Here is a 72,089-nt window from a genome sequence, read left to right as displayed (position 1 = left end):
TAATAATAGACCGTATACCGTATCTGAAAAAACAGGAACAGGAAAATTCCTGGGAAAAAGTGGCAAGAACGAGAACAGTTGAGTCATTTTCTTGACCGTATTTGTAGATCTCGTATTTATACAAGAAAATTCCGTTGATATTTCCCGTTTTATTTGCATAAGGAATTAATCTCATCCAAACCCACCAACCACACCCATTCTCATGCCTCCAGCAAATGATTTGGAGTTTTGTGAACTATAGGTTGTTGCTTTCGTAGACTTTTGGGAAAACTTATTTATTTTCTATATCCTATTTGAGTATTGTAACTAGAGCTGAGACTAGGGATGCCAACCAGGAATTTTCTGGTCCAGAAATGGCTCCCCCATCCTTGTCTCCGTGAGGAGAAAAATCCTTGTCTCCATCCCACGAACACTCACATGGAGTTTTTTCCTCCCATCCCTCGCAAGGAATCCGTCACCGCTAGAAAGTGCAATATTTAAAAAAAAAGTTAAATTGATTATATCAAATCAACATTAACTGAACAAATAATATTTTAAATTATAAGAGACATCTACTTTAGAATTTAATTTTCTATTTTATTATAGTCTATGAATTGAATTTCTAATGTAATTTTTATAAATCAATGGACTAACTTAGATCAAAAGAAGTTTGAGGGGTGGGTATGTGAGGAACAGGTACAAGAGATGATTCCCCATCCCTGTTCCCGTGAACCCGATTAGAACTAATTTTCCCTATTTTTATCCATGTGTTGACTAAATTACCCATGCACATCCTCTAACAGGGGAATTCTCCGGTGATTAGGGGATCGGATTCTCATTGCTATCTCTAGTTGAAAACATATTTATAGTTATTATGTTTGAACTTATGGACTACTATCCCACATGCTTGTTCAAATTTAAAGGCTTATATATGGCAATGACTAATACGCAAATAGTCATTAGGTGCAAGCGTGCAAGCAGCTCTCTTGATCCGTTAGATCTAGATCCAACCGTATGTATAATCATAGTTTGTCAGTGATTTTTTTATAAAGTTACATGAGGTAATGGTGGAAGGATTTAAATATTAAATATCGCATAGTTAGATCTGGATCTAACAGACCTAGAGACCATTATATTTAATGATGTTGCTTGCATATTAGTCGTTGTCTATATATAATATATCATATTATTGTAAGGTTATGGTGTATTACGTTATTGAATGTTCAGAGTTGCTAGATGTATCGATATTTCTAATTTTAATTATTGGTTTTTAATTGTTACCGATGTATTTTCGATCAATTATCGGTTACCATTATCTCGTTACTCCCTGTTTTGTTCTCACAACCGACGATATATCATTACATTACTGATTTCGAATTAAATTACGGATACATTTTAAATTGGTTTGGAGGTTTCTCCGACCGTTCCCTATCCTCCACTTGGACACGACAGGCCCTGTGCTGCTGATGACACTGCTGTTCCAGCAGCTGCCGCATGCAGATTTGACATTACGGTCACTGTCCCATGCAGCTGACCATGCTGTTGTGACCTTCATGCTGCTGAGTGCTGACAACGAAAACGTGACCGCACATGGCCATGCTGCTGACAGTGGAAGATGTGCCCCCGCATAGGCAGTAGAAGACGGGCCCCCACATCGCCGAGTTTTTTTTTTCCGTATTTTAATCTTTTTTTTTACGTTCGACGGCTAGAACCTTTGCCGTCATAACCCGTAACGCCGAGTTACTCGGCGCTATAGGATATGACGTCGTGGTACATATCGTGCTAGCACTATAGAATTGACGTGGCGTCAGGGCCGGGCCAGAGAAATTTGAGGCCCTGTACCAAATTTAAAGCAGTGTAATGTATGTTTTTATTAAAAATCAGTAATAACAATCTACAAGTTATAGTAATATATATTGCAATAGAATATCTAAAGAAACATTTCTATTTTATTTGAATAACATCGTTCTTTTGGTGGGTTTTAAAGAAAATATTGTACAATATGCTTATATTCGATCTTATCCAAAGCTTCACTCTGCTATTGTGGCTAAATAATACGTCTTTTTTTATCATAGTAGAACACAAATATGAATTTAGTAGCTTTAATTTAGAGAACTTTGTTCACGCGGACAGATATGTTAAGATTCTATAAAGATTTATTCTTTAGTGCAACGCTCGGTAGTTTCGTTTCAGCGCAGAGGTATGGTAGAGAGAAAAATATGTGCTACATATTAACATATGTAGAAAATCATAAAACTATAATATATACATCTGCTAAATTTTGGGGCCCTCAATTTTTGAGGCCCTGTGTGAGCGCACGGCTCGCACATGCCCTAGGCCCGGCCCTGCGTGGCGTCGATGTGGCTCCCTAGCTCGACGCCCTGAGCTAGGAAGCGGTATAAATCACTTCTTCTCTGGCTATGAGCTATGTTCGGTCATTTCTCTCCCTTGTTTCCCTCTTCATCCATACCGTCGAGAGGTGCTTCAATCTTTATATTTGAGTTGGAAAACTTTGAATTGATCCGTATAGCTTGAAGAAGAAGGTATGGTGTCTCACTGATTCGTTTGTTACATATATTTGTTTTGATTAACAAGTTTTGATTGGTGCACATATTGCTATTAGTTATGATTTCTAAGATATATGGTTGATATGATGAGTACAGTTTATTAGATAGTTTGCGAATCATGGGTTTATCAAGTCTTCAGGGTTTTGAAACTATGAGTATCATGTTATTTATAAGTTTAATTCATTTCTGGTATTTATATAGTTGTGTTAATATAAAATCGTTTCGTAGATGGGAGATATGTTTCGGGAGTCATTGTGACAGAAGAGAGGGCGTCCTTGGGAGTTATATCTGGATGTATCTAGTAAGGATACTCATGTTTCTTCTGATCTTCCTATACCTATTTTTGACTGTGGCAGGTCGGTTTGGACATTTCAATCTAAACATCTAGACACGGTCGCTCGCTGCTTCTACACATGTGGCAGTTTCACTTGTGCGTTTTTGCGGTTTACTAGATCTATACTAGGATCACTTGAGGTGTTTTTTTTTCTAGTGGATCAACGATCCTGATAAGTTTGACACTCGTATATCCTTTCCCCATTCTCTTTTGTCATCGTCCTCCTCATCCTCGTCGCCAAAAAATGTATCTCGTGTCGAACGCGAGGAGCTCTGTCCAGCTGTAGAAGGCCCAACTGCGATCGCGGAACCATCATGGCAGTGCAAAGGAGGCTGAACAGGAGGTTACAGAAGAAGCTGCACGTCAACTGCGGCGAGGGACCTGCATCCACAACGAGCAGGAACACGATGTAACTGACGTGACACCCTCTGTAATTAAAAGGTTAGGCACCAAGTTTTTTGAAAGGGAAATGTGCCCGTGGGCAATTTCTATTATGTTTTGGTGATTAAGTGCCCAACACATTTAATTAAGTTCTTATGTGCTAAATGAAGAGAAAAGTGCAAATCAAGACATGAGGTATGTTTCTAGACTTAGTACATTGTTTTAAGTACTAACATATTTTGTCTAAGTGCTAGAAACAGGAAAAGAAAGAATTGCAAAAGACTTGGCTGAGTGCAGCCAAAGTCCAGCTCGGCCTGGCACACCGGACTGTCCGGTGGTGCACCGGACAGTGTCCGGTGCGCCAGGCTGGACTCCGATGAACAGGCCGCTCTCGGGAAAAGTTGGCGGCGTACGGCTATAATTCACCGGACTGTCCGGTGGTGCACCGGACTGTCCGGTGAGCCAACGATCACCAGTGCAACGGTCGGTCGTGCAATCCGCGGGCGACGCATGGTCTGCGCCAACGGTCGGCAGGGGGCACCGGACTGTCCGATGTGCACCGGACAGTGTCCGGTGCACCAACCAGCCCGGAGATGCAACGGTCATCTGTGCCAGAAAAGGAAGGAGATCGGCACCAGACCATCTACAGTGCTGTCCGGTGGCGCACCGGACTGTTCGGTGCGCCACTCGACAGAAGGCAAGGATAGCCTTCCTTGTTGATCTTTAACGGCTCCTAGCTGCCTTGGGGCTATAAAAGGGACCCCTAGGCGCATGGAGGAGTCACCCAAGCTTACAAGAAACATTCTAAGACTCCAAGACTCCAACCTCACGCATTCGATTCTTTGTGATAGTGACTTGAGCTCCATTTGAGTTGAGAACTCCTTGCGTTGTGTTTTGAGCTCAAGTTGTGACTTGTGTGCGTGGTTGTGCTGTAAATTTGAGTCTTGTGTGTGTTGCTCTCCCCTCCCTTACTTCTGTGCTTCTTTTGTGATCATCTTTGTAAGGGCAAGAGGCTCCAAGTTGTGGAGATACCTCGCAAACGGGAGTAATCATCTAAAGGAAAAACTATGGTATTCAAGTTGATCATCGGATCACTTGAAAGGAGTTGAGTGCAACCCTCGTCCATTGGGACGCCACAACGTGGAAGTAGGCAAGTGTTACTTGGCCGAACCACGGGATAAAATTGCGTGTCTCTTGTGTGCTTTCTCTTTGATTGTCTGTGTTCACAAGAGCTCGTTTCAAGCTACTTAGCCGTTCTAACTTTCATAACTAAGTTTCGTGGCTATTAGTGTTGAATTTTGTAGGATCACCTATTCACCCCCCCTAGGTGCTCTCAATTGGTATTGGAACCGTTATCTTCACTTAAGGGACTAACCGCCCGAAGAGATGGATCCTAAGGGAAAGGGGATGGTGGTCAACGACAAGGAGAAGGAGTCCCTCTTCAACGAGCCAAGAGATGACAAGCCCACTGACTCTGGCTCGAGTCACAAGAAGAAGGACGGGAAGAAGAAGAGGCGCATCAAGAAGATCATCTACTACGACAGTGATGCCTCATCTTCTTCACCACACGACGATGACGATGACTCCTCGTCAAAGAATAAACCGGTGAATCAAAACTATTCATTTGATTATTCTCGTATTCCATTTAATTCTAATGCTCATTTGCTATCAATTCCACTTGGGAAACCTCCACACTAGTCACTTACTCTTTTGGAGTCACAAAATGCGTAGTCACTTACTTTCTCTCCATCCTAGTATTTGGGAGATTGTTGAAAATGGAATGCATTTTGATAGTACTAACAATCCCGTGTTCATAAATGAGCAAATTCATAAGAATGCACAAGCTACTACTGTTTTGCTAGCATCCTTGTGCAGGGATGAATACAGCAAGGTGAGCGGCTTGGACAACGCCAAGCAAATATGGGACACCCTCAAGATATCTCACGAGGGAAACAACGCCACCATGATCACCAAAATGGAGTTGGTGGAAGGCGAGCTAGGAAGATTTGCCATGATTAGGGGAGAGGAGCCAATGCAAACCTACAACAGGCTCAAGACCCTCGTCAACAAGATTAGAAGCTATGGAAGCACAAGATGGACGGACCACGACGTCGTCCGACTTATGCTAAGGTCATTCACGGTAATTGACCCCCATCTTGTAAACCTTATTCGTGAAAATCCCAGGTACACCAAGATGACGCCCGAGGAGATACTCGGAAAATTCGTGAGCGGACGCATGATGGTAAAGGAAGCGCGATACGTGGATGATGCTCTTAATGGGCCTCTACCCGTCTATGAGCCTCAACCCGTTGCTCTCAAAGCAACAAACACCAGGGAGGCGCTACCAAGCAAGGTGGCACAAGTTGAGGCTGCCGGGCTAAACGAAGATGAGATGGCCCTCATCATCAAGCGCTTCAAGACCGCACTAAAAGGACGCAAGGAGTACCCCAACAAAAACTAAGCAAGGGGAAAGCGCTCCTATTTCAAATGCGGTAAGACTGGTCATTTCATAGCACAATGCCCCGATAATGATGATGACCAGGAACAAGAAAAGCATGGGAAGAGAGAGAAGAAGAAGGTGTACAAGAAGGCGAAGGGCGAGGCGCACCTTGGCAAAGAATGGGATTCAGACTACTCTTCATCCGACTCTGACGATGAAGGACTGGCAGCCTCGGGCTTCAACAAATCTTCGCTCTTCCCCAACGAACGCCACACTTGCCTCATGGCCAAGGAGAAGAAGGTAAGTGTTCGAGATACCCCTAAGTACTCTACTTCTAGCGATGATGATTCTAGTGATGATGAAGTAGATTACTCTAGCTTATTCAAAGGTTTAGATAGAGCTAAGGTAGAAAAGATCAATGAATTAATTGATGCTCTAAATGAAAAGGATAGATTGTTAAAAAACAAGAGGATATTTTATATGAGGAGCATGATAAATTTGTTAGTGTGCAAAAATCTCTTGCTTTAGAGATTAAAAGGAATGAAATGCTATCCTTTGAATTGTCTATTTGTCATGAATCCGTCTCTAGTTTAAAGATCTTGAATGATGATTTAAATGCTAAGCTAGAGGAAGCCAATAAATCTAGTTGTTGTGAAGAGCATGTTGTTATTTGTGATAGATGTAAGGATTTTAATGTTGATGCTTGTGATGAACACCTTATTTCTATCACCAAATTAAATGATAAGGTGGCAAGTCTTAATGCTCAACTTAAGACTTGCAAAACTAATTTTGATCAATTAAAATTTGCTAGGGATGCCTACACCGTTGGTAGACACCTCTCAATTAAGGATGGGCTTGGTTTTCAAAAGGAAGCCAAGAACTTAACAAGCCAAAGGACTCTCATTCCCAACAAGGAGAAAGGGAAGGCCCCTATGGCTAGTAGTAATCAAAAGAATCATGCTTTCATTTATAATAGAAAATTTGCTAGTCATTCCAATTATAATAGGAGTTATGATCATGATGCTTTTGATTCACATGCTATGTTTGCCTCTAGCTCTACTTTTGTGCATGGTAGAAGGCCTAGGAGAAGTAATGTTGTGCATCATGTGCCTAGGAGAGTATGTAATGAACCTTCTACCATTTACCATGCTTGCAATACTTCATTTGCGCTCTTATGTAAGAATGAAAAAGTAGTTGCTAGAAAGTTGGGATCCAAATGCAAGGGAGACAAGACTTGTATTTGGGTTCCAAAGGCTATTGTGACTAACCTTGTAGGACCCAACAAGAGTTGGGTACCTAAAACCCAAGCTTAAATTGACTTGCAGGTTTATGCATCCGGGGGATCTAGCTGGATAACCGACAACGGATGCACAAACCACATGACGGGGGAGAAGAAGATGTTCACCTCCTACGTCTAAAACAAGGATTCCCAGGATACGATTATTTTTGGAGATGGGAACCAAGGCAAGGTCAAAGGTTTGGGAAAGATAGCCATCACAAGCGAGCACTCTATTTCAAATGTATTTTGAGTAGAGTCATTATGATATAACCTCATGTCTGTAAGTCAATTGTGCCACATGGGCTACAATTGTTTGTTTACAAATGTTGATGTTTCTGTCTTTAGAAGGAGTGATGATTCATTAGCATTTAAGGGTGTATTAGACGACAAACTCTACTTAGTTGATTTTTCGAAAGAGGAGGCCGATCTAGATGCATGCTTAATAGCTAAGACTAGTATGGGCTGGCTTTGGCATCGACATCTAGCACATGTTGGGATGAAGAACCTTCACAAACTTCTAAAGGGAGAACATGTGTTAGGACTAACAAATGTATGTTTCGAGAAAGATAGACCTTGTGCAGCTTGTGAGGTAGGGAAACAGGTGGGAAGCACTCATCACAGCAAGAATGTGATGACAACATCAAGACCACTGGAGCTTCTCCACATGGACCTCTTCGGACCCGTTGCCTATCTTAGCATCAGGGGAAGTAAGTATGGTTTAGTAATTGTTGATGATTTTTCCTGCTTCACTTGGGTATTCTTTTTGCAGGATAAATCAGAAACCCAAGAGACCCTCAAGCGCTTTCTAAGGAGGGCTCAAAACGAATTTGATCTCAAGGTGAAAAAGATAAGAAGCGACAATGGGTCCGAGTTCAAGAACCTACAAGTTGAGGAGTATCTTGAGGAGGAAGGCATCAAGCATGAGTTCTCCGCTCTCTACACACCACAACAAAACGGTGTGGTAGAGAGGAAGAACAGGACGCTTATCGACATGGCAAGGACGATGCTTGGAGAGTTCAAGACACCCGAGCGGTTTTGGTCGGAAGCTGTGAACACAACTTGCCACGCCATAAACCCGCTATATCTGCATCGTCTCCTCAAGAAGACCTCCTACGAACTCCTTACCGGTAACAAACCCAATGTTTCTTACTTTCGTGTATTTGGGAGCAAATGCTACATTTTGGTGAAGAGAGTTAGACATTCTAAATTTGCTCCCAAAGCTGTAGAAGGGTTTTTACTAGGATATGACTCAAATACAAAGGCGTATAGGGTCTTCAACAAATCATCGGGTTTGGTTGAAGTCTCTAGCGACGTTGTATTTGATGAGACTAATGGCTCTCCAAGAGAGCAAGTTGGTCTTGATGACATAGATGAAGATGATGTTCCAACGGCCGCAATACGCACCATGGCGATTGGAGATGTGCGACCACAAGAACAACAAGAGCAAGATCAACCTTCTTCCTCAACGATGGTGCATCCCCCAACTCAAGATGATGGACAGGTTCCTCAAAAAGAGGCGTGTGATCAAGGGGGAGCACGAGAAGAACAAGTTATGGAGGAAGAAGCACCACTGGCCCCTCCAACTCAAGTCCGAGCGACGATTCAAAGAAATCACCCCGTCGATCAGATTCTGGGTGACATAAGCAAGGGAGTAACAACTCGCTCACGTTTAGCTAATTTTTGTGAGCATTACTCGTTTGTCTCTTCTATTGAGCCTTTCAGGGTAGAAGAGGCCTTGCAGGATCCGGACTGGGTGTTGGCCATGCAGGAAGAACTCAACAACTTCAAAAGGAACAAAGTTTGGAGCCTGGTGCCACGTACAAAGCAAAATGTTGTGGGAACCAAGTGGGTGTTCCGCAACAAGCAAGACGAGCACGGAGTGGTGACAAGAAACAAGGCTCGACTTGTGGCAAAAGGTTATGCCCAAGTCGCAGGTTTGGATTTCGAAGAGACTTTTGCTCTTGTGGCTAGGCTAGAGTCTATTTGAATATTATTAGCCTATGCCGCTCACCACTCTTTCAGGTTGTTTCAAATGGATGTGAAGAGTGCTTTCCTCAACAGGCCAATCAAGGAGGAGGTGTATGTGGAACAACCCCCTGGCTTTGAGGATGCCAGGTACCTCGACCATGTGTTCAAGCTCTCTAAGGCGCTCTATGGACTTAAGCAAGCCCCAAGAGCATGGTATGAATGCCTTAGAGATTTCTTAATTGCTAATGCTTTCAAGGTTGGGAAAGCCGATCCCACTCTTTTCACTAAGACCTACGATGGTGATCTTTTTGTGTGCCAAATTTATGTCGATGACATAATATTTGGTTCTACTAATCAAAAGTCTTGTGAGGAGTTTAGCAGGGTGATGACACAAAAGTTCGAGATGTCGATGATGGGCGAGTTGACCTACTTCCTTGGGTTCCAAGTGAAGCAACTCAAGGACGGCACTTTCCTCTCTCAAACAAAGTACACTCAAGACCTTCTCAAAAGGTTTGGGATGAAGGATGCCAAGCCCGCGAAGACACCGATGGGAACCGACGGGCATGTCGACCTCAACAAAGGAGGTAAGTCCGTTGATCAAAAGGCATACCGGTCTATGATAGGGTCATTACTTTATTTAAGTGCTAGTAGACCGGATATTATGCTTAGCGTATGCATGTGTGCTAGATATAAATCCGACCCAAGGGAATGTCACCTTGTGGCCGTTAAGCGAATTCTTAGATTTTTAGTTTCTACGCCTTGCTTCGGGATCTAGTATCCAAAGGGGTCTACCTTTGACTTGATTGGATATTCAGACTCTGATTATGCTGGATGCAAGGTTGATAGGAAGAGTACATCAGGGACGTGCCAATTCCTAGGAAGGTCCCTGGTGTCTTGGAGTTCAAAGAAACAAACCTCTGTTGCCCTATCCACCGCTGAGGCCGAGTATGTTGCCGTAGGATAGTGTTGCGCGCAACTACTTTGGATGAGGCGAACCCTCCGGGACTTTGGCTACAATCTGAGCAATGTCCCACTCCTATGTGACAATGAGAGTGCAATCCCCATGGCGGATAATCCTGTTGAACACAGCCGCACTAAGCACATAGACATCCGACATCACTTTCTGAGAGACCACCAGCAAAAGGGAGATATCGAGGTGTTCCACATTAGCACCAAGAACCAGCTAGCTGATATCTTTACCAAGCCGTTAGATGAGAAAACCTTTTGCAGGTTGCGTAGTGTGCTAAATGTATTAGATTCGCGTAACTTGGATTGATCTATAGCATACATGTGTTAATGTCTTAGATTCGCGTAACTTGGATTGATCTATAGCATACATGTGTTCTATGCTTTTGATCATGTTACTTATGCATTTATGTAATTTATCGCTTATTTATGGTGCTCAAGTTGTGCAAGGGATCCCCGGACCTCACAAGTCCATATGTGAATGATGCACATATTTAGGGGGAGAAGTGCTACAACTTGACCCTTTGAGACTAACCCTTGTGTTTGAGTATACTTGATGTAGTCTCAAAGGTGAATTGAAAGGGAAAAGTGAACTTGGACCAAGCAAAGACTTCCACTGCACTCCGATATTAGTGTACTCACCTCCAAGTTCATACTTATGCTCTTATTGCCTTTTTGCTCTTAATTGACATTTTTGGTGAGGCAATGGGGTTAAAGGGCCAAGAATGATCCCGTTTTGGTGCTTAATGCCAAAGGGGGAGAAATTAAGGCCAAAGCAAATGGATAAGCTACCACTTGAGAATTTTTAAAATAGTAGAGTTAGAATTTTTGATTTGTCCAAACTACTCTTATTGCAAAATTTGGCCTCTTGTGGGGGGGAAATTTTTGATTATGGCAAAAAGGGGGAGTTTTGGTACTTGATAAATTTTACCATTGGAATATCTCTCTTTGTGCCTAAACAAGTGTGTTTGACTTAGAGATAGGAAAATGAATTTGATTTGCAAAAACAAACCAAGTGGTGGCAAAGAATGATCCAAATATGTCAAAACTTGTGCAAAGACAATATTGTTCTCAATTGCATTGATGTTGCACTTCTTTTGGTTGCCTTTGGATGTGTTGGCATAAATAACCAAAAAGGGGGAGATTGAAAGGGAAATGTGCTTGTGGGCAATTTCTATTATGTTTTGGTGATTAAGTGGCCAACACATTTAATTAAGTTCTTATGTGCTAAATGAAGAGAAAAGTGAAAATCAAGACATGAGATATGTTTCTAGACTTAGTATATTGTTTTGAGTACTAACATATTTTGTCTAAGTGCTAGAAACAGGAAAAGAAAGAATTGCAAAAGACTTGGCTGAGTGCAGCCAAAGTCCAGCTCGGCCTGGCACACCGGACTATTCGGTGGTGCACCGGACAGTGTCCGGTGCGCCAGGTTGGACTCCAGTGAACATGCCGCTCTCGAGAAAAAGTTGGCGGCGTACGACTATAATTCACTGAACTGTCCGGTGGTGCACCGGACTATCCGGTGAGCCAACGGTCGCCAGCGCAACGGTCGGTCGCGCAATCCGCGGGCGACGCGTGGTCCGCGCCAACGGTCGGCGGGGGGCACCGGACTGTCCGTTGTGCACCGGACAGTGTCCGGTGCGCCAACCGGCCCGGAGATGCAACAGTCATCTGCGCCAGAAAAGGAAGGAGATCGGCACCAGACCGTCTACAGTGGTTGTCTGGTGGCGCACCAGACTGTCCGGTGCGCCACTCGACAGAAGGCAAGGATAGCCTTCCTTGTTGATCTTCAACGGCTCCTAGCTGCCTTGGGGATATAAAAGGGACCCCTAGGCGCATGGAGGAGTCACCCAAGCTTACAAGAAACATTCCAAGACTCCAAGACTCCAACCTCACGCATTCAATTCTTTGTGATAGTGACTTGAGCTCCATTTGGGTTGAGAACTCCTTGCGTTGTGTTTTGAGCTCAAGTTGTGACTTGTGTGCGTGGTTGTGCTGTGAATTTGAGTCTTGTGTGTGTTGCTCTCCCCTCCCTTACTTCTGTGCTTCTTTTGTGGTCATTTTTGTAAGGGCGAGAGGCTCCAAGTTGTGGAGATTCCTCGCAAACGGGAGTAATCATCTAAAGGAAAAACTGTGGTATTCAAGTTGATCATCGGATCACTTGAAAGGGGTTGAGTGCAACCCTCGTCCATTGGGACGCCACAACGTGGAAGTAGGCAAGTGTTACTTGGCCGAACCACGGGATAAAATCGCGTGTCTCTTGTGTGCTTTCTCTTTGATTGTATGTGTTCACAAGAGCTCGTTTCAAGCTACTTAGCCATTCTAACTTTCATAACTAAGTTTCGTGCCTATTAGTGTTGAATTTCATAGGATCACCTATTCACCCCCCTCTAGGTGCTCTCATTTTTAACATACAAATGAATGATTTCGCTACTAACAGTTACTACTCACCAAGAGTAAGGCAAGCATCGTGCTCTCGGAAAGAGAATGGGGAAAGAGGAACCGCGCTCGCGTTATTACCCTAGCTCAGTGCCAAGATATATGGTGCCGAGCTAGGGGCCACACAATCCCTCATTTGCCAGCGTAGCACGTACCTCGGCACCACAGGCTGTGGCGTCGAGACATGTTAGGAAAGGATAAAAACAGCATTAAGTTTTCTAGGAGTCTAGACGTGAAAATTCTTCAAAGAAGGGGTAAAATACAAAAAATTCGGCCCACATCGCTCTGAACATGCTATGTATTTGTATTAAATATAATCTAATTATAAAAAATTGTATTAAGTTTTCTAGGGGTCTAAATGTAAAAATTCTTCAAAGAAGGGGTAAAATACAAAAAAAATCGGTCCACATCGCTCTGAACATGCTATATATTTGTATTAAATATAATCTAATTATAAAATTAATTATATAGATAGGGACTAAGTGCAAGTACATCTAGATAATATGTTGTGATTCTCCAAACACTAGATATATCTAAGAAACTTGTTCATACAACCTAATGTATTTAAGCATTATATATTATCCACTAGAATCTCGACCCGACTCATTCAGGGCTTGTTCGGTTATTCCCATCTCATGTAGGTTGGATGGGATTAGAAAAATATTATGAAAGATTTTAACTTGTTTGGGATTTAAAACCACAAAAATTCAGATGGATCGAGAGGAAAATGAACAAACCCTTATGTGGGTAGTATGAGTGGAATTGTATTTTATACTTAGAGAACTGTGCTAGAGATGTTCCTTTGCTAAGATACATATCTTGTGTTTTTCACTACCCCATTAGATACGCCTTAAGATACGGGTCATTTATGTGGGTTGTACATACCCTAAATGGTAAGACAAACCTATTAAACATAATTAGTCAATAATTCATCCATATGCTTAGGGGTGGACGTTCGGGTTACCCGAAAAGTTCGGGTCAGGTAAGGGTAATTTAAATTTCGGGTTTTGAGAACCGATACCCAAAATTACAATGGTTTTACAATACCTAGAATTTTGAATACCCGAAATTTCGGGTTCGGTTCGGGTATTCCCGGACTACCCGGACTGTTGTGTCAACTTCATAAAAACAAATACACCCTATTAAATTAGTATAAAAATATAGTTTGGATAATGATATACTTGGACATAAAAACACAGGCAATCCACAATCATAAGTCATACACACTTACACATAATTATAGATGCACAAATTAATAATTAACAATTACATCAGTACATGACACATGAAAGTTCGGATATTTTGGGTACCCGAATTATCCGAAATAAATTCAGGGTTTGCAAGTTGCTACCGAAATTCCCGAACGAAATTTGGGTTTCGAGTATTTTGGGTTCGGTTTTTTGGTTACGGTATCTTTTTTGCTTAGCCTTACATATGATGTTATAGTAAATAATTGATAATCATAAATTAATTATGTTTAGTCATTTTGTCTCGTCGTTTAATCTTCATCTATGTAATTAGTTAGGAAATCAATCATCTCGATGACTCCACACCAAACTCCAGGCCTACGTCAAAATACCAAAGGTATACAATGACGATATTGTTTGTTATGGTTCGTTTTCTTTCTTCGGGTGAACCTTAATGCTTAGAAGAAGCCTTAGAATATCACTAGGTATATGCCCATGCGTTGCAACGGGTAATACTTATGCAGGCATATGTCATTGTTTAGTAAGGTAATCAACCAACAGGGTGACACTTTTGTATGTATAGATCATTGTTTAGTGATGTTATCAACCAAACTTCACGTGTCGGGTCGACATGCGAGGGAGGTGACATTGGGAGGCAGGCTCGGGGGCGGGGCGTCGGGTGTGTGGGACCGCGAATTGCATCGAAGGCAGATTGGGGGCGTTAGGTGGATGGTGGCTGCAACATGTGGAACATGGTGCGGTTAGAGCAAGAGGCGGGAAGAGGTGGAGGAGGCCGGGTGCGGACAGTTCTGCCAAAGTGGCCTTAGGCGAGTCGTGACTGCGTCTGCTACCCGGGCTTGGCCTCGGATGAGTCATGACTGCGTCTGCTGCCCGGGCTTGGCCTCGGATGAGTTGTGACTGCCTGTCCCGCCCGGGCTTGGCCTCACGAGTCGTGATTATGTCTCCCGCTCGAGGGTGGCCTCGGGCGAGTCGTGACTGCGTCTCCCGTCAGGCTTGGCCTTGGGTGATTCTTGACAGTCTCTCTCGCTCGAGAGTGGTCTCGAGCGAGTCATGACTACATATCCCACCGCAGGATGGCCTCGGGCGAGTCGTGTCTGCCTGTCTTGCCGGAGGTTGGCCTCGGGCCAGTCGTGATTGTCTATCCCGTCCGCAGATGGCCTCGGGCGAGTCATTACTGCTTGTCCCGCCCGCGGATGGTCTCAGGCGAGTTGTGACTGCCTGTCCCACCTAAGGATGGCCACAGGCGTGTCATGACTACGTCTCCCACCCGGGGTTGCCCTCGGGCGAGTCATGATTGACTGTCCCACCCAAGGGTGGCCTCAGGCGAGTCATGACTGACTGTCCAGCCAGGGCTTGGCCTCGGTTCAGTCGTGACTGCGTCTCCCACTGGGGGTTGGCCTCGGGCGAGTCGTGACTGCCTGTCTCGCCCGATAATGGCCTCGGGGCGAGTCGTGGCTGCCTGTCCCGCTCAGGCTTGGCTTTAGACGAGTCGTGATTGTGTCTCCCGCCTGAGTGTGGCCTCGGGCGAGTCATGACTGCCTCTCCCACCCGAGGATGGCCTTGGGCGAGTCGTGACTGCCTCTCCCCCCGAGGATGGCCTCAAGTGAATCATGACTGCCTCTCCCACCCAGGGTTGCCCTCGGGCGAATCATTGCTGCCTTTCTCGCCCGGGGTTGCCTCGGGCAAGTCATTACTGCCAGTACCGCCCGGGGTTGTCCTCGAGTGAGTCGTGTTTGCTTGTCCTGCCCGAGGGTGTCCATGGGAGACTCGTGGCTGCTTGTCCCACCTAGGCATGGCCTCGGGTGAGTCGTGCATGTGTCTCCTGCCCAAGAGTGTCCTAGGACAAGTCGTGAATGTTTGTCCCGTGTAGGCTTGGCCTCAAGCGAGTCGTCACTGCCTCTCCCACCCGAGAGTGGCCTCGGGCAAGTCATGATTGCGTCTCTTGCCTAGGTTGGCCTCGGGCGACTCGTGACTGCCTGTCCCATCTAGGCATGGCCTCGAGCGAGTCATGACTGTGTCTCATGCCCAAAGGTGGCCTCGGGCGAGTCGTGACTGCGTCTCCTGCCTAGGCTTGGCCTCGGATGAGTCATGATTGTGTCTCCCGCCCGAGGTTGGCCTCGGGTGAGTCGTGACTGCATCTCCCGCCCGGGCTTGGCCTTGGGCGATTCTTGACAGCCTCTCTCACCCGAGAATGGCCTCGAGCGAGTCGTGACTGCGTATCCCGCCGGGGGTTGGCCTCGGGCGAGTTGTGACTACATGTCCTGCCTGAGGATGGCCACGAGCGAGTCGTGACTACTCCCACCTGGGGTTGTCCTTGGGCAAGTCGTGATTGCCTATCCCACCCGAGGATGGCCTCAAGTGAGTCATGGCTGACTGTCTAGCCAGGGCTTGATCTCGGGTGAGTCGTGACTGTGTCTCCCATTAGGGGTTGGCTTCTGGCGAGTCGTGACTGCCTGTCTCGCCATAGGAGGGCCTCGGGCTAGTCGTGGCTGCCTGTCCTGCCTGGGATTGGCTTAGGGCGAGTTGTGACTGCCTCTTCGACCCAAGGGTTGCCTCGGGCGGACTGCCTATTCTATCTTGGCTTGGCCTCGGGCGAGTTGTAACTTTGTATCCCACCAGGGTTGGCCCTGGGCGAGTCGTAACTGTGTATCCCACCCGGGGGGTTGGCCTCGGGCGAGTAGTGACTGTCTGTCCCGCCCACGGATGACCTCAAGCGAGTCGTTACTGCTTGTCCCGCCTGGGCTTGGCCTCGGACGAGTCGTGACTGTGTCTCCCGCCCGAGAGTGGCCTAGGAAGAGTCATGGCTGCCTGTCCCGTTTTGGCTTTGCCTCGGGTGAGTCATAACTGCCCCTCCCACTGGGGTTGGCCTCGAGCGAGTCGTTACTACCTCTCCCACCCGATGGTGGTGGTGCACGCTGGGGAGGCGAAGGTAGGCCGATCGTGGGGGCGGCGCACTCATCTCCTCGAGGAAGCTGTCACTGTAGGAGGAGAGGGAGACAAGGAGGCACTACATATTTGTGACATGTCTTTAATTGGATACACCTACAAAACAATTATAAATATTGCATAAAAATAAAATACATGCAAACAATAACCGTGTAAATTTCAAACTCATATTTACCGTGTCATGGTCTAGGTAAAGTAAAACACTTCATTCAACACTACATATTTGTGATATGTATTTAATTGGATATAGCTCATCTGTTTTAGTTTCAACATCACCGTCTCGCTTTAGAAAGTTGAACTGAAAAGCAATTTTTCTATGTGCACACGATCTCCAGATCGACACTTTAGATGGTCTTGATATTTTATTAAATTTATGCAATAGTCTATCTGAAAGGGAAATAGGGTCAAACCTTTTTCCTAAATGATTTTGGTGGTTGAATTGCCCATCAAAAATAATTGGACTAACTAGTTTGCTCTAGATTATATATTCTACAGGTGCCAAAGGTTCAGCACAAACCAATAAAAAGATCAAAGTTAGTGTTCAAAAGAAAGGAGCAAAATAAACCGAAGAGAACCCTGGTTGGCACACCGGACAGTGTTCGGTGCACCAGGGTGGATCAACTTCAAACTCTTCACCTTCGGGTTTCTGAGTCCGTGCTCCACTATAATTCACTGGACTGTCCGGTGTGCCAGCGGAGCAACAGCTGCCAAGCGCAACGGTCAACTTCAACGGTCGGCTGACAAGTGAACAGTGCATGGACAGTTCGCGCAGAGTCAGAGCAGCGCCAGAAGGCGCACCGGACAGTGAACAGTGACTGTCCGGTGCGACACCGGACTGTCCGGTGGCCCAAGCTGTCAGAGCTCCAACGGTCGAAACCATCAGAACCCTAACGGTTGGGTGACGTGGCTGGCGCACCAGACTGTCCGGTGCGCCCATCTACAATAGCCCTCCCCAACGGCTGTTTTGGTGGTTGGGGCTATAAATACCCCCCAACCACCACCATTCAAGGCATCCAAGTTTTCAGCATATTGCATTCAATACAAGAGCTCTAGACTTCACTCCAAGACACAAACAAGAGATCAAATCCTCTCCCAAGTCCAAAATCACTCCAAACGCTTAGTGACTAGTGAGAGAGAGATTTTCGTGTTCATTTGAGTTCTTGTCGCTTGGATCGCTTTTCTTCTTCCACATTCTTGTTCTCAAGACATTTGTAATCAAAGCAAGAGACACCAATTGTGTGGTGGTCCTTGCGGGGTCTAAGTGACCCATTTGATTGAGGAGAAAAGCTCACTCGGTCTAGGTGACCGTTTGAGAGAGGGAAAGGGTTGAAAGAGACCCGGTCTTTGTGACCACCTCAACAGGGAGTAGGTTTGCATGAATCGAACCTCGGTAAAACAAATCACTGTGTCATCCGCTTCATTTGCTTGTGATTTGTTTTCACCCTCTCTTTCGGATTCGGTTTTATTTCTAACGCTAACCCCGGCTTGTAGTTGTGTTTAAAGTTTGTAAATTTTCGTTTCCGCCTATTCACCCCCCTCTAGGCGACTTTCAATTGGTATCAGAGCCCGGTGCATCATTAGAGTCTAACCACTCGAAGTGATGTCGGGAGATCACGCCAAGAGGGAGATCGTGACCGGCGGCGACAAGTCCGCTAGCTCAGGAAGAACTCACTCGAGGGAGTCCGGCCACAAGCACAAGGAGGAATCCTCTTCCTCCATCAAGTCACAACGGAGAGGTGACAAGAAGAAGAAGATGAAGTAAGTGGTCTACTACGAGACCGACTCTTCGTCACCCTCCACCTCCGGCTCCGAATCGGCGTCCGTCACTTCTAAGCGCCATGAGCGCAAGAAGTATAGTAAGATGCCCCTCCGCTATCCTCGCATTTCCAAATGCACTCCATTACTTTCCGTTCCCCTAGGCAAACCACCATTTTTGGATGGTGAGGATTATTGTATGTGGAGTGATAAAATGAGGCATCACCGAACCTCACTCCACAAAAGCATATGGGATATTGTTGAGTATGGAGCGCAGGTACCGAAGGTAGGGGACAAGGACTACGATTCGGATGAGGCCGACCAAATTCGGCACTTTAACTCCCAAGCCACAACTATACTCCTTGCCTCCTTGTGTCGAGAGGAGTATAATAAGGTGCAAGGGTTAAAGACGGCCAAAGAAATTTGGGACGTCCTCAAAACCGCACACGAAGGGGATGAGGTGACAAAGATCACCAAGCGAGAGACGATCGAGGGGGAGCTCGGTCGGTTTGTCCTCAACCAAGGAGAGGAACCATAAGCCATGTACAACCGGCTCAACACCTTGGTGAATCAAGTGCGCAACCTCGGGAGCACAAAATGGGATGACCATGAAATGGTCAAGGTTATTCTAAGATCACTAGTTTTTCTTAATCCTACACAAGTTCAATTAATTCGTGGTGATCCTAGATACAAGTTAATGTCTCCCGAGGAGGTTATAGGAAAGTTTGTGAGCTTTGAATTGATGATCAAAGGCTCCAAACAAATCATCGAGCGAGGCACCACCTCCACACCCGAGGTGCAACCCATCGCGTTCAAAGTGACGGAGGAGAAGAAAGAAGAGTCTACGTCAAGTAGGCTCCCCATTGACGCCTCCAAGCTCGACAACAAGGAAATGGCGCTCATCATCAAGAGCTTCTGCCAAATCCTCAAGCAAAGGAGGGTGAAGGATTATAAACCCCGCTTCAAGAAAGTGTGCTACAAGTGTGGTAAGCTCGGTCATTTTATTGCTAAATGTCCATTATCAAGTGATAGTGACAGGGGCGACGACAAGAAGGGAAGGAGGAAGGAAAAGAAGAAGCACTACAAGAAGAAGGGCGGCGATGCCCAAGTACTCCGACGAGAGCTCCACCGACTCCTCCTCCGACGAGGATGCCACCAACATCGCCGTCAACAAGGGACTTTTCTTCCCCAATGTCGGCCACAAGTGCCTCATGGCCAAGGACGGCAAAAAGAAGAAGGTAAAATCTAGAGCCTCCACTAAATATACAACATCTAGTGATGATGGTAGCTCTAGTGAAGATGAGGATGATTTACTTGCTCTTTTTGCCAACCTAAACATGCAACAAAAGGAAAAATTAAATGAATTAATAGGTGTTATTCATAATAAGGATGAACTCTTGGATAGCCAAGAGGAATTCCTTATTAAGGAAAACAAAAGCATGTTAAGGTGAAAAATGCTTATGCTTAGGAATTAGAGAAATGTGAAAAATTAACTAGTGAGCTTAGCAATTGCCATGACACTGTCTCTATCCTTAGAAATGAGAATACCAAATTACTTGCTAAGGTTGAGAAGTTAAATGTTTGTGATGATTCTCTTGTCAATCTTAAAAATGACAATGCTAGTTTAATTGCTAAGATTGATAAATTGAACGAATCACTTGCTAGCCTTAAAAATGAAAATAACAAATTAATTTCTAAGGCTAAAGATTTAAATGTTTGCAATGTTTCTATTTCCAATCTTAGAAATGAGAATGACATGTTACATGCTAAGATTGATGAATTAAATGCCTGCAAACCCTCTACATCCACTGTTGATCATGTTTCTATTTGCATGAGATGTAGAGACATTAATGTTGATGATATCCATGATCACCTAGCTTTAATTAAAGAACAAAATGATCACATAGCTCAACTAACTACTAAAATTAATGAGCATGAAATAGAAAATGAAAAATTTAAATTTGCTAAGAGCATGCTCTATAATGGGAGACGCCCTGGCATTAAGGATGGCATTGGCTTCCAACAGGGAGACAATGTCAAGCTTAATGCCCCTAAGAGATTGTCCAATTTTGTTAAGGGCAAGGCTCTCATGGCACAGGATAACGAGGGTTACATTTTATATCATGCTGGTTATCCTGAGCATAAAATTAGGAGAATTCATTCTAGTAAGTCTCATTCTGGTTCTCATCATGCTTTTATGTATAAGAATGAGACATCTAGTTTTAGGCATTCTACCCATGTTAAAATGCCTAAAAAGAAATCTCATGTTGCATCAAATGAGCCTAATGTTTCATTTAATACTTTTGATGCTTCGTATGTTTTAACTAACAAATCAGGCAAAGTAGTTGCCAAATATGTTGGGGCCAAACACAAGGGCTCAAAGACTTGTGTTTGGGTATCCAAGGTGCTTGTTTCTAATGTGAAAGGACCCAAGACCGTTTGGGTACCTAAGAACAAGGCCTAAACTTGTTTTGTAGGTTTATGCATCCGGGGCTCAAGTTGGATCATTGATAGCGGATGCACAAACCACATGACAGGGGAGAAAAGGATGTTCTCCTCCTACGAGAAAAACAAAGATCCCCAAAGAGCTATCATATTCGGGGATGGAAATCAAGGTTTGGTCAAAGGGCTTGGTAAAATTTGAAAGGGAAATAGGGTCAAACCTTTTCCTAAATGATTTTGGTGGTTGAATTGCCCAACACAAATATTTGGACTAACTAGTTTGCTCTAGATTATAAGTTCTACAGGTGCCAAAGGTTCAACACAAACCAATAAAAAGGTCCAAGATAGGGTTCAAAAGAAAGGAGCAAAAGAAACCGGGCTGTCTGGTGTGCCACCGGACAGTGTCTGGTGCACCGGGGTGGATCAACTCGAACTCGCCACCTTCGGGTTTCTGGAAAAGCCACTCCGCTATAATTCACCGGACTGTCCGGTGTAGCATCGGACTGTATGATGTGCCAGCGGAGCAACAGCTACAGCGCAACGGTCGACTCCAATGGAAACCTGAAAAGCACTACAGTGCGCGGACAGTTCGCGCAGAGTCAGAGCAGGTGCCAGAAGGCGCACCGGACAGTGAACAGAACCTGTCCGGTGCACCACCGGACTGTCCGGTGGCCCAGGCTGTCAGAGCTCCAATGGTCAAACCCTAACGGTTGGGTGACGTGGCTAGCGCACCGGACAGTGTCCGGTGGCGCACTAGACTGTCCGGTGCGCCCATCGACAGCAGCCCAACCCCAACGGTTGGTTTGGTGGTTGGGGCTATAAATACCCCCAACCACCACCACTTCAAGGTATCCAAGTTTTCAGTCATTGCATTCAATACAAGAGCTCTAGACTTCACTCCAAGACACAAACAAGAGATCAAATCCTCTCCCAAGTCCAAGATCACTCCAAACAATTAGTGACTAGTGAGAGAGAGATATTTGTGTTCATTTCAGTTCTTGTCGCTTGGATCGCTTTTCTTCTTCCCCATTCTTGTTCTCAACACCTTTGTAATCAAAGCAAGAGACACCAAGTTGTGGCGGTCCTTGTGGGGTCTAAGTGACCCAATTGATTGAGGAGAAAAGCTCACTCGGTCTAGGTGACCGTTTGAGAGAGGGAAAGGGTTGAAAGAGACCCGGTCTTTGTGACCACCTCAACGGGGAGTAGGTTTGCAAGAACCGAACCTCGGTAAAACAAATCACCGTGTCATCCGCTCTATTTCTTTGGTTGATTTGTTTTCACCCTCTCTTTCGGACTCGGCTTTATTTCTAACGCTAACCCGACTTGTAGTTGTGCTTAAAATTTATAAATTTTAGATTTTCCTATTCACCCCCCCTCTAGGCGACTTTCAATTGGTATCAGAGCCCGGTACTTCATTAGAGTCTAACCACTCAAAGTGATGTCGGGAGCATTCGCCAAGAGGGAGATTGGGACCGGCGGTGACAAGTCCGCAAGCTCGGGGAGAACTCACTCAAGGGAGTTCGGCCACAAGCACAAGAAGGAATCCTCTTCCTCCATCAAGACACAACGGAAAGGTGACAAGAAGAAGAAGATGAAGAAAGTGGTCTACTACGAGACCGACTCTTCGTCACCTTCCACCTCCGGCTCCGAATCGACATCCACCACTTCTAAGCGCCATGAGCGCAAGAAGTATAGTAAGATGCTCCTCCGCTATCCTCGCATTTCCAAACGCACTCCATTACTTTCCGTGTCATTAGGCAAACCACCGGTTTTTGACGGTGAAGATTATTCTATGTGGAGTGATAAAATGAGGCATCACCTAACCTCACTCCACAAAAGCATATGGGATATTGTTGAGTATGGAGCGCAGGTACCGAAGGAAGGGGACAAGGATTACGATTCGGAGGAGGTCGACCAAATCCGGCACTTCAACTCCCAAGCCACTACTATACTCCTCGCATCTCTAAGTCGAGTGGAGTATAATAAGGTGCAAGGATTGAAGAGTGCCAAAGAGATTTGGGACGTGCTCAAGACCGCGTACGAAGGAGATGAGGTGACCAAGATCACCAAGCAGGAGACGATCGAGGGGGAGCTCGGTCGATTGATGCTCAACGAAGGGGAGGAGCCACAAGCCATGTACAATCGGCTCAAGACCTTGGTGAATCAAGTGTGCAACCTCGGGATCACAAAATGGGATGACCATGAAATGGTCAAGGTTATTCTAAGATCACTCATTTTTCTTAACCCTACACAAGTTCAATTAATTCGTGGTGATCCTAGATACAAACTATTGTCTCCCGAGGAGGTTTTAGGAAAGTTTATGAGCTTTGAATTGATGATCAAAGGCTCCAAACAAATCATCAAGCGAGGCGCCACCTCCACACCCGAGGTGCAACCCGTCGCATTCAAAGCGACGGAGGAGAAGAAAGAAGAGTCTACGTCAAGTAGGCTCCCCATCGATGCCTCCAAGCTCGACAACGAGGAGATGACGCTCATCATCAAGAGCTTCCGCCAAATCCTCAAGCAAAGGAGGGGGAAAGATTACAAGCCCCGCTCCAAGAAAGTTTGCTACAAATGTGGTAAGCCCGGTCATTTTATTGCTAAATGTCCATTGTCTAGTGATAGTGACAGGGGCGACGACAAGAAGGGAAAGAGGAAGGAAAAGAAGAGATACTACAAGAAGAAGGGCGGCAATGCCCACGTGGGTCGGGAATGGGACTCCGATGAGAGCTCCACTGACTCCTCCTCCAACGAGGACGCCGCCAACATCGTCGTCAACAAGGGTCTCCTCTTCCCCAACGTCGGTCACAAGTGCCTTATGGCAAAGGACGGCAAAAAGTAGAAGGTAAAATCTAGAGCTTCTTCTAAATATGCAACATCTAGTGATGAGGCTAGCTCTAGTGATGATGAGGATGATTTGCTTACACTTTTTGCCAACCTTAACATGCAACAAAAGTAGAAGTTAAATGAATTGATTAGTGCTATTCATAAGAAGGATGAACTTTTGGATAGCCAAGTGGACTTCCTTATTAAGGAAAATAAAAAACATGTTAAGGTGAAAAATGCTTATGCTCAGGAGATAGAAAAATGTGAAAAATTGACTAGTGAGCTTAGCATTTGCCATGACACTATCTCTAACCTTAGAATTGAAAATGCCAAATTAATTGCTAAGGTTGAGAAATTAAATGTTTGTGATGATTCTCTTGTCAACCTTAAAAATGAAAATGCTAGTTTGATTGCTAAGATCGACAAGTTGAATGAATCACTTTCTAGCCTTAGAATTGAGAATGATAAATTAATATGTAAGGCTAAAGATTTAAATGTTTGCAATGTTTCTATTTCCAAACTTAGAAATTAGAATGATATTTTACATGCTAAGATTGATGAATTAAATGCATGCAAATCATCTACATCTATTGTTGATCATGTTTTCATTTGTACTAGATGTAGAGACATTAATGTTGATGCTATCCATGATCACCTAGTTTTAATTAAACAACAAAATGATCACATAGCTCAACTTAGTGCTAAAATTAATGAGCATGAGATAGAAAATGAAGAATTTAAGTTTGCTAGAAGCATGCTCTATAGTGGGAGACGCCCTGGCATTAAGGATGGCATTGGCTTCCAACAGGGAGACAATGTCAAGCTTAATGCCCCAAAGAAATTATCTAATTTTGTTAAGGGTAAGGCTCCCATGGCTCAGGATAACGAGGGCTATATTTTATATCATGCTGGTTATTTCGAGCATAAGATTAGGAGAATTCATGCTAGAAAACCTCAAAATGTTTCGCACCATGCTTTTATATATAAAAATGAGGCTTCTAGCTCTTGGCAATCAACCCATGTTAAATTGCCTAAAAAGAATTCTCCTATTGCATCAAATGAACCTATTGTTCCATTTAACACTTTTGATGCTTCATATGTTTTAACTAACAAATCAGGCAAAGTAGTTGCCAAATATGTTGGGGCCAAACACAAGGGCTCAAAGACTTGTGTTTGGGTACCCAAGGTGCTTATTTCTAATGTGAAAGGACCCAAGACCGTTTGGGTACCTAAGAACATGGCCTAAACTTGTTTTGTAGGTTTATGCATCCAGGGGCTCAAGTTGGATCATTGATAGCGGGTGCACAAATCACATGACAGGGGAGAAAAGGATGTTCTCCTCCTACGAGAAAAATGATGATCCCCAAAGAGCTATCACATTCGGGGATGGAAATCAAGGTTTGGTCAAAGGACTTGGTAAAATTGCTATATCACCTGACCATTCTATTTCCAATGTTTTTCTTGTAGATTCTTTAGATTATAACTTGCTTTCAGTTTGTCAATTATGCAAAATGGGTTACAACTGTCTTTTTACAGATATAGGTGTTACTGTCTTTAGAAGAAGTGGTGATTCAGTAGCATTTAAGGGAGTATTAGAGGGTCAGCTATACTTAGTTGATTTTAATAGAGCTGAACTCGATACTTGCTTAATTGCTAAGACTAATATGGGTTGGCTCTGGCATCACCGACTAGCCCATGTTGGGATGAAGAATCTTCACAAGCTTCTAAAGGGAGAACACATTTTGGGACTAACCAATGTTCATTTTGAGAAAGACAGGGTCTGTAGCGCATGTCAAGCAGGGAAGCAAGTTGGTGCCCACCATCCACACAAGAACATCATGACGACCGATAGGCTGCTTGAGCTACTCCACATGGATATATTCGGCTCGATCGCTTACATAAGCATCGGCGGGAGTAAGTATTGTCTTGTAATTGTGGATGACTATTCTCGCTTCACTTGGGTGTTCTTTTTGCAGGAAAAATCACAAACCCAAGAAACCTTAAAGGGATTCTTGAGACAGGCTCAAAATGAGTTCGGCTTAAGGATCAAAAAGATTAGAAGCGACAATGGGACAGAGTTCAAGAACTCTCAAATAGAAGGCTTTCTTGAGGAGGAAGGCATCAAGCATGAGTTCTCTTCTCCCTACACACCTCAACAAAATGGTGTAGTGGAGAGAAAGAATAGAACTCTACTTGACATGGCGAGGACCATGCTTGTGAAGGATTACGGGGAGGCTACGCTAGCGCAAAACAAAATTTTCAACCCCATAAGACCAAGAACTACTGCGGTTATAAGTCATGGAATTACCACTAGACGCGTAGAGCAGCGGAAGACGTCTCGATGTAGACGAACGCGTCGAGCAGTGTCGTGCAGTCGTCGGCGTCCTTCACGTCCTCGCACGGTTCGTCCTAGTGCTCCAGATGCAGCACCTCCGAGGTATCCACACGTACAGGGAGGAAGCTCCGCGTACCGAACTGCTAGGTTCGCGACGGCGGCTTGGCGAGGGCGAGAGGCGAGCGGCTACTCGTTTGCTGGTGGCGAATTAGGTCAGCCTAACCACGCCCCCACCCCTCATTATATAGGCGTTATGGTGGGCTTCTGACACCGAGGCCCATCAGTAACCCTAAAGCCCAATCTAATTTCGGATCTAATCCGAGTTAGGCTTCCTTCCCCTTAAGTGTGTGACCCTATAGGTTCACGTACAAATAGACATAGCCCGAGTACTCTTATTTGGCCCAATAATTGACAGCGGCCTCTAGCAAGACATGTCAACTCCTATGCGCACGTAAAGATCATATCAGACGAACCATTGCAACATTATGTACATGTTGTTCCCTTTGTCTCACGATATTTGGTCTGGCTCTAAGCTGACCTCTCTTTCTCGATACTGTGAATTGGAATCCTTTTAATGGTTAACTCTTAACCCTAGCACGGCCATGCATTTCTTGATCCAATCACTCGAGGGGCCCAGAGATATCTCTCTCACAAAGAGAGGGACAAATTCCATCTTGACTGACCATGCCTCACAGCATGCTTCCTGACAAACCCAAAACTACCTTTATAACTACCCAGTTACGGAATAGCGTTTGATAATCCCTAAGTAAGTCAATTCACATCTTGAGAACATGCGACAATCTCAGGTCTAAGGATACAGTATTCATGTTGCAAAAAGAGAACTATATTACAATATCTCACGTTGGGTCGGTCCAGCCTCATGTCATACATGCTCCCACATTATTAGTTTAACATCTCCATGTTCATGACTTGTGAAATATAGTCATCAACTAATACATGTGCTAGTCATCGACTCTGACTAGGGACATCATTTAGAATAACCATATAAGTAAATAATCTCACAAACAATTCACATAATTGCTAATCAATACAAGGTGCCTTCCATGGATATTCAATTAAGCAATATATATATCATGGATACAAAGAAATATGCTCATCTCTATGATTATCTCTAGGGCATATTTCTAACAGTCTCCCACTTGCACTAGAGTTAATCTAGAAGATATCTAATACCCATAGATCTCATGTGTGCCTCATGCTTACGTTGTGGAAGAGGTTTTGTCAAAGGATTAGCAACATTCAAATCCGTATGTATTTTGCATATCTTTATCTCACCCCGCCTAACGAATTCCCGTATGAGGTGAAACTTCCGCAGTACGTGTTTGTTTTTCTTGTGGTTCCTTGGCTCCTTAGCTTGCGCAAAAGCCCCATTGTTGTCACAGTAGAGGTTCAATGGGCTAGATGCATTAGGAAACACACCAAACTCGATGAGGAACTTTCTTATCCAAACACCTTCCTTCGCAGATTCAGAAGCTGCAATGTACTCGGCTTCTGTTGTAGAATCAGTCACAGCCTCCTGTTTGGAACTCTTCCAACTAACAGCACCACCATTTATTGTGAACACAAAACCTGATTGCGATTTTAACTCGTCTGGGTCAGTTTGGAAGCTAGCATCGGTGTAACCAGTTACAACGAGCTCCTCCTTACCCCCATATACCAGGAACATATCTTTAGTCCTTCTTAAGTACTTAAGAATGCCTTTTACCGCTGTCCAGTGACCCTCACCTGGATCAGCCTGGTACCTACTCGTAGCACTTATAGCGTATGAAACATCTGGGCATGTACTTATCATGGCATACATGATTGATCCAAATGCTGAGGCCTATGGTACCTTACTCATGCGCTCCCGCTCATTAGCCGTCGCAGGACATTGCATCTGGCTAAGGTGTATACCATGTGACATAGGTAAGAACCCTTTCTTGGACTGTTCCATGTTGAACCGTTTCAAAACCTTGTCAATGTACGTATCTTGACTTAATCCTATAAGCCTCTTCGACCTATCTCTATAGATCCTTATGCCCAAAATATATGCTGCTTCCCCTAAGTCCTTCATAGAAAAACTCTTTTTCAGTGAAGCCTTGACGGACTCTAGCATAGGAATGTCATTCCCAATCAATAATATGTCATCCACATACAAGATCAGAAATACAACAGCGCTCCCACTTTCCTTCTTGTAATGAAAACCAAGCCCTTTGATCACTTCATCAAAACAAATGTTCCAACTCTGAGATGCTTGCTTCAACCCATAAATGGATTTCTGAAGTTTGCATATCTTTCCAGCATTGATCGGATCGACAAAACCCTCGGGCTGTATCATATACACGTCCTCATCTAGGTTTCCATTAAGGAAAGCTGTTTTGACATCCATCTGCCAAATCTCATAATCGAAATATGCAGCAATAGCTAGAATTATACGAATAGATTTAAGCATCGCTACTGGCGAGAATGTCTCGTCATAGTCAACTCCTTGAACTTGTCGAAAACCCTTTGCAACAAGTCGAGCCTTATAGATTTGAACATTTCCATCCATGTCTTTCTTCTTCTTATAGATCCATTTGCATTCTATGGGTCTAACACCATCAGGCGGGTCAACCAAGTTCCAAACTTGATTTTCTCCCATGGAATCTATCTCGGATCTCATGGCGACTTGCCATTTCTTGGAATCTGGGTCCATCATCGCTTCTGCATATGTTACAGGTTCGTCGTTGTCTAACAACAACACTTCCCCATTGCCCAACAATAGCACTTATCCTCGTGCCTCGCGAAGCCTTGCTGACCTTCGTGGTTGTGGTGGTGATTCTCTTGCCATAGACGTCTCAACTTGTTCTGCTACATTAGCATCACTTGTTGAATCTTGTCCCACTGGCTCATCCTGAACTTCTTCAAGATACACCTTTTGTTTACTTTTCTCTCTTTTGAGAAACTCTTTCTCTAAGAACACACCGTTCCGGGCGACAAACACTTTGCCCTCTGACCGGTGGTAAAAGTAATATCCTAAAGTTTCCTTTGGATATCCCACGAACATGCACTTGTCCGATTTTGGAGTGAGTTTATCCAACTGAAGTCGCTTGACGTAAACCTCACAACTCCAAATCTTCAGAAAAGACAAACTGGGAGTCTTCCCAGTCCACATCTCATATGGTGTCTTAACTACGGACTTAGACGGTACCCTATTTAGTGTGAAAGCTGCTGTTTCTAGAGCGTATCCCCAAAACGACAAAGGTAGGTCTGACTGGCTCATCATTGATCGAACCATATCCAATAAAGTCCGATTACGTCGCTCAGACACGCCATTCCTCTGAGGCGTTCCAGGCGGCGTAAGCTGTGGAACAATTCCACAACTCCTTAGATGATTGCTAAACTCATGACTCAAATATTCACCTCCACGATCTGATCGCAGTGCTTTAATTTTCTTGCCACGCTGATTTTCTACTTCATTCTGAAACTCTTTGAACTTTTCTAAGGATTCAGACTTGTGTTTCATTAAGTAGACATACCCATATCTACTAAAATCATCAGTGAAGGTTATGAAGTATTGGAATCCTCCCCTAGCTGTCGTACTCATTGGTCCGCACACATCAGTATGTATGAGTTCTAATAAATCTAATGTCCTCTCCGGTAAACCCGTGAAGGGCGCCTTGGTCATCTTACCAAGTAAGCAAGCTTCACATGTCTCGTATGATTCAAAATCAAACGAAGTTAAAAGCCCATCAGAATGAAGCTTCTTCATGCGATTCTCACTTATATGACCCAAACGACAGTGCCACATGTAGGTAGGACTTAAATCATTAGGCCGAGGCCTTTTAGCACTAATATTACAGATAGGTGCATCATCAAGATTTAAAATGAATAACCCATTCATAATGGATGCAAAAGCCACAAACATGCCATTCTTAGAGATCACACAACCATTGTTTTCACTCGCAAATGAATAACCATCCTTCATCAAACATGAAGGAGACATAATGTTTCGACTCATACTAGGAACTAGATAACAATTATTTAACTCCAAAATAAATCCTGATGGGAGGTGGAGTTGCATCATCCCGACGGTCAACGCATCAACTCTTGCATTATTGCCTACCCGGAAATCAACTTCTCCTCTTTTCACGCTTCTACTTCTTATCATTCCCTGCATCGAATTGCAAATATGGGCAACCGATCCGGTATCAAATACCCAAGAATTAATATAAGAATCAGCAAGAAAAATTTCTGTAATGTGAATAGCAAGTGTACCTGCTGCGGCTGTACCCTTACCGCCGCGATCCTTAATAGAGGCCAAGTACTGCTTGCAATTCCTTTTCCAGTGACCAAGTTCTTTGCAATAAAAGCACTCTGCATCTACAGCTGGTCCAGCCTTGGGCTTTTGATTGGGCTTGGATACTGTATCCTTTGCCTTGCCCTTCTTCTTTTGAGATTTACCCTTCTTCTTAAAGTTGGGTTTGTTTTGGACCGCCATCACATGGTCGCTGCTGCCAGCGCTTTTCTTTATGTCCCCCTCTGTTGTTTTCAGCATGCCACATAGTTCATTGAGGCCCCTCTCTGCCCCATGCATATGGTAGTTCGTAATGAAGTTTCCATAGCTGGGCGGAAGAGATGCCAAAATGAAGTTAGTGGCCAACTCTTGGCTTATTGGGAAGCCTAGCTTCTCCAACCTCTGACTGTAACCAACCATTTTGATTACGTGTGGCCCAACTGCTGCGCCTTCTGCTAGCTTGCATTCCAGAAAGGCTTTGGACACATTGAACCTTTCAGTCCTTGCCTGAGTCTGGAACATATCCTTGAGCGCCACGATCATATCGTGCGCCTCATGGTTTGTCTCAAACTGCATCTGTAGCTCAGGCTCCATGTAAGCAAGCATTAGGCAACTCACTTCAAGATTAGCATCCATTGCTTTCTTGTAAGCGGTTTTAGCTGCAGCAGTTGCATCTTCACCAGGATCCTCTGGCAGTGGGGTGTCTAGAACGTCTTCCTTTTTTTCAGCCCTGAGAACAATTCTCAGGTTACGGATCCAATCCGTATAGTTTGTTCCATTTAACTTATCCTTTTCAAGAATTGATCGCAAAGTAAATGTTGGTGTGCTAGGTGCCATTTATCTACAACAAAATAATGAAAAATACTAAGACAAAAATATCCATGACAGAGTAAATCATATTAAACATTTATTAGTCTACTCCCACTAAAATCAATATCCCTCGATTGATACTTAGTGATTCAGAACCCACAACTAACAAGTCTACTAGTGAGCTTTAGCATCACCGCTAGAAGACAAGGTAGATCGGTAAGCAACTCCTTGCTAATCATATCATATATATATGACTCCTGTTGTTGGGTGACATCTCTATGTCTCGGCTCCCAACCTTATGCCCCAAAGTCCTTAACCATTAAGCTGACTTTGTTTAAGTTAACCAACCCTTTCTGCAGTTCGTATCCGATACAAACCTATCTAGTCAAGGAAAACTGGTGGCACCCTAATTTCATAGACCCACCACCAATTGTACAAGACTTATGATAGTGCAAGGTTTGGAGAGGCATTTAAGCTTAAACATTTATGAGGGATCGTCCTACTTTTATCATCGCACGCAAGGACATATATGCAATATGAACAAGTAGAACATTAAGAATGGCATTCACACAACAGTTGTGATTCGGTATGGCTTGCTGTCACATGGTGATCCCCATCTCCAATAATCTGTCCATCACGATGATCTCCATCTCCATGATATAGGTATGCCATCCTTCAGGTGATGAGTCCTTCAAGACCTATCTAACGTATGCTGGTAAACAAATTACATATACGCTTTGGATCATCACATGTTGACACGCAAGTCATTACATTAAATTTGGACAATACATGTGGCTCCAGCCGTATTGCCCTGGTCACGACACGCAGGTCATGAATAATTCATTAATATGCATCATATACACACAATAGCCATACCGATCACAAGATGTCCTGCAAAAAATAGGTTAGACAAACACGTTTCTATATGTTCGCCACTACAGCAGATAGCCACGCTGGTCAGCGGGCGGGGGTCGAGGGGGGAGCCGCCCCCCGCGGGTCTCAGGGCAGCGCCCTGAAAACCTCACAGGATTCCATGCATCGTATGTATGGAAATTCCACTGAAAATCTCATGCGGTTGATCAAATCAACCCAAATCCGAGACTTTCGACCCGAAGAAGATTACACTTATGACGTCGATCTGTTACGTCAATCTGCTGGTTGTATACGCAGTTAGCCCCGATGGTGATTCCAGCCGGTAGGGGCAAGTCGCGCACATAACAGAGAAGGACGAACTAATCTCTTCAGTCATATCCGATGTAATCTACTTCAACCCTTTATAACCAATTGATCTAATCAAACCGTGCATCAAGTAGATCCATCTCATGAACCTAGATCCAGACCTAAAACTACGCAGAACCTGCCTCTGATACCACTGAAGGATTACGGGGGGCTACGCTAGCGCAAAACAAAATTTTCAACCCCATAAGACCAAGAACTACTGCGGTTATAGGTCATGGAATTACCACTAGACGCGCAGAGCAGCGGAAGACGTCTCGATGTAGACGAACGCGTCGAGCAGTGCCGTGCAGTCGTCGGCGTCCTTCACGTCCTCACACGGTTCGTCCTAGTGCTCCAGATGCAGCACCTCCGAGGTATCCACACGTACAGGGAGGAAGCGCCACGTACCGAACTGCTAGGTTCGCGACGGGGGCTTGGCGAGGGCGAGAGGCGAGCGGCTACTCGTTTGCTGGTGGCGAATTAGGTCAGCGTAACCGCGCCCCCGCCCCTCATTATATAGGCGTTATGGTGGGCTTCTGACACCGAGGCCCATCAGTAACCCTAAAGCCCAGTCTAATTTCGGATCTAATCCGAGTTAGGCTTCCTTCCCCTTAAGTGTGTGACCCTATAGGTTCACGTACAAATAGACATAGCCCAAGTACTCTTACTTGGCCCAATAATTGACAGCGGCCTCTAGCAAGACATGTCAACTCTTATGCGCACGTAAAGATCATATCAGACGAACCATTGCAACATTACGTACATGTTGTTCCCTTTGTCTCACGATATTTGGTCTGGCTCTAAGCTGACCTCTCTTTCTCGATACTGTGAATTGGAATCCTTTCAATGGTTAACTCTTAACCCTAGCACGGCCATGCATTTCTTGATCCAATCACTTGAGGGGCCCAGAGATATCTCTCTCACAAAGAGAGGGACAAATTCCATCTTGACTGACCATGCCTCACAGCATGCTTCCTGACAAACCCAAAACTACCTTTACAACTACCCAGTTACGGAATAGCGTTTGATAGTCCCTAAGTAAGTCAATTCACATCTTGAGAACATGCGACAATCTCAGGTCTAAGGATACAGTATTCATGTTGCAAAAAGAGAACTATATTACAATATCTCACGTTGGGTCGGTCCAGCCTCATGTCATACATGCGCCCACATTATTAGTTTAACATCTCCATGTTCATGACTTGTGAAATGTAGTCATCAACTAATACATGTGCTAGTCATCGACTCTGACTAGGGACATCATTTAGAATAACCATATAAGTAAATAATCTCACAAACAATTCACATAATTGCTAATCAATACAAGGTGCCTTCCATGGATATTCAATTAAGCAATATATATATATATATATATATATCATGGATACAAAGAAATATGATCATCTCTATGATTATCTCTAGGGCATATTTCTAACAGCTTGATGAGTACAAGACTTCGGACCGGTTTTGGGCAGAAGCAATCAACACCGCTTGCTACGCCATCAACCGTCTCTACCTTCACCGAATCCTCAAGAAGACATCCTATGAACTCCTCACCGGTAAAAAGCCCAATGTTTCATATTTTAGAGTCTTTGGTAGCAAATGTTTTATTCTTGTTAAAAGAGGTAGAAAATCTAAATTTGCTCCTAAGGCTGTAGAAGGCTTTTTACTTGGTAATGACTCAAACACAAGGGCATATAGAGTCTTCAACAAATCCACTTGACTAGTTGAAGTTTCTTGTGACATTGTGTTTGATGAGACTAATGGCTCTCAAGTAGAGCAAGTTGATCTTGATGAGTTAGATGATGAAGAGGCCCCATGCGTCGCACTAAGGAACATGTCCATCGAGGATGTGTGTCCTAAGAAATCCGAAGAGCCTCCACAAGCACAAGATCAACCTTCATCTTCCATGCAAGCATCTCCACCAACCCAAGATGAGGATCAAGCTCAAGATGATGAAAATGAATATCAAGAAGAGCCACCTCAAGAGGAGGACAATGATCAAGAGGGAGATGCTAATGATCAAGACAAGGAAGATGATCAGGGTCCAAGACCGCCTCACCCAAGAGTCCACCAAACGATACAACGAAATCACCCCGTGAACTCCATCCTCGGTGATATTCATAAGGGGGTAACCACTCGATCTCGTGTCACACATTTTTGTGAGCATTACTCTTTTGTGTCTTCTATTGAGCCATACAGGGTGGAAGATGCATTAAGGGATTCAGATTGGGTGTTGGCAATGCAAGAGGAACTCAACAACTTCACGAGAAATGAGGTATGGCATTTAGTTCCACATCCTAACCAAAATGTTGTAGGAACCAAGTGGGTATTCCGTAACAAGCAAGATGAGCATGGTGTGATGACAAGGAACAAAGCCCGACTTGTGGCCAAGGGATATTCACAAGTCGAAGGTTTGGATTTCGGTGAAACTTATGCACCCGTAGCTAGGCTTGAGTGAATTCGTATATTACTTGTCTATGCTACTTACCATGGCCTTAAGCTTTACCAAATGGACGTGAAAAGTGCCTTCCTCAATGGACCAATCAAGGAAGAGGTCTATGTTGAGCAACCTCCCGGCTTTGAAGATAGTGAGTACCCTAACCATGTCTACAAACTCTCTAAGGCGCTTTATGGTCTCAAGCAAGCCCCAAGAGCATGGTATGAATGCCTAAGAGATTTCCTTATCACGAATGGCTTCAAAGTCGGCAAAGCCGATCCTACTCTCTTTACTAAAACAATTGCAAATGATTTGTTTGTATGCCAAATTTATGTTGATGATATCATATTTGGGTCTACTAACAAATCTACTTGTGAAGAGTTTAGTAGGATTATGATTCAAAAATTCGAGATGTCTATGATGGGGGAGTTGAAGTATTCTTAGGATTTCAAGTGAAGCAACTCCAAGAGGGCACCTTCATCAGCCAAACGAAGTACATTCAAGACATACTCACTAAGTTTGGAATGAAGGATGCCAAGCCCATCAAGACACACATGGGAACCAATGGGCATCTCGACCTCGACATGGGAGGTAAATCCGTAGCTCAAAAGGTATACCGGTCGATGATAGGATCATTACTCTATTTATGTGCATCTCGATCGGACATTATGCTTTCCGTATGCATGTGTGCAAGATTCCAAGCCGATCCTAAGGAAGTTCACCTTAGGGCCGTGAAAAGAATCTTGAGATATTTAGTTCATACACCTAAATTTGGTCTTTGGTACCCCAAGGGATCCACTTTTGATTTAATAGGATATTAAGATGTTGATTGAGCAGGGTGTAAAATTGATAGGAAGAGCACATCAGGGACTTGTCAGTTCTTGGGAAGATCCCTGGTGTCTTGGGCTTCAAAGAAACAAAATTCAGTAGCTCTTTCTACCACCAAAGCCGAGTACATTGCCGCAGGCCATTGTTGCGCGCAATTACTTTGGATGAGGCAAAACCTTAGGGACTATGGCTACAAATTAACCAAAGTCCCTCTCCTATGTGATACTGAGAGTGCTATCCGCATGGCGGATAATCCCGTTGAACACAGCCGCACTAAGCACATAGCCATTCGGTATCACTTTTTGAGGGATCACCAACAAAGAGGGGATATCGAGATTGCTTATGTTAGCACCAAAGAACAATTAGCCGATATCTTTACCAAACCACTAGATGAGAAAACCTTTACCAAACTTAGGAATGAGCTAAACATTCTTGATTCTAGGAACTTTGATTGATACTTTGCACACATAGCTCATGTATGTACCTTTGATCATATCTCTTTCATTTGATATGCCTAATGTGTGTTCAAGTGCATTTCATGCTAAGTCATAGATTGAAAGGGAAATGGAGTCTTCGGCGAAGACAAGGCTTCCACTCCACTCTACCGGTATTACTCACCCTTCGCCATCACTCCGTACCGCTCTCCACTTTGGTATAATCTCCACTCTTATTACTAGTACCAATGGGGAGAAAGTAAAAAGGGCTCTAAAGACTCCATTTTTGGCGATTAATGCCAAAGGGGGAGAGAGTATTAGCCCAAAGCAAAAGGACCGCACCACCATGCCAATTTCAAAAAATTTCGAGATAAAGTTTTTAATGTTTTTCAATTGGTATCTTTAAAATTAATATTCCTCTAAGAAATTCTATCTCAATTGGTATTGAAATATTTAAAGGAGGAGTTTTTCAAAAATAGATATCTAAAATATTTGATCTTCCTTCAATTAATAAAAACCCTCTTGAACACTAAGAGGAGAATTTCATTAAGGGGGAGTTTTGTTTAGTCAAAGGAAAAGCATTTGAAACAGGGGGAGAAAATTTCAAATCTTAAAAATGCTTCTCTAAATCTTATTCATATACCTTTGGCTATTTGCAAAAGACTTTGAAATAGAATTTCCAAAAGATTTGCAAAAACAAAACAAGTGGTGCAAGCGTGGTCCAAAATGTTAAAAGAAAGAAAGCAATCCATGCATATCTTATAGAAGTTTAAATTGGTTTAATTCCAAGCAACCTTTGCACTTACCTTATGCAAACTAGTTCAATTATGCACTTATATATTTGCTTTGGTTTGTGTTGGCATCAATCACCAAAAAGGGGGAGATTGAAAGGGAAATAGGTTCAAACCTTTTCCTAAATGATTTTGGTGGTTGAATTGCCCAACACAAATATTTGGACTAACTAGTTTGCTCTAAATTATAAGTTCTACAGGTGCCAAAGATTCAACACAAACCAATAAAAAGGTCCAAGATAGGGTTCAAAAGAAAGGAGCAAAAGAAACCGAAGAGAACATTGGTCTGGCGCACCGGACTGTCCGGTGTGCCACCGGATAGTGTCCGGTGCACCAGGGTGGATCAACTCGAACTCGCCACCTTCGGGTTTCTGGAAAAGCCACTCCGCTATAATTCACCGGACTGTCCGGTGTAGCACCAGACTGTCCGGTGTGAATGCGGAGCAACGGCTACAGCGCAACGGTCGACTCCAATGGAAACCTGAAAAGCGCTACAGTGCGCGGACAGTTCGCGCAGAGTCAGAGCAGGTGCCAGAAGGCGCACCGGACAGTGAACAGAACCTGTCTGGTGCACTATCGGACTGTCCGGTGGCCCAGGCTGTCAGAGCTCCAACGGTCGAACCCTAACAGTTGGGTGATGTGGCTGGCGCACCGGACAGTGTCCGGTGGCGCACCGGACTGTCCGGTGCGCCCATCGACAGCAGCCCAACCCAAACGGTTGGTTTGGTGGTTGGGGCTATAAATACCCCCAACCACCACCACTTCAAGGTATCCAAGTTTTCAGTCATTGCATTCAATACAAGAGCTCTAGACTTCTCCAAGACACAAACAAGAGATCAAATCCTCTCCCATGTCCAAGATCACTCCAAACAATTAGTGACTAGTGAGAGAGAGATATTTGTGTTCATTTGAGTTCTTGTCACTTGGATCACTTTTCTTCTTCCCCATTCTTGTTCTCAACACCTTTGTAATCAAAGCAAGAGACACCAAGTTGTGGTGGTCCTTGTGGGGTCTAAGTGACCCAATTGATTGAGGAGAAAAGCTCACTCGGTCCAGGTGACCGTTTGAGAGAGGTAAAGGGTTGAAAGAGACCCGGTCTTTGTGACCACCTCAACGGGGAGTAGGTTTGCAAGAACCGAACCTCGGTAAAACAAATCACCATGTCATCCGCTCTATTTCTTTGGTTGATTTGTTTTCACCCTCTCTTTCGGACTTGGCTTTATTTCTAACGCTAACCCGACTTGTAGTTGTGCTTAAAATTTATAAATTTCAGATTTGCCTATTCACCTCCCCTCTAGGCGACTTTCAAAATTGCTATATCACCTGACCATTCCATTTCCAATGTTTTTCTTGTAGATTCTTTAGATTATAACTTGCTTTTAGTTTCTCAATTATGCAAAATGGGTTACAACTGTCTTTTCACGGATATAGGTGTTACTTTCTTTAGAAGAAGTGATGATTTAGTAGCATTTAAGGGAGTATTAGAGGGTCAGCTATACTTAGTTGATTTTAATAGAGCTGAACTCGATACTTGCTTAATTGCTAAGACTAATATGGGTTGGCTCTAGTATCGCCGACTAGCCCATGTTGGGATGAAGAATCTTCACAAGTTTCTAAAGGGAGAACACATTTTGGGACTAACCAATGTTCATTTTGAGAAAGACAGGGTTTGTAGCGCATGTCAAGCAGGGAAGCAAGTTGGAACCCACCATCCACACAAGAACATCATGACGACCGATAGGCTGCTTTGAACTACTCCACATGGATCTATTTGGCCCGATCGCTTACATAAGCATCGGCGGGAGTAAGTATTGTCTTGTAATTGTGGATGATTATTCTCGCTTCACTTGGGTATTCTTTTTGCAAGAAAAATCTCAAACCCAAGAGACTTTAAAGGGATTCTTGAGACGGGCTCAAAATGAGTTCGGATTGAGAATCAAAAAGATAAGAAGCGACAACGGGACGGAGTTCAAGAACTCTCAAATAGAAGGCTTTCTTGAGGATGAGGGCATCAAGCATGAGTTCTCTTCTCCCTACAAACCACAACAAAATGGTGTAGTGGAGAGGAAGAATAGAACTCTACTTGACATGGCGAGGACCATGCTTGATGAGTACAAGACTCCGGACCGGTTTTGGGCTGAGGCGATTAACACCGCCTGTTACTCCATCAACCGGTTATATCTTCACTGAATCCTCAAGAAGACATCATATGAACTCCTCACCGGTAAAAAGCCCAATGTTTCATATTTTAGAGTCTTTGGTAGCAAATGTTTTATTCTTGTTAAAAGAGGTAGAAAATGTAAATTTGCTCCTAAGGCTGTAGAAGGCTTTTTACTTGGTTATGACTCAAACATATAGAGTCTTCAACAAATCCACTGGATTAGTTGAAGTTTCTTGTGACATTGTGTTTGATGAGACTAATGGCTCCCAAGTGGAGCAAGTTGATCTTGATGAGCTAGATGATGAAGAGGCTCCGTGCGTCGCGCTAAGGAACATGTCCATTAGGGATGTGTGTCCTAAGGAATCCAAAGAGCCCACACAAGCTCAAGATCAACCGTCATTTTCCATGCAAGCATCTCCACCAACCCAAGATGAGGATCAAGCTCAAGACAATGAAGAAGAAGATCAAGATAATAGGCCACCTCAAGAGGAGGACAATGATCAAGGGGGAAATCAAGTCAATAAGGACAAGGAAGATGAGCAAGAAGTTCAGGGTCAAAGACCGCCTCACCCAAGAGTCCACCAAGCGATACAAAGAGATCACCCCGTGAACTCCATCCTTGGCGATATTCATAAGGGGGTGACCACTCGATCTCGTGTCGCTCATTTTTGTGAGCATTATTCTTTTGTGTCTTCTATTGAGCCATACAGGGTGGAATATGCATTAAGAGATTCGGATTGGGTGTTGGCAATGCAAGAGGAGCTCAACAACTTCACGAGGAATAAGGTATGGCATCTTGTTCCACGTCCTAACCAAAATGTTGTAGGAACCAAGTGGGTATTCCGCAACAAGCAAGATGAGCATGGTGTGGTGACAAGGAACAAAGCCCGACTTGTAGCCAAAGGATATTCACAAGTCGAAGGTTTGGATTTCGGTGAAACCTATGCACCGTAGCTAGGCTTAAGTCAATTCATATATTACTTGCCTATGCTACTTACCATGGCTTCAAGCTCTATCAAATGGACGTGAAAAGTGCCTTCCTCAATGGACCAATCAAGGAAGAGGTCTATGTTCAGCAACCTCCTGGCTTTGAAGATTGTGAGTACCCTAACCATGTTTATAAACTCTCAAAGGCACTTTATGGGCTCAAGCAAGCCCCAAGAGCATGGTATGAATGCCTGCGAGATTTCCTTATCAATAATGGCTTCAAAGTCGGTAAAGCCGATCCTACACTCTTTACTAAAACCATTGCAAATGATTTGTTTGTATGCCAAATTTATGTTGATGATATCATATTTGGGTCTACTAACAAATCTAATTGTGAAGAGTTTAGTAGGATAATGATTCAAAAATTCGAGATGTCTATGATGGGGGAGTTGAAGTATTTCCTAGGATTTCAAGTTAAGCAACTTCAAGAGGGCACCTTCATCAGCCAAACCAAGTATATACAAGACATACTTACAAAGTTTGGAATAACGGATGCCAAGCCCATCAAGACACCCATGAGAACTAATGGACATCTCGATCTCGACACGGGAGGTAAATCCGTAGATCAAAAGGTATATCGGTCGATGATAGGATCTTTACTCTATTTATGTGCATCTCGACTGGATATTATGCTTTCCGTATGCATGTGTGCAAGATTCCAAGCCGATCCTAAGGAAGTTCACCTTAGGGCCGTGAAAAGAATCTTGAGATATTTAGTTCATACACCTAAGTTTGGACTTTGGTACCCCAAGGGATCCACCTTTGATTTAATAGGTTATTCAGATGCTGATTGGGCAGGGTCTAAAATTGATAAGAAGAGCACATCAGGGACTTGTCAGTTCTTAGGAAGATCTCTGGTGTCTTGGGCTTCAAAGAAAAAAAATTTAGTAGCCCTTTCTACCACTGAAGCCGAGTATATTGCCGCAGGTCATTGTTGCGCGCAATTGCTTTAGATGGGGCAAACCCTTAGGGACTATGGCTACAAATTTAGCAAAGTCTCTCTCCTATGTGATAATGAGAGTGCAATCTGCATGGCGGATAATCCCATTGAACACAGCCGCATTAAGCACATAGCCATTCGGTATCACTTTTTGAGGGATCACCAGCAACGGGGGGATATCGAGATTGCTTATGTTAGCACCAAAGAACAACTAGCCGATATCTTTATCAAACTATTAGATGAGAAAACCTTTACCAAACTTAGTAATGAGCTAAACATTCTTGATTCTCAGAACTTTGATTGATACTTTGTACACATAACTCATTTATGTACCTTTGATCATATCTCTTTTATGCCTACGACTAATGAGTTTTCAAGTGTATTCCTATGCTAAGTCGTAGATTGAAAGGGAAATGGAGTCTTCGGCTATCGATATTATTTACCCTTCGCCGTCACTCCGCACCGCTCTTCACCTTGGTATAATCTTCACTCATATTTCCTTGTACCATTGGGGAGACAGTAAAAAGGGCTCTAAAGACTCCGTTTTTGGCGATTAATGCCAAAGGGGGAGAGAGTATTAGCCCAAAGCCAAAGGACCGCACCACCACCAAGTTCAAAGTTTAAAATGAAGTTTTCCATTGGTATCTTATGACGAAATATTTAAAGGAGGATTTTTCAATAGTTTAGCATTTTTCAAAATTGGTATAGTTAATCTTCTTTCAATTGGTAAAACCCTCTTGAGCACTAAGAGGAGAATTTCATTCAGGGGGAGCTTTGTTTAAGTCAAAAGAAAAGCATTTGAAACAGGGGAGAAAATTTCAAATCTTGTAAATGCTTCTTGCAATCTTACTCATATACCTTTGACTATTTGCAAAAAGAATTTGAAAAGATTTTCCAAAAGAATTTGCAAAAACAAAACAAGTGGTGTAAGCGTGGTCCAAAATGTTAAAAGAAAGAAAGCAATCCATGCATATGTAATGAAAATATAAATTGTTTTAACTCCAAGCAACCTTTGCACTTACCTTATGCAAACTAGTTCAATCCTGCACTTATATATTTGCTTTGGTTTGTGTTGGCATCAATCACCAAAAAGGGGAGATTGAAAGGGAAATAGGGGCAAACCTTTTCCTAAATGATTTTGGTGGTTGAATTGCCCAACACAAATAATTGGACTAACTAGTTTGCTCTAGATTATATATTCTATAGGTGCCAAAGGTTCAACACAAACCAATAAAAATATCAAAGTTAGTGTTCAAAAGAAAGGAGCAAAAGAAACCGAAGAGAACCCTGGTCAGGCACACCGGACTGTCCGGTGTGCCACCGGACAGTGTCCCGTGCACCATCGGACAGTGTCCGATGCACCAAGGTGGATCGACTTCAAACTCTTCACCTTCGGGTTTCTGAGTCCGCGCTCCGCTATAATTCACCGGACTGTCCGGTGGGTCACCGGACTGTCCGGTGTGCCAGCGGAGCAACGGCTCCCAAGCGCAACGGTCGACTTCAACGGTCGGCTGACAAGTGAACAGTGCGCGGATAGTTCGCGCAGAGTCAGAGCAGCGCCAGAAGGTGCACCGGACAGTGAACAGTGACTGTCCGGTGCAACGCCAGATTGTCCGGTGGCCCAAGCTATCACAGCTCCAACGGTCGAAACCGTCAAAACCCTAACGGTTGGGTGACGTGGCTGGCGCACCAGACTGTCCGGTGCGCCCATCGACAGTAGCCCTCCCCAACGGCTGTTTTGGTGGTTGGGGCTATAAATACCCCCCAACCACCACCATTCAAGGCATCCAAGTTTTCAGCATATTGCATTCAATACAAGAGCTCTAGACTTCACTCCAAGACACAAACAAGAGATCAAATCCTCTCCCAAGTCCAAAATCACTCCAAACACTTAGTGACTAGTGAGAGAGAGATTTTCGTGTTCATTTGAGTTCTTGTCGCTTGGATCGCTTTTCTTCTTCCCCATTCTTGTTCTCAAGACATTTGTAATCAAAGCAAGAGACACCAATTGTGTGGTGGTCCTTGCGGGGTCTAAGTGACCCATTTGATTGAGGAGAAAAGCTCACTCGGTCTAGGTGACCATTTGAGAGAGGGAAAGGGTTGAAAGATACCCGGTCTTTGTGACCACCTCAATGGGGAGTAGGTTTGCAAGAACCGAACCTCGGTAAAACAAATCACCGTATCATCCGCTTCATTTGCTTGTGATTTGTTTTCACCCTCTCTTTCGGACTCGGTTTTATTTCTAATGCTAACCCCGGCTTGTAGTTGTGTTTAAAGTTTGTAAATTTCAGTTTCCGCCTATTCACCCCCCTCTAGGTGACTTTCACTATCACCTGCGTGTAAGTTGTTAAAAATTACAGGGTGGGTAAAAAATATACATACCAAGGTTACTAAATGAAAAACTAAGCATGAATTACTTCATTACCTAAATATCGTAGTTGAGGTTGAATGTAATCCAACATGAGTTGAGTTGGTTAGTGGGTGGGAGCCTAGACATTCTACTCAAGGCATTCAGGGTTCAATCCTTGAGATGGTAGCAATTTTTTTTTGTGGGCGGAACAATAACAGAGAGGGAGGGCAGAACCGATGGAGGGCAGAACGGGGTGGCAGCCTACCCCTTACATTCTTCATAGTAGTATAGATAGTTGGAAAATATAATGAATGATGAATATGATGCTTTGGTTAAAAATAAAATATGACACTTAGTTCCACTCAAAAACATAGAAATATAATCAACGGTAAATGGGTATATAAAATCAAACACAAGTTTGATAGAAGTTTAGACAGATATAAAGTCAGACTAGTTGCAAAAAGGTTCAAACAAAGATATGACATAGACAATGAAGATTTTTTTTAGTCCGATTGTTAAACCAGCTACAATCTAAATAGTGTTCTCCATAGCTATGTCTAGAGGCTAGAATCTCCGCCGGTTAGATGTTCAGAATGCCTTTTTATATGGCTACTTGATGAAGTTTACATGGATAAAACTATATTTGATTATGTCTTTAAGTTGGACAAGGCTCTATATGGTTTGAAATACTCTCGTTTAAGTATTAAGATATAGAGCCTTGGGTTTACTCCATCAAAAGTTGACACGTCTATGTTTTTTATTCAAGAAATTAGGTGTTGTCATATTCATCCAAATATATGTAGATGATATAATTGTTGCAATTACAAGTTCAACACACAACGCCACTCAAGGTTTGTTGCGCCGACTTGGCCGAGATTTTGCTAGCTATTTTTTAGGAATAGAAGTCAGGCAGATAAAAGGAGGCATAATACCGACTCAGGAAAACATGCTTCTGATTTGCTAAAAAGGGTAGGTATGCCAGATTGCAAGGTCGTTACTACACCTCTTTCTATAAATGAAAAAAATCTATGTTAGAGGGGACTCCTCTAGGACCAAATGATGCAACTCAATACAAAAGTATACTTGGTGCCTTACAATATTTAACCCTTACAAGACTTGATCTAGCATTTCATGTTAAGTATGTCAATTTCTCCATCGTCCCACAATAGTTCATTGGGGAGCTGTGAAAAGAATTTTAAGGTACTTGAAACAATCAATCTTAAGTTGGGTTGAAGATTGAGAAGCCTACATTCTTTTTATTTAGTGGTTTCTCTGATGCTGACTGGGTTGACTGCCTTGATGATAGAAGGTCTACTAGATGTTTTGCTATGTTTTTGGGTTTTAATCAGTCTCATAGAGTGCACCAAAACAACCTACTACATCAAGGTCAAGCACAAAGCTGAATACAAAACCGTAGTTAATACAACGAAAGAAATTATGTGGATTCAAACACTATTGTAGGAAATTGGTATTGATTTTCCTCGTGCTGCAAAGTTGTGGTGTGACAACATTAGAGCTAAGTATCTGTTGGGGGCCTTCGTCTTCCGAAGGTCCTCAAAAACATGATTTAACAACGTTTCTGGAGTATAATACATGAACAGTACCTTCGGACTCGGATCAGAACCATAATGTGAAGAAGTACAAAGAATGCGAAGGTTGGCGCAGAGCCAAAGCTGTGCGCAGAAGACCTTCGGCGTGACATCAGAAAAGGGAACCGACTTAAAAGGGAAAAGGCTATTCAGACCTTGATGGATTACTATAGAGTCATTAGCAAATGTGAAGGGCATGAGTGTAATTTTACATGGGCTGCGTCTCGTGCCTATAAATAGATGAACAGTGCCCCCATACTGTTCACGCTGACTTGTCATCCTGCTTTTGCGTCACGCTTGTACTTTTACCTTCTTTCAAGCCGAAGGTACATTTGTAATTTGATATCATTTCTATTTTTCTATAATGATAAAATAGAAATGGGTTGGTAATAATACATAATTGTTCATGTTATCTTTTATATTTCATATGATTCTCTCTTCATTATTATATATTGCGCTTATGAAGGTATGTCCTTCATAACCTTCGTCCGAAAATCATTATATCCCAAGGGAAATAATGCTTCGAAGGACGAAGGACTTTAACGTTTAACATTTTTTGTGTTGCCTTGTTCTTAACTCATAGCATTTGAGAACAAGTCCCCAACATTGGCGCCCACCTCCGGTGAACTCTTTTCGACCACCTTCGGCAAGCACTGACCTTCGTCATGCCACTGAAGAAAGCTTCAGCGACAGGGGTTGCCGCTCTGCAGCCGCTGGACCCGAACCAGGAGACCCTTTCTCTTCGAGAGGCCCGAAGCCAGAAGAGGAAGGCCACTAGTCCAACACCCCAGGAGGACGAGTTGGACCAAGAAATCAGGAACATGGAGATGCTTCATCAACAAGTACAAAGGAAGAAGGAGAAGATGGCTCGACTAGCCGACCTTCAGAGGCAGATTGACGAAGCTACTGAAGGAGTACGCCATCTTGCTCAAGATGAGCAAGAACGAAGGCCCCAACACAGGGAGATTCATCAAGAAGGCTTGTTCGATGATGATGGATGGTATGATGATTCTAATCATGGTACCTTTACTTTTGACGATGCTTCTCCCTTGGCAGCAGAACTGCAGGCTATCCCATGGCCCCCATCATATAAGCCACCTCAGCTTCCGATGTACGATGGGCATTCAGACCCAAAGCAATTTTTGATGTGCTATGAAGCAACCATATCTTCGTATGGAGGCAATGCAGCTATCATGGCCAAATCCTTTGTCATGGTAGTTAAGAATGTGGCCCAGACATGGTATTCTTCCCTTCGGCCAGGAACTATCACTTCATGGCAGAAGCTCAAAGACATGCTGGTGGAAAGCTTCCAGGGCTTTCAGACGAAGCCAGTCACAGCTCAGGCATTGTTTCAATGCACGCAAGATCATGAGGAGTATCTCCAGGCATACGTCTGAAGGTTCTTGCGTTTGAGAGCACAAGCGCCTACAGTGCCCAATGAAATTGTCATTGAGGCCATGATCAAGGGGCTTCGTCCAGGACCTACTGCTCAGTATTTTGCTAGAAAGCCTCCATAGACTTTGGAGAAGCTACTTCAAAAAATGGATGAATACATCCGCGCTGATAATGACTTTCGTCAAAGAAGGGAGGAGGCCTACAGGTTCTCTGAGATGACCAGGGGCTTCGGAGGGAGAATCCACCCAAGGCACGTCAGATCGATCCACTCCACCTAGAATGACGACAGAGGAAGTCAGCAATAGAGGCCACAATATTCCTCGCAAGCTTCGGGGCACCAACAAAGCTATCTTCGGTCGCCAGCTCCAAGGGGCAGAGGCGCCAGGGGCTTCGGAGGAAGGTTTGGGGATCAGCCTAGAAAAATTTATTGCTTATTCTATGGTGAGGACAAGGGCCATACTACAAGGATGTGCCATGTCACCATTCAGAAACAGAAGGAAATAGCAGAAGCTGCAGCTCAGCAGAATCAGCCGAAGCAGGTCATACATACTGCTTCATATCACTCACCCTACATACCAGAGTATGTGGGTAACCATCCTGCAGCGTCTGTTGCTTCGGCTAGTCAGCCACAGGCATCTTGGCCACAGCCTCCACCTCCGCCACCACTACAACCTGCATATTCACGCGGCCAACAACTAGAAGAGAGTCAACAGACCCATCAGCAGAGAGACTTCAGGGAGGAGTCCGAAGCTCGCACAGTTAACAGTATTGTGCCAGAGTCGAAGCATATCTACTAAGAGATATCCTACCCCTGAATCAGTTTTTACATTCATTGTCATTTTCTTTCTTACTAAGGAACAATTGTTGAAAACTTAGTTTTCTTGGCGTTTTCAATTCCTTGTAATAGCTTCGTTTTTGCCATAGTGAAAATATATCTTCTCCATAGACTTACGGAGTCCAAAAATCGTCGAGGCACAAAAAGTCGTTCCTAAGTCACAAGTATCTTCGAAGCTACAAAAAGTCGTTCTACGGAACGCAGCGTAAGTTTGCCGAAGTCGTTCTATGGAACGCAGCGTAAGTTTGTCGAAGCTACAAAAAGTCGTTCCTAAGGGAGCACGGTGTAAGTTTTCTGCTCAAAAGTCGTTCCAAAGGGAATGCAGAGCCAAATACCGCCGAAATATAAGGCGAAGCGCGAAAAGTCAACGCGAATACCGCCGAAATAGAAGGCGAAGAAGTTCAAAAGATGTTCCTAAGGGAATGCAGAACTTACAGCGAAAAGTCAGTGCTGATACACCGAAAAATAAGCGGTGAAGCCGAAAAATAAACGGCAAAGAGATTGTGTATTCCAATATGGGGATGTGAGTGTGTGTCTTCGGCACAAAGTATCATTTTGCATAGCATAACATCATCACATCATTTTGCATAACATAACATCATACATCATATTGCATCAATAGCACAAGAAGGGAATACAATGTTGACCTTCGGAGAATGCTTTGAAAAGGTGAAATTGTGCTAAGGCACAAAATAAGTTTTGAAGAGATACAGCTTTATCAACTCTAAAATGGAGGAAAAAGTCTATTGTTGATGAAGCATCAGTGTTATGGCGACGCCTGAAGCATCTTTTATGAAGTACTCTGATATCAAGGAAGAAAGTCTATTACTGACGAAGCATTAATGATTCTGTGACGATTGGAGGATTTTTTTCACGAAGCATAAAAACTCTTCTTTCTGAAGCATGAAAAGAAGGGAAGGTGTTTTTTCGCCGAAGGCTCAAAAACGGTATGTACAATAAGAGTTTCATGCATCGCAAAGAAATGAATTACAAAACCATTTATACATTACATTAAAAGCTCATGAGCACCAAATATTACAAGCATAGTCCAGCAAATGTTACATTAATATTCTAGCAATGTTTTTACAATATCCATTATTCTTCCTTCAAAACTTTGTCTGCAGCTCTGGTCAGCAGTTGAGTAACGACTTCGCCCAAAATGTTTTCGGCCATTTTAATAATTTCTGCTGGTTCCTTTGCCTCTGGCTCGATCAATGACTCGAAGGGCTCTGGGGGAGGAGATAGTTCGGTTGTGGTAGAAAACGTAAATAAGTTCGAAGTCACAAAAATAAAAAATAAAGTTAAAAAGCTATTAAGCAATACATATCCGCCTTTCGAGTTCCGCAGCTTTTTCAGCTGCCTTCGTTGCTTCTCTTGCATCGTGAGTATATTTTTCGCTCTTTTTTATTATTTCATGGGCCATCCCTCGGCCGCCATTTTCCCATATGTCAGTAAAGAATTTTACACCAACTAAGCTCGCTTCGGCCGAGGGGTCCTTCGTGTCATCAATAGATAAAGTAGCTTCGGCTTGGGCCAAAGTCTTCACATGATCGCAACCTGATTTCTCCAAAATAGCCACAATTCCCCCTCACACCTGAGAAGGCGCAGACGTCCCCACGGTCATTTAAAATCTCCTCAAAGGCCTCGACCTCGCTGCTGATCCACTCAATTGGCCCCTCGGGATCGCCCCGTACGAAGTTGTCTTCACTTGAATATGCGCCAACATTGACGAAGCTAGTTTTTTATCTTTTCCACACATTCTATAGATTTTTCATAACATCTTTCTTTGGAAGAGCGAAGTTCTACAACTGTTTTTCCCAATAATTTTTCCAGTAATCACTGGCGTCTCGGTCAGCTTCGGCAATAGCACATTTCAATTTTGCTTCAGCCAGCTGTTTCCGAAGGTCCTCAATTTCGCATTTTTGGGCTTCAGCTTGGGCTTTGGAAGTAGCTTCGTCTTCTTTTATTTTGTTCACCAATGAGTTTAATATTTTATCTTTTTAAAGACCTTTGTTCCTTAGTTCAATTACTTCGGAACGAAGGTTGTTCAAAGCTATAGTGCATCCTTCGTCTTCGGCACTTTTCTGCGCCCTGAGGGCGTTGCTGAGAATCAGGCCCTGCAAAAGAAGTGCGGTATTAAGTATAAGCAAATAAAAAAACTTTTTGTTTTTAAGTACAAAAAACTCATTCTCACACCTTTAAACTATTATATGCTAAGCTGTCGGCCAACTCATCTTTCGATAGCACCGAAAGCCTGTCTTCTAGTGTCGGGAATCCGAAGCTTCTGCTCATCTCCCGGCAAACAGAAATCTCCTTGCTGTCTGGGAGACAATACAAGAAATCTTCTTCTCCGCTGTCGTTGAATATCAATGCCCCCTTTGGATATTTCAGTATCTGGGCATAGTATTGAGCTTCTCGTTTTTCTTCTTCAGACAACCTTTTTCCCGAAGCGTGTCGTACAATATAATCAAGAACTTCGGAAGACGCTTTGGGAGTAGGAGTAGCAATTGTTTCAGGCAGAATTTGTTCTACAACTTCTTTTTTAGTTTCCTCTTCCCCGGTTTCCAAGGATTTCTCCTTGGCGGGCTCTGAAGGCCCAGCTTCGGTCTCGGCCTGGCTCTTTGCAGCTTCAGCTTCGGTTAGTTTTGTCTCAGTCTGCGCTTTTGAAGCTTCGGCAGTTTTCCTTGGAGTAGAACTTGAAGTCTTTATCGTCTCCAGCGCATCTAGTACGTTGACCATCCTTTTCCTCTTGGGGGTCGCTGCAAGGGCTTGTAATTTATAATATCTTTGTTCCATCGACCCCTATCTCTTCAATATTATCGGCCTTCGGCTCAGCTAATTTTGCTGAGGATGTCTTCGGCATTGCAGCCGGCTCTTCAATCTTCTGCATAAGCGCAGGTTCTTTGGCTTCAGTAGCCGAAGAAGTCTCACCGCCAAATTCGGGCACTATGGCCGGTTCAATATAACGCGGTCGGTGAGTAAGAACCTTCACCTTTTTCCTCTTCGACGTGGGTTCGCTTGGAGCAGCTGAAGCAGCATCCTTCCCGGAAGTTGCACTCTTTCTCTTCTGCCCCCATGGCGGGTAGCGGTAATTAGGGTACAAAAATCCAATAGCATCAAAAACTCTATTTAGCCTCTTCTTTTTTCGGCTCCCGAAGGCCGCAGATAGTGCGTTATCTTCGAACTTGGAGTAGGCTCCAAGTAGTTCATCGCTGGTGTTTTCAACGCACTTCAGCCAGTCGTCATCTGGTTCGATAAATTGATCTCCAAACCTGAAGGTGTATTTTAATCGAACCAAACCACCTTCGTTAGGATTGTTGATGGTCTCTTTTGGCATCTCCCAGTTGTCTACCAATGGCCATATCCTGTAGGCCACGTGTTCTTGGACTAAGTCCCTTGTCCCGATAAAAGAGCAAACTATGCGGAAGGCCCTTCGGCATCCTTCAGCTGCTTCATCAATCTCTACCTTCGGTTTTCGGAGGCCGAAACGCTGCCAGATGGGGCGCATGATGATCTCTTTAATGTCTTCTCGTGCCTTCAAATCATTTTCACATAGAACCATTCTTTCATCCAGTCCCCAGGCCATCTCTTCTGAAAAGTTGGCACTGGGCAGCTTGAGCCAGAACGAGCAACGAAGCTATAGCAACCAAAATTGTTATGATACTGCTCTTTACCCCAGGGCTTCGTCTCATATAAAAGTTCGTGCATACTGCAGAAACTTTTTGCACTTGGCTCCAAGCCCTGACTCCTCACGGCCCAGACGAAAATTCCCATTCTTATGATTGCTTCGGGAGTAATTTGGTGAAGGAAAATCTGGTATATCTTTAAAACTTCAACCACAAATCTGCTTAAGGGGAACCGAAGCCCAGCTTTGAAAAAGCTTCGGAAGATCACGACTTCATTCTCTTCGGGAACATGAGAAGTCCTATCTCCGTTGTCAGCCCTCACAATAGTCATATCTCGAAAATATCTTCCCCTCATATTATCAAGATGACTCTGTTTAATAGTTGATTTTCCGAAAACTACATGACTTGGTCGTCAGGGTCGATCTTCGGAGTCTTCGCCCCCACTTTCCACATCATAATTGTCGCTGTCGCCGGTGTCTTCATATAAGCCTTCTAAAATCTCCCTAGTAATCTTTTCTGTATTTGTCTTTGTTATTGATTCAATAAAGCCAGCAGTCTTCTCCTCGCTCAGCTTCGTCTCAGCAACAGCTTTCTTTTCTTAAGACATCTTTTCTTCGGAAATGATGAAAATGTGCTCTTAAAGCCGAAGCTTAGTGGCTCAGAAAACTTAAGAAACAAAGCAACTATTGGAAAGCAAGAGCTAAGAAAATCAAGCAAAGCAAAGTAAGTGTATCAAATGTGCTCGGGGTGAGTTCTTATTTATACGCCCAGCTCGCTCCAAGTTGGAGGGCCCCGTCTGTCATTGACTGTTGCTATTCTAGCAAAGGGAAGGTGTTTTTTCGGACCTTCGGCTTAGGGCCTTCGTGCATATCGCAATTTGAATTCGTTATTCTAACAAATTAACCTTGCGAGGGGCTACTGTTGGGGGCCTTCGTCTTTCGAAGGTCCTCAAAAACATGATTTAACAACGTTTCTGGAGTATAATATATGAACAGGTACCTTTGGACTCGGATCAGAACCATAATGTGAAGAAGTACAAAGAATGCGAAGGTTGGCGCAGAGCCGAAGCTGTGCGCAGGGGACCTTCGGCGTGACATCAGAAAAGGGAACCGACTTAAAAGGGAAAATGCTATTCAGACCTTGATGGATTACTATAGAGTCATTAGAAAATGTGAAGGGCATGAGTGTAATTTTACATGGGCTGCGTCCCGTGCCTATAAATAGATGAACAGTGCTCCCGTACTGTTCACGCTGACTTGTCATCCTGCTTTTGTGTCACGCTTGTACTTTTACCTTCTTTCAAGCCGAAGGTACATTTGTAATTTGATATCATTTCTATTTTTCCATAATGATAAAATAGAAATGGGTTGGTAATAATACATAATTGCTCATGTTATCTTTTATATTTCATATGATTCTCTATTCATTATTATATATTGCGCTTATGAAGGTATGTCCTTCATAACCTTCGTCCGAAAATCATTATATCCCAAGGGAAATAATGCTTCGAAAGACGAAGGACTTTAACGTTTAACATTTTTTGTGTTGTCTTGTTCTTAACTCATAGCATTTGAGAACAAGTCTCCAACATTATTTTTCTGTAAATCATGTGTTTCATGCACGAACTAAACATATTGAAGTTGATTATCATTTTGTCAAAGAACAAGCTTCAAAGAAATTGCTGGATATTGATTTGTTCCTTCATGAGATCAAATTGCAGAAGGCTTTAAGAAGGCACTGCCAACTCGACAATTCAAAATTTTCAAACACAATCACAACTTAGCACATTTGTGATTAAGGGAGGATGTTAGAAGAGATAAGTCATATCTGTAACACACTTGCAACCATCCAAGATATCGCTTGCCTCTAAGCTAGATGATATTAGATCAGATTATTACAGTTGTTGTTGTGGCTGAGCATATCGGATGGTATGAGCATATAATCTATTAAGCGTGTTTTATCGCTCCATATAAACACAATGGCTGTGCATGGAACATGTGTGACTGTTTCCACCAAATCTATTGCTTCTCTAATTATTTAGGCTATCTCCAGCAATATCTTCTATATCATTCGTTTACAATCTTATCTAAGTGATTCTCTATATATTCTCCTCTCCAACACTGTCCTCTATATCTCGTTCTGTATACGTAAATACTATATTGGAGACATATTTTACTTTTAATCTTGATATATACCTATTTACGATACTCTGAAATATTTTGCACATATTTTTGTTTTGCTAAATCTATTGTTTAAAGTATTAAAATAGATAGAGAAGAGAAAAGTGAAATCTATATAGAGGATTTAGTAGCGTCCTCTAAATTTAGAACCGTTTAGAAAATGCTGCGGGAGAGATAGAAAATAATAATCTCCTCTAAAATTTAGGGGATGATACAGAGAACCTGTTCTTGCAATTCTGTCGTACAGTAGTTTCTTGTGGCTCTCTCTATATATACGGGCGATCGATGTCACGAGAGCAGTAGGTGAAGGTCAGATCAGAGTATCACCACTTGGCAATTTCTCCCCCGGCACAAGCGCATGGCTACCGTCGGGGGCAATCGTGCTCTCTATGCAGTCGTCGCGCTGCCACTTCTCGCGACCCTTCTTCACGGACCAATGCGGCTGTCGCATGCCTTCCCATACCGTTCCCTACTCCAGACCTGCCAGCCCAGCGGCTCCATCCAGGGCCGTTCCGGCAACTGCAACACGGAGAACGGCTCCGAGTGCTGCAAGAACGGGCGGCGCTACACCACATACGGCTGCTCCCCGCCCGTCACGGGTAGCACCCGCGCCGTACTGACTCTCAACAGCTTCGCCGAGGGCGGGGACGGCGGCGGCGCGGCCGCCTGCACGGGGAAGTTCTACGACGACAGCAAGAAGGTGGTGGCGCTGTCAACTGGCTGGTACAACGGCGGTAGCCGGTGCAGAAAGCACATCATGATCCACGCGGGCAACGGGAATTCCGTGAGCGCGTTGGTCGTCGACGAGTGTGACTCCACCGTGGGCTGCGACAAGGACCACAACTTTGAGCCGCCGTGCCGCAACAACATCGTCGACGGGTCGCCGGCGGTGTGGGACGCTCTGGGGCTCAACAAGGACGACGGCCAGGCACAGATCACCTGGTCCGACGAGTGAGCGACTGTACCACCGCTGCACCGGCCGGGTGCGCTCGTGCAAGTGCACCGGCCGGCACGTCTCATGTTGCCAATATATAATAAGTAGTAGGGTACAGTGGTACACCCTCTAAATAATCATGCATGAAGCAGCTGTTCATCTTTAGACGTGTTTAACCATTTGCAAAATTAAATAACTGTTGGCCCCCCAAGTTCCACTTATATTATTATTGGTTGCCGTACTATATATAATGAGAAATGTTGTCCATGAAAACCACAAGTACGATTGCCAAATTGAAAGAAGCTTACAAGCACCATGGCCATTTATGCATTTTACTCACTCGAAAACTCCACTCGTAAAAGTTCCGTGCGGCCATTTGGAGAATCACGTTACAAAGAATGTGCAGTCTACTATGAAAAAAAAAGTACCCGCATCTGAAATCAGAACTAGTAACTTGTCAAAAGATCGAGAGAGAGAAAAAAAACTGTGCTGCTCTGGTCAACATGTAGTTCTTCTCCTATTTTTGTTCGTCAACTGAGTTTGGAGCCAAAGATTCACATATACTGACATACTCCATTTTTTTTATAAATTTGCCACCACAACAACCCATTGCAGTAAGAATGCTCCTGAACCGCAATGACTAGCACAGCAAGTGTCCGTCATACCTCATACACAACAGATTTGAGCCTATTCAGAATGGAGGTTACTCTTTCAGTTTCCCCCAAATCATCGCATCACAGATTCTTTGACATACCATTGGTCGCCAGTACTGCAAGGGCGGGTGAGATCCAGCGTTACTCAAGCTAAAATAAACCAGAACAAGAAGGCTCACAAGTATTCCAGGCAGATGTTAAGGAAGCGAGCATGTTGCTGGCTCTGGGAGATGATAACAGAGCCTTCTATGATCTGATCCTTGTTCAGTTCTATAGGTCCAAACAAGTACAACAGGGTCTGATAGAAAAAAAAAACAATTCTGAATCAGTATTGTGGATGTTAACGACGTAATCGTGTAGAAATTTCAACATAACCATATTACCCATATATCTTTACGTAAAATAAAATCAATATGCTACTGTGGAAAACAATCACCTGCTGCCAGTGAATGGGGGCATCCTCTGGTGCAGTTGAAAGAACAACGGAGACGTCCGGTTTTTTTCTTCTTACTACTTGGGCTGGCATTTTGGGTGTTCCCATCCGATGGTTGACTAGATTGCTTCTTGGATTTCTGGCGTGCTGGTCCATTGAACTCAACATCAAACCAAAATGTTGCATTTGAACACTACAATAGAACTGCTCATATCCTTAGTTTGTTGCCCATTACATAAACCCTGATTGGCAACTAGAGAAAAGGGTGCTTGCTTTAGTGCTTATTGATGTGTCACACAATGCACAAAACATTGATGATCGTGTTGCTGGTGTGCTTGTTGATTATGGCTTGACTAATAAGGTGTTTGTTGTTACCTTAGACAATGCATCATCTAATGCTTCTGCCATGAGGTTGTTTAGACCTATACTGTCACCATTTCTAGGTATTGATAATATTGGTAATGGTGATGAATCCCAACCCTCCATTTCTATATTCTTGCATCAGTGTTGCGCTTGTCATATTATCAATTTGATAGTTAAAGAGGCCATAGATGCCCTTAAGAATTTGATTGAAACATTTAGAACTGCAATATCTTTTTTAAACTCTTCTAATCAGAGAATTGGTGCATATAAAAGTTATTGCATTGTTACTAATATTAGGCCTAGAAAATTTCAGTTGGACATGGAGGTAGGTGGAACTCTATATATCTGATTCTTAAGCATTTGTTTTCTCGTAGGATCCCTTTCACTACTTCCATTCATGCAAACTATCCTAGGGCTGAAGGTGACCAATTTATTTTAACTGATGGCCATTAGGTTATTGGAAAGAAAGTACTTAAATTTCTTGAGCTCTTTTATGATTCTACAGTTGCATTGTCTAATGTTTATTATCCTACATCTCCACTTATGCTTCATTTTCTTGATAAGATTGCTATACATCTAAAGAACTATGATAATGACACTCACATCAGACGTGTGATTCAACCTATGACTGACAAATATAATAAATATTGGCGGGACATACCTTTACTCTTTTGCATTCATCATGGACCATAGAGCTAAAATGAAAGCTTTCAGTAGAGTGCTTAGAAGGTTGATGAACCTGACTAGTACAGATTATGCTGCTTATCAGGTTAGCACTAGAGCTAAGCTTACTGATGTTTATAATAAGTATGTAGACAAATATGGATCCGTTAGGTTGAGAAGGGATGTCCCTCCTAACTTGTCTGGTAAGAAAAAGTCTGCTTGGGATGAAATTTATTATGATGATGATGATGATGATGATGGTGGTGTGGGTGATTTTGGTGGTATGCATTCTTTTGCTTCTACTCTAAGCATTGCTAAAGATACCTCTGCAACTGCTCTGCTGCATGCTGCAAACTCTTCAACTTCTAATGCTTCTGAACTCATTTCTTACTTGGATTGTGACACTGTGAACCAGTTAGCTGATGATTTCAACATTTTGCACCGGTGGCATCAGCACAAACTCACTTATCAAGTACTATCAATCAATTATGGCTAAAGATATTTTAACTATTCATGTGTCTACCATCTCTTTAGAATCCACTTTTAGTTTAACTGGCAGGATCATTGACGGGCGGAGGAGGAGGTTAAAGTCTGATGTGATTGAGATGTTGACATGCATTAAAGATTGGAAGGATGCTAGAGCAAGGATGCAACACATGTTGGATGACAAAGAGTTTGAAGAAACATTTAAAAATATTTGTCTTGATTCGTTTCTTTGTGACCATTTGTGTAATGGAATTGTAATATTATGCACCTGGATTTTGTTTGATGTAAGGACAATGAACTTTTTGATGAGGTGGGTTATACTCTTTTTTCCTGTCTAGGGTTTCTCACAAAACTCAGTTTTTATTTTTAATGAGACAGCCATTGCACTGCAGCTCATGATAAAACTGTTTTCATAAACATAGCAATTTAAAGTTTTATTTCTTATATGTTTGATGTTAGAAAGTGACATTTCTGACTAGTTTTCTTACGAGACACTTAGTACCGTGCTAGCACTAGCACTGCTGAGTCACCGTGCCTAAGCCGATGATCCGTGACGTGCCATATGGTGCCGGTGCTGGCGTGCTAGTGCCGTGCGGGCGGCCGGTTGGTCATCTATACTGCGAAGACGAAGACGCGGACTCGCCCTAACGCAGCGCACTGCACATAGCCACAACGTCGCCGCATTGCCCGTCACCCGCCCGCCCGCCCTGAGGGTTCCCACTTCCTAGACGCAGAGAGGCTGACCAGCTCCACAGTTCATCAAGTAAGCACTTTTAAATACCCATCTTTCAAATTCTGAACAATGGACTTTGCCGCAGCCCACATGGCCGCATGTCACTACGTCAGATCAAAAGCGACAAAGGTCAGATAAAATATCTCTAATATAACACAACTATAAACCAACACCAACCAGTGGCTTTATCGAGCAATATCACCTCTCCGACGGGGCTGAGTGTAGGTTCAATGCATGTCAGGTCAACACCTGGCATGGAAAATGGAAAGGAGACCTGAAACAAAGCAAGATCATTATTATATTCTTCGGTCCCGACTACTTGACACGTCAGATGAGTCATGTTACACATCATTCACGAGTCCGAGCCCATTACCTGGGCCACCATGTTCCTAAACCATGAACCTGACAGGGAAAGTTTGTTTTAAGATTCACAATGCTGTGTCCCACAGGCGCAAGTGAAAAGGCACACTGGTGTCCGAGTCACAGCTAAAGGGAGGATCTTGAGCCGAAAGGCTCAGCAGAACATATTTCTTTTGCTTGGCATTGGTCAGCAGTTCAGTATTAAGGAATGGTAAATTACTGCAAACAGCTTTGAACCTTTTTTTTAAAAAAAAAAAGGGAACAGCTTTGAGATATGAAGAAAACAAACTCGTGAGGTGATGCAAGCATGGCATTGTTGATGCCAAATAGTCAACTTCACATATCATGGATCAGCAAGGCCATACTGAACTCAAAAAGGTCAAATTACTACATTAGCAGTACTGAAAACATTAAAGCATCTGTGTTTCTCCCTCACAGCGTCAGTAAGTATGGTTTGATTCTGAATATAATTACACAAATATGTGTCGATGAGTACACAGCAGAAAGCATCTTTTAGTTCCTGCTACTTTTCTGCTCCACACTAATAAGACCCGACCCTGTTTGTTTCACTCCTAAATTATATAAGCTGAATTATTGTGGAATAGTAGAAAGGTAAAATATCACTTTGGAATCATAAATAAGCTGAAATAAGCTAACCAATGCTAACTTATTTCAGCTTATTTGTGGCCTAAAATTGATATTTTACCCTCCTATCCTTCCACCATAATCCAACTTATATAATCTAGAAGAGAAACAAACAGGACCTAAGTAGCAGACTATCAAACCCACATTTTCAACACACGGATGCCATTCATCTTGTCATATAAACTAACCATGTGCACATTTTCCTAGAATAGTTGAGATTCCAAAACATCCTTCACAAGTATGCATGAAAGGGAAACATGTACCATAGCGGAACCAAGTGTATACCGGTAGTTTGGTTTCAGGTTTGAACTAGCCACGTGGTTTTTTTACTTTCTTCGTCCCCACTCTCCATGAACCTATTTCCTGAGATGGGAAAAAGAGTCAGTTATGCACTACGTGTCATAGACTAAGGCCCTGTTCCAATCTCGCGAGATAAACTTTAGCAGCTTTTTTTTAGCTACTTTTAGCCATTTATAATCTAAACAAGAGAGCTAATGGTGGTAATTGAAACTAAACTTTAGCACTTCAATTCATATAGCTAAAGTTTAGCAGGAAGCTAAAGTTTATCCCGTGAGATTGAAACGGGGCCTAACTTAAGAGTTCATTATACTATTAGCAAAACCTAGATTTTTCACTCATCGGAACTTTACAATTTACGAAAGCAACTATCAGCTTGTCATCAACAGCCTCGTCAGCACCCTGTGCTAAGCATTTAGCAATAGAAAGTGTAGTAGGGAAGGAAACCATTGGCACCTCCTCATTGGCTGCGCTGAAAGCTCCAGCTGTTCTGCTCATGCCCATTCCTTTGTCAAGAAAGCGGGACTTGCTTTTGTCCCCGATGAGGCGATGATGAGTATGCAGCATCAAGTGCTGATTCGGTTACACCACATTGTTCCCTGGAATAAAGTTGCCTTTTTGGTGGCTTCACCCTATAAATGCCCCCCATATGGCTCAGACTCTGGGCACTAGCAGGCATCCACTTCTCACAGGCTAAGAGAAGTCTCCTAGCATCAAAGCAGATTTGCAGATAGACCTTCTCCAAGCCATGGAGACTTTCACCCAGGAGCATGTCATTGGAATTCCATTGACTTCGTTTGCATATGCCGATGAGGAAAGACAAGGAAAATCTTCCTGTTCTGCCATGGTTCATAAAAAAAGTAAGAATCTCGCAACCTGCTTCCCCAGTGCTTCATTTGAAAGAGAAGAAAAACTGTGCCAATACTTACTTGATATCCTTTCGATGATACAGATAAGAAGAGTTCCTTCATTCATCGGATGAACAAACTGAGCCATAAAACAGATAGCTACATGCAAGGATTCAAAGAACACTGTAAGAATCCAACCATTGTCCTTTTTCACAAAGTTGTGTTATGTTGATAAAATAAAATGTTTCATCACTGATAAATCTTTTCCTTTGCAGTAACCATGGGACCAAAAATTTCAGAAACTATAAAAGGGAAACTAAGCTTCGGTGCAAAGGTTCTCCAAGCTGGCGGTATTGATAAAGTCTTCAGAGAATACTTTGCAGTTGAGAAAGATGAGAAACTACGGAAGGCTTTCCAGTGCTATCTTTCAACCACAGCTGGTCCAATAGCTGGAATGCTTTTCATCTCAACTAAGAAGATTGCTTTCCATAGTGATAGGCCTTTGAGTTTCACGTCTCCTAAAGGAGGCAGTACAAGGGTGCCTTACAAGGTAATTGAAGCAAAATCTCTTCGTCAATATGCATACCTGAAGTTTATCAGATATAAAATGTGACCTCAAGATGTCGGACAAAGCTAATAAAATATGTACCTTCTGCAGGTGTTAATCCCCACAGAGAGAATGAAAAGTGCTTCAGTGCGGGAAAATTTATACAATCCAGATGAGAAGTATATTGATGTAGTCACTGTTGATGGCTTTGATTTTTGGTTCATGGGCTTTGTCAGCTATGAGAAGTCATTCAAATATCTCCAACAAGTAATTATGGAGCTGAGATGATGCACACAGTTTTGTAACGTGAAACATCATAGATACCATGTTGATATGGTATATGTACATTGAAGAGATAGAATTGATCTATCACATTGATTGTGAAGCAAAGTTTTTCAACTATGTCCTTGAATATTCAGTATTATCAAATGCATTGACCGATCATACTAAACGAACTAACCAATCAGATCCTGTCGGTACCTTTTTTACTAACCAACCGGTTATCTTAGACTGAAAGATTTATCTTAAGAGAGAGAGCTCTCAACAGGAACTTCCATTTAAAAAATATCTGGACAGGGAAATATGCATAACTAAAGGTCTCACCCTAAGTAAAGCGTGCAAACAGCTTTTCTAATTCAAGGATATGACAGTTCCAGCCAAGGGCCTGTTAGCTATCCTGTGTGTTCATGTTCATTGTGTCTAGGTTCAGTTTTTAATGCTACTAGATTTTCAGCTCGTACCTAATGATAATAATAGGCAATGATAGGAGTTATGACTGCAGTAATTAGGAGGATACCATGGGCAGGTGTATTAGCTATATATATGATAAAATGGTGAGGACAGAGAGCTGCATCAACCGAGGGAGAGAGAGGAGGGGATTTCCTAGGTGCTTGTGATAAACATAAAAGACAGAGGGAGTGATTCCCTGGTGTTGATACCAAAGACAGAGGGAGCGACTCCCTAGTACTCCCTCCGTTCTTTTTTATTTGTCGTGTTTTAGTTCAAAATTGAACTAGTGGACGACAAATATTCGAGAACGGAGGTAGTATTTGTGATAAAAACTGAAGACAGGGAGTGATTTCATAGTGTGTGTTTGCGATAAACACTGAAGAAAGGAGAGGGAGTGATTTCCAACAGGGCCAAGCTAGAGCTTAGTCGACTCTGGTGGCTCACTCCAAATACACGTTCCCATATGGTCAGACAAAATTTTGATTTTTTGTCCAAATTGGACTTTTCATAAAAAAAACTTTTTGGCAAAATGTATTAAATAACTCAGTTCCACTTGGTCTCATTTTCCAGTAACCTCCCATAGCTAGTCTTACTGGAGTGTTAAGCCAAATATGTTAGTTAACTGAGCACTAAAGGTTTTCAAATATCAATTAATCGAGTTATGTTATAGAATAAGAGAGAGAGAGAGAGACACTAGGGTTCAATTTCATCAGGCACCTGAAGCTTACCTGACGTAGTTTTGTAAGTTTGTACATTAATTCTCAAGGATCAGATTGAATTCTTCAACACTTGGTCTCATTTTCCATTTTTTGTCCTTGAGATTGTTATATCTGGTTACTGTATATTTTGTCTGCAACATCAAAAGTGTTATATCTGGTAACTGTACGTTCACATACAGTTGCAATGTGACATCGAAGTAAAGTATAAGCATTGTGAAACAACCAGCTGGCAAGAATGTGAACTGTATCCTCTCTATGCCGATGGAAGAAAGAAGTGGTGGATAAGAGTTAATCATCAGTAATCTCCACAGGAACACCTCACATTCACAAAATGGTGGAACCTTAGAATTATGTCTAACAATAATATACCTGCTTTCTACCTTAGAAATGAACTTCAATGCAGAATGGCAGTCTACACAAATCTGCAAATTCTTCTTCACAATGATTGGTTTTGTAGCTGGCATGCTAATCCAAGCAAAAGTAACGGCCATTCTCTCACTGTGATAGTGCAGAAGCCTCTCGTTTTTTTTTCTATCTTCAAGGTAAAGTGGCAAGGAGATTATGTCTGCCACATAACCTTCCTCCTTTATCCTTTTGGAGAGTTTCTCAAGTTTTTTATATATCTGCTCTTGCTGTGAGTGAGTGTGACTAAACCTCAGATCCAAACACACGTGTTTTCTTGTTAGCATCGACCTAGCTAAAACCAGGCAGCTTTTTAATACTGATATCCTTCATTGACTTCTTGACTGCCTTCACATCCTCCCATTGGCCCAATGATGTGTATATCCCAGAAAGGGATATGTGAATACCGGTGTTATTTGGATCAAGTTTCATAAGATTCTGAGCAGCAACCTCTCCCAACTCCTTGTTTCCTTGCATACGGCATGCTCCAAGCAAGGAGCACCAAGCATAAGCACTGGGTTTGACTGGCATCTCACTTATGAATTTTTCTGCTTCATCTAGTCTCCCAGCTCGACCATACATATCAATGATACATGAATAATGTTCTGCTTTAGGCTCAATACCATGTGCATCCTTCATGGAGTGGAAATATCCCAGTCCTTCGTCCACTAATCCAGCATGACTGCATGCAGTCAGCAGGCAGACAAATGTAATGTGATTTGGCCTGATACCACTTGAGGTCATCCTATCAAAAGCTTGGATTGCTCCCCACCCATGACCGTGCTGCGCATAAACATTTATAACCGCATTCCAGGCAATCTCAGTACGGTATCCAATCTCATTAAATAACTGAAGGGACAAACTAATGAGGCCACAATTTCCATACATATACACAAGGGTGGAACCAACAAATGAGTCACTGATCAAATTTGTCTTGAGCACTTGAGCATGCAGCTGGGCACCTTGTTCGAGCAGATCATGCATGGCACAGCCCTTAATCATGCTCGCAAAAGTGAATTCATTGGGCTCAACACCTTGCCTCCCCAACTCAGTATATGTCTCAAGAGCCTCCTCAATACGACCTGCCTCAACGTAACCGTCAATCAGTGAGGTAGCTGACACAACATTCCAACCTCCAGGATCAATACTCACCACACGAGAGGCATTCTCCAAATCCCCAGACTTAGCATACATGTCCAGTAACGCATTCCTCACAACAGTCTCCAGTTCAAACCCAGCCTTAATTATACAACAGTGCAGGCTTCGACCAAACCATCCATCCTTGAGCCCTCCCGATGCACTCAATGCACTGCAGAAGACATGTTGGTCAGCTCCAACCAGGCCCTCACATTTCATATCCCGAAAAATCAGAATGGCGGCCTCTAGGCTCCCGTTCTTCGCGTAGCCATCGATCATGGTAGTCCAGGTGACAGCATCCTTTTGCGGCATTTGATCGAACACCCTACACGCCTCGTGAAGGAGGCCGCACTTGGAGTACATGTCCGCGAGGTTGCTCGCGACGAAGAGCTCATTGTCGAAGCCAAGCCTGATGCCGATGCAGTGCAGCTGCGTGCCGGGGCGCGGGGCGGAGAGTGCGGCCGCGGCGCGCGCGGCGCTGGAGAGCGCGAACTGAGTGGGGGCGATATGCGCACGGCGCATGGCGGCGAAGGCGGCGAGCGCGTCGTGGTGCATGGAGTTCTGGACGAGACCCGAGACGAGCGTCGTCCAGGAGACGAGGTTGGGGCGGGGCACGACGCCGAACACGCGGACGGCGGAGACCGCGTCGGCGCAGTGGGAGTACATGGTGATGAGGTGGTTGGCGAGGAAGGTGGACGCGGCGGCCGCGCCGGTGAGCAGGAGGCGCGCGTGTAGGGCGCGGCCTCGGCGGATGTCTCCGGTGCGGCCGCACGACTGGAGGAGCGCGGCGAAGCGGAGGGAGGCGGCGGCGGCCGGCGGGCCTGCTTTCTGGCTCCGCAGCTTTCTCATGCGTGTGCTGGAACAGAAGTGGCAGTGAGAGACGCCGCGTAGGGATGAAAACGAGACGGCCCTTCCGATCATGTACCGTCCCCTGTCGAATAACCAGTTTACGGCTGCAGCAGTTTAAATCGTCGATTCTAATTCAAAGCGAACAATTTTTCATTCGTCTTGAATTGTTCGGAAACTCATTCGAAACAATATGAAAATAATTTAGCTACCTTTTCGGTCATTTTCGTATTTTCTTTTCGCAGTCGTGATAATACCTTTTTTATATAATATAAGATATATCTAGTATATAATTTATACAAATTTATAGATTTTTATTGTGTTTAAATAAATGAATAAAAGAAAACAAAATTATAATTACTCTAAATGATATGAATGATGAAGAAGAGTTGCTTGTGTATTTTAATATTTTAAGAATTAGACAATATATCACTTTATTATGTATTTATAAAAACTACGAAATATTTGTCTTTTCGACTAGAGTTTATCGTTTTCGATATTTTTTAATAACCGACTAATTTGATCATGTACTTCTACCATTGATTTTACGTTTTCGTAATGTTAAAAAATATAAAAACATAATCAATCTAGCTGTTTTTTATCTTCTTCAACCGTTTTCATCTCTAACGTCACGTGTACTTCGACAGACGTTTTAGGCTATTTTACAACTATTTTGTTTTTATTATATACAAACGTTTTGTAGTCTTTTATTAACATGGCAGTCATAACTAGCATAATTGCCGTTGCAAACGGGTGATGAACTGATGATTAGAGCGCATTCGCGGGAAAGAAAATTTGATGGACCTTTCACTTAAGGGTCTAAATGCTTCCTCGTAAAATGGTAGGGCTCTAAATAAATATTAGTTTAAAAATAAATATAAATAGAGCTCGATGCTAATTATTCTTAAATTTTATAGTGTAAAATTTAGAACTTATTGTCACCTACCTTTCACAGTCATCATCTCCACCACGCCTGTTCCACACTAATTAATATTCAAACATTCGACATTACATAAACTAAGCTTTAGTGTTTGTTTGGTTGTTTTATTTCATGGAAAAGTTTAGTTTATAGACTAAAATTTAGTCTCTAATCTGTTTGGTTCCAGGAATCATAAAAAGGTTAAATACCCCTTATCATTCTCCTGTCATTAGTACGACTAAAATAAATTATAGGCAAAAAGGTAATTAATATGATTTAGTTCCTTTTAGTCACCTTTCGAGGGACTAAGAACTTGTTTGCCTATTTAGGTATAGAATGAGACTAAAATAGATGGTAATGGGTAAACGAAAACCCGACAAGTTTTATCTGGTATAGAAGCGGGTGTGGAAGCATTTTGTCACCCGCATACGTTATTAGGCGAGATCATCTACCCATCGAGTATATCATGTATGGGTTGGGCTATGTAGTACCGATACCGCATACCCGTAGCCGTACGTAATTTCTACCCGCCAATTTATATACACAGTCCGCTATTCCCCAGCAGCCCAACTCGCAAACTATGGCCGTGGGCCGTGTGCGTTGTGACCGTTTGTGCGACCATGTCACGGACGTGATGGACAAGCACAAATAGAGATAGCAATGGGTACCCGAAAATCGAAACCCGGTGGGTTTTTACCCTATTAGGGTACGAGTTTAGGTCAAAGTTTGGGTCAATTTTCATACCCATGGATTTATTAATGGGCATAAATCTATACCCGACAGGTTCATGGGTACGGGTTTGTTCCTACAATACCTAAACCCGTGAACCCGTGGTTTTTTTAAACTCGACCAAACCTAGTGCATATTGTCATTTTATTTTTATAAACGAACAACAAACTTGTTATATCCCTATTTACTTTCTAATTTTTAGAAAATGGTGAATGCATAAGTAGTTGGTGAGAGTGTTGCTTGCTTACTATTATAGTTTTTACTAGCGTTATATATGTGGTGGATGGATAACTTAGTGCAAGGTCACTTGATTATACAACTTATTATTTGTATTTTATTCTCTCTACTAATAATTTTTATACCAAATCATGAACTTGTTGTTCATCACATAATTTTGGACCATGATCTCATAATCATTACGATACTTATTGATTATGAGAAGAACAAGCATATTGAAGATAAAACCCGCGAGTAACCCGTAGATACCCGCTAACCCGATGGGTATGGGTTTGGGCAAATTTAAAGCCCGTTATAGTTGTTTTTAATGGGTATAGATATTTTTCACGGGTACAAGTTTGAGATGACAAAATCCAGCGGATTTGTACCCGTTGTCATCTCTAAACACAAGCAGCTAAGACTGCCTCCAGCAATATACTGTAAGTGGTCCGCTACGGTATATATAGTGTTTTCTATCGTCCCTAATTAATTTTGGTGGTTGAATTGCCCAACACAAATAATTGGACTAACCAGTTTGCTCCAGTGTATAAGTTATACAGGTGTTAAAGGTTCACACTTAGCCAATAAAAAGACCAAGAGTTGGATTCAACAAAAGAGCAAAGGGGTCAACCGAAGGCACCTCTGGTCTGGCGCACCGGACTGTCCGGTGTACCACCGGACTGTGTCCGGTGCACCAGAGGACTCCAACGCAAACTCGCCACCTTCGGGAATTTCCAGAGGCGACTCCGCTATAATTCACCGGACTGTCCGGTGTACACCGGACAGTGTCCGGTGCGCCAAGGAAGAGCGGCCTCAGGAACTCGCCGGCTTCGGGAATCTCCAACGGCTTGTCCGCTATAATTCACCGGACATGTCCGGTGTGCACCGGACTGTCCGGTGCAACTCCGGAGCAACGGCTATTCAGCGCCAACGGCTACCTGCGACGCAATTAATGGCGCGCGCAGAAGTCAGGCGCGCCCATACTGGCGCACCGGACAAGGTACAGTGCATGTCCGGTGTGCACCGGACATCCAGGCGGGCCCACAAGTCAGAAGCTCCAACGGTCAGAATCCAACGGCAGTGATGACGTGGCGGGGGCACCGGACATGTCCGGTGTGCACCGGACTGTCCGGTGCGCCATCGAACAGACAGCCTCCCAACGGCCACTTTTGGTGGTTGGGGCTATAAATACCCCAACCACCCCACCATTCATTGCATCCAAGTTTTCCACTTCTCAACCACTTACAAGAGCTAGGCATTCAATTCTAGACACACCAAAGAGATCAAATCCTCTCCAATTCCACAAAAGGCTTTAGTGATTAGCGAGAGAGATTTGCCGTGTTCTTTTGAGCTCTTGCGCTTGGATTGCTTCTTTTCTTTCTCACTTGCTCTTGTGATCAACACTCAATTGAAATCAAGGCAAGAGGCACCAATTGTGTGGTGGCCCTTGCGGGGAAGTTTTATTCCCGGCTTTGATTTGAGAAGAGAAGCTCACTCGGTCCGAGGGACCGTTTGAGAGAGGGAAGGGTTGAAAGAGACCCGGCCTGTGGCCTCCTCAACGGGGAGTAGGTTTGCGAGAACCGAACCTCGGTAAAACAAATCCGCGTGTCACACTCTTCATTTGCTTGCGATTTGTTTTGTGCCCTCTCTCGCGGACTCGTTTACATTTCTAACGCTAACCCGGCTTGTAGTTGTGTTTATATTTGTAAATTTCAGTTTCGCCCTATTCACCCCCCCTCTAGGCGACTATCAATTGGTATCAGAGCCCGGTGCTTCATTAGAGCCTAACCGCTCGAAGTGATGTCGGGAGATCACGCCAAGAGGGAGATGGAGACCGGCGACAAGCCCACTACGAGCCAAGGGAGCACTTCATCGGAAGAGTCCCGCACCAAGAGGAAGGAGAAAAAGAAGGACTCCTCCAAACGGAAGGAGAAAAGATCTTCTTCCTCACACCACAAGGAGAAGAAGGAAAAATCTTCTTCCCACAAGTCGCATCGGAAAGGCGACAAGCACAAGAGGATGAGGAAGGTGGTCTACTACGAGACCGACACTTCATCAACATCCACCTCCGACTCCGATGCACCGTCCGTAACTTCTAAGCGCCAAGAGCGCAAGAAGTTTAGTAAGATCCCCTTACACTATCCTCGTACATCTAGACATACTCCATTACTTTCCGTTCCATTAGGCAAACCGCCAACCTTTGACGGTGAAGATTATGCTAGGTGGAGTGATTTAATGAAATTTCATCTAACCTCACTCCACAAAAGTATATGGAATGTTGTTGAGTTTGGAGCACAGGTACCATCCGTAGGGGATGAGGATTATGATGAGGACGAGGTGGCCCAAATCGAGCACTTCAACTCCCAAGCCACAACCATACTCTTGGCCTCTCTAAATAGAGAGGAATACAACAAGGTGCAAGGGTTGAAGAATGCAAAGGAAATTTGGGACCTACTCAAGACCGCGCACGAGGGTGATGAACTCACCAAAATCACCAAGCGGGAAACGATCGAGGGGGAGCTCGGTCGCTTTCGACTTCGCCAAGGGGAAGAGCCACAAGACATGTACAACCGGCTCAAGACTTTGGTGAACCAAGTGCGCAACCTCGGGAGCAAAAAGTGGGATGACCACGAGGTGGTTAAGGTTATTCTTAGATCACTCATTTTCCTTAACCCCACTCAAGTTCAATTAATTCGTGGTAATCCTAGATATACTCAAATGACCCCCGAGGAAGTTATCGGGAATTTTGTGAGCTTTGAATGTATGATCAAGGGCTCCAAGAAGATCAACGAGCTTGATGAACCCTCCACGTCCGAAGCACAACCAGTGGCATTTAAGGCGACGGAGGAGAAGGAGGAGGAGTCTACACCGAGTAGACAACCAATTGATGCCTCCAAGCTCGACAATGAGGAGATGGCTTTAATCATCAAAAGCTTTCGCCAAATCCTCAAGCAACGGAAGGGGAAGGATTACAAATTCCGTTCCAAGAAGGTTTGCTACAAGTGTGGTAAGCCCGGTCACTTTATCGCTAAATGTCCATTATCAAGTGACAGTGACAGGGATAACGACAAGAAGGGAAAGAGGAAGGAAAAGAAAAGGTACCACAAGAAGAGGGGGGGCGATGCCCACGTGTGCCGCGAATGGGACTCCGACGAGAGCTCCACCGACTCCTCCTCCGGCGAGGACGCCGCCAACATCGCCGTCACCAAGGGACTCCTCTTCCCAAACGTCGGCCACAAGTGCCTCATGACAAAGGACGGCAAAAGGAAGAAGGTAAAATCAAGATCCTCCACTAAATATGAAACCTCTAGTGATGAGGATGATGCTAGCAATGAGGAGGATAACTTGCGCGTTCTTTTTGCCAACCTCAACATGGAACAAAAGGAAAAACTAAATGAGCTAATTAGTGCCATCCATGAAAAGGATGACCTCTTGGACTCCCAAGAGGACTTCCTAATCAAGAAAATAAAAAGCATGTTAAGGTTAAAAATGCTTATGCTCTAGAGGTAGAAAAATGTGAAAAATTGTCTAGTGAGCTAAGCACTTGGCATGAGACCATTAACAACCTTAGAAATGAAAATGCTAGATTAATTGCTAAGGTTGATTCTCATGTTTGTATTGATTCAATTCCCGATCTTAGAAATGATAATGATGAGTTGCTTACTAAGATTAAGGAATTGAATGATTCTCTTGCTAGCCTTAGAGTAGAAAATGATAATTTGATTGCTAAGGCTAAAGATTTTGATGTTTGCAAAGCTACTATTTCTGACCTTAGAACTAAAAATGATTTGTTGCATGCTAAGGTTGTTGAACTAAAATCTTGCAAACCCTCTACATCTAACGTTGAACATGTTTCTATTTGTACTAGATGTAGAGATATTGATGTTAATGCTATTTATGATCACATGTCGTTAATTAAACAACAAAATGATCATATAGCAAAACTAGATGCTAAAATTGCCGAGCATAACTTGGAAAATGAAAAGTTTAAATTTGCTCGAAGTATGCTCTATAATGGGAGACGCCCGGGCATCAAGGATGGCATTGGCTTCCAAAGGGGAGACAATGTCAAACTTAATGCCCCTCCTAAAAATTTGTCTAACTTTGTTAAGGGCAAGGCTCCCATGCTTCAGGATAACGAGGGTTACATTTTGTACCCTGTCGGTTATCCCGAGAGCAAAATTAGGAGAATTCACTCTAGGAAGTCTCACTCTGGCCCTAATCATGCTTTTATGTATAAGGGTGAGACATCTAGTTCTAGGCAACCAACCCGTGCTAAGTTGCCTAAGAAGAAAACTCCTAATGCATCAAATGATCATGCTATTTCATTTAAAACTTTTGATGCTTCTTATGTGCTTACTAACAAATCCGGCAAGGTAGTTGCCAAGTTTGTTGGGGGCAAACACAAGGGCTCTAAGACTTGTGTTTGGGTACCCAAAGTTCTTGTGTCTAATGCCAAAGGACCCAAAACCGTTTGGGTACCTAAAGTCAAGAACTAAAATTGTTTTGTAGGTTTATGCATCCGGGGGCTCAAGTTGGATACTCGACAGCGGGTGCACAAACCACATGACAGGGGAGAAGAAGATGTTCTCCTCATATGAGAAAAACCAAGATCCCCAACGAGCTATCACATTCGGGGATGGAAATCAAGGTTTGGTCAAAGGTTTGGGTAAAATTGCTATATCACCTGACCATACTATTTCCAATGTTTTTCTTGTAGACTCTTTAGATTACAATTTGCTTTCTGTATCCCAATTGTGTCAAATGGGCTACAACTGTCTATTCACTGATATAGGCGTCACTGTCTTTAGAAGAAGTGATGATTCAATAGCATTTAAGGGTGTGTTAGAGGGTCAGGTATACTTGGTAGATTTTGATAGAGCTGAACTCGACACATGCTTAATTGCTAAGACTAACATGGGTTGGCTCTGGCATCGCCGACTAGCCCACGTTGGGATGAAGAATCTTCATAAGCTTCTAAAGGGAGAACACATTTTAGGATTAACAAATGTTCATTTTGAGAAAGACAGGATTTGTAGCGCATGCCAGGCAGGGAAGCAAGTTGGAGTCCATCATCCACACAAGAACATCATGACGACCGACAGGCCACTGGAGCTCCTACACATGGATCTATTCGGCCCGATTGCTTACATAAGCATCGGCGGGAGTAAGTACTGTCTAGTTATTGTGGATGATTATTCTCGCTTCACTTGGGTGTTCTTTTTGCAGGAAAAATCTCATACCCAAGAGACCTTAAAGGGATTCTTGAGACGGGCTCAAAATGAGTTTGGCTTAAGGATCAAGAAAATAAGAAGCGACAACGGGACGGAGTTCAAGAACTCTCAAATTGAAGGCTTCCTTGAGGAAGAGGGCATCAAGCATGAGTTCTCTTCTCCCTACACTCCACAACAAAATGGTGTAGTGGAGAGGAAGAATTGAACTCTATTGGACATGGCAAGAACCATGCTTGATGAGTACAAGACACCGGATCGGTTTTGGGCCGAGGCGGTCAACACCGCCTGCTACGCCATCAACCGGTTATATCTTCACCGAATCCTCAAGAAGACATCCTATGAACTCCTAACCGGTAAAAAGCCAAATATTTCATATTTTAGAGTTTTTGGTAGCAAATGTTTTATTCTTGTTAAAAGAGGTAGAAAATCTAAATTTGCTCCTAAAACTGTAGAAGGCTTTTTACTAGGATATGACTCAAACACAAGGGCATATAGAGTCTTTAACAAGTCCTCAGGACTTGTTGAAGTTTCTTGTGACGTTGTGTTTGATGAGACTAACGGCTCTCAAGTAGAGCAAGTTGATCTTGATGAGATAGGTGAAGAACAGGCTCCATGCATAGCACTAAGGAACATGTCCATTGGGGATGTGTGTCCTAAGGAATCCGAAGAGCCTCCACATGCACAAGATCAACCATCCTCCTCCACGCAAGCATCTCCACCAACTCAAACTGAAGATAAGGCTCAAGTTGATGAAGGGCAAGATCAAGAAGATGAGCCACCTCAAGATGATGGCAATAATCAAGGGGGAGATACAAATGATCAAGAAAAGGAGGATGAGCAAGAACCAAGGCCGCCACACCCAAGAGTCCACCAAGCAATCCAACGAGATCACCCCGTCGACACCATCCTCGGCGACATTCATAAGGGGGTAACCACTAGATCTCGTGTTGCACATTTTTGTGAACATTACTCTTTTGTTTCCTCTATTGAGCCACACAGGGTAGAGGAAGCACTTCAAGATTCGGATTGGGTGGTGGCGATGCAAGAGGAGCTCAACAACTTCACTAGAAATGAGGTATGGCATTTAGTTCCACGTCCTAACCAAAATGTTGTAGGAACCAAATGGGTCTTCCGCAACAAGCAAGATGAGCATGGTGTGGTGACAAGGAACAAAGCTCGACTTGTGGCCAAGGGATACTCCCAAGTCGAAGGTTTGGATTTCGGTGAAACCTATGCACCCGTAGCTAGGCTTGAGTCAATTCGCATATTATTGGCCTATGCTACTTACCATGGCTTTAAGCTTTATCAAATGGACGTGAAAAGTGCATTCCTCAATGGACCAATCAAGGAAGAGGTCTACGTTGAGCAACCTCCCGGCTTTGAAGACAGTGAGTACCCTAACCATGTCTATAAGCTCTCTAAGGCGCTTTATGGGCTCAAGCAAGCCCCAAGAGCATGGTATGAATGC

At 43.5% G+C, this 72,089-nt stretch overlaps 3 protein-coding genes across 3 annotated transcripts; 2 read left to right on the top strand and 1 right to left on the bottom strand.

Moving 5' to 3' along the window:
- The first annotated feature begins 53,026 nt into the window (after positions 1-53,026).
- LOC103626138 (kiwellin-1-like) lies at positions 53,027-53,871 on the top strand. Its single transcript, NM_001397142.1, has one exon. It carries the CDS (start codon positions 53,087-53,089, stop codon positions 53,681-53,683), a length of 597 nt encoding a protein of 198 aa, NP_001384071.1. The 5' UTR covers positions 53,027-53,086; the 3' UTR covers positions 53,684-53,871.
- Positions 53,872-58,962: 5,091 nt separating this feature from the next.
- On the top strand, positions 58,963-60,090 carry LOC100285617 (FIP1). The gene is made up of 4 exons (NM_001158508.2): positions 58,963-59,155; positions 59,248-59,328; positions 59,419-59,693; positions 59,802-60,090. The coding sequence occupies exons 1-4, from the start codon at positions 59,044-59,046 to the stop codon at positions 59,976-59,978; spliced, it is 645 nt and encodes a 214-aa protein (NP_001151980.2). The 5' UTR covers positions 58,963-59,043; the 3' UTR covers positions 59,979-60,090.
- Positions 60,091-61,364: 1,274 nt separating this feature from the next.
- LOC100501193 (uncharacterized) lies at positions 61,365-63,566 on the bottom strand. The gene has a single exon (NM_001195980.2). The coding sequence runs from the start codon at positions 63,524-63,526 to the stop codon at positions 61,832-61,834; it is 1,695 nt and encodes a 564-aa protein (NP_001182909.2). The 5' UTR covers positions 63,527-63,566; the 3' UTR covers positions 61,365-61,831.
- Between the last annotated feature and the right edge of the window lie 8,523 nt (positions 63,567-72,089).

The sequence above is a fragment of the Zea mays genome, chromosome 5 (assembly GCF_902167145.1).
Source record: "Zea mays cultivar B73 chromosome 5, Zm-B73-REFERENCE-NAM-5.0, whole genome shotgun sequence".
Classification (NCBI taxonomy): domain Eukaryota; kingdom Viridiplantae; phylum Streptophyta; class Magnoliopsida; order Poales; family Poaceae; genus Zea; species Zea mays.
Note: the sequence above shows the minus strand (reverse complement) of the source record. Positions and strands in the feature narration are given on the sequence as shown.

Bases quoted from the DNA above. Each gene is read 5' to 3' on its own strand.
- LOC100285617 (NM_001158508.2), top strand. From the start codon at position 59,044: ATGGAGACTTTCACCCAGGAGCATGTCATTGGAATTCCATTGACTTCG. The intron at 59,329-59,418 runs GTAAGAATCCAA...TTTCCTTTGCAG, and splicing joins GCAAGGATTCAAAGAACACT to TAACCATGGGACCAAAAATT. The intron at 59,694-59,801 runs GTAATTGAAGCA...TACCTTCTGCAG, and splicing joins GTACAAGGGTGCCTTACAAG to GTGTTAATCCCCACAGAGAG.
- LOC103626138 (NM_001397142.1), top strand. From the start codon at position 53,087: ATGGCTACCGTCGGGGGCAATCGTGCTCTCTATGCAGTCGTCGCGCTG.
- LOC100501193 (NM_001195980.2), bottom strand. From the start codon at position 63,526: ATGAGAAAGCTGCGGAGCCAGAAAGCAGGCCCGCCGGCCGCCGCCGCC.